The sequence below is a fragment of the Cynocephalus volans genome, chromosome X, assembly GCF_027409185.1.
Source record: "Cynocephalus volans isolate mCynVol1 chromosome X, mCynVol1.pri, whole genome shotgun sequence".
NCBI classification, from domain to species: Eukaryota; Metazoa; Chordata; class Mammalia; order Dermoptera; family Cynocephalidae; genus Cynocephalus; species Cynocephalus volans.
Genome location: NC_084478.1, coordinates 32,223,373 through 32,295,461, shown reverse-complemented (window position 1 = coordinate 32,295,461; position 72,089 = coordinate 32,223,373).

Below are 72,089 nucleotides of genomic sequence, written 5' to 3'. Positions count from 1 at the left end.
TTTTTTGTTATTATTTCCTTGAATAAGTTTTCAATACTTTTTCCTTTCTCCTCCCCTTCTGGAGTCCCCACAATTCGGATGTTAGAGCACTTGAGGTTGTGTACTATCTCTCTTAGATTTTCTTCATATTTTAAATTCTTTTTTTCCTTTTTTTTTTTCTCTTTTTTTGTCTGCCAGGGTTATTTCAAAAAGACTATCTGAAATTCTTTCTTCTGCTTGCTTTAGCCTGCTGCTCAAGGTCTCTGTTCCTTTCTTTTATTTCAGTGAATAAATCTTTCATTTCTAGGAGTTCTGCTACACTCCCTTTTAAGGTATTAATCTCTTTGTAAATTTCCCCCTTCCTATTCTGGATATTTTTTTCTTGTTTCATTGCATTCTCTAATTGAGTCTTCTTTCACCTCTTAGAGTTTTCTTAAGATCATTGCTCAGAATTCCTTTTCAGACATTTCAAGGATTCCCTGTTCTATGGGGTCTGAAATTTGACCATTGTCGTATTCCTTCGCTGGTGTTATTTCTTCTTATTTGTTTGTAGTTCTAGTATTTTTTCATTAATGTTTGGTCATCTGGTAGAGAACTTGTTTCTTTTATTGCTCTGGGGTTAGCTATGAGAATATAGATTTCTTCCTCTATTTGCAGGCTCTACTCATGACTCTTCTTATATCAGTGTAGTTGAGTGAGCAGCAGGTTGCCTGTAGAGTAGCCCTGACTGCTACTGTGGTGGTGAAATATTCTTGTGGTGACAATAGGTGTGGCAGTAACTATATTACATCATCTTGGCTCCTGTTACGGAATCCGTGGCCATAGACAGAGCCTCCAGTACCACGTGAGTCTCAGCTCACGTCCGCAACTGCTGGGCCTATGGGTGCTTCCCTCCAGGGCCTAAGACTGAACCTTGGTGCCATGCAGGTCTTGGCTCAGCTCAGAGGCTGCTGTGGCTGTGGGTGCTTCCCTTTCAGGCCTAAGATTGAGCCCCAATACCACACAGATGTCAGCTCACCTTGGTGGCTGCTGCAGCTGTGGGTGCTTCCCTCTGTGGCCTGAGACTGAGCCCTGGTGCCATGCTGGTCTCTGCTCACCTCAGTGGCTGCTGCTGCAGCTGTGGGCACTTCCCACCTGGGCTGAAGATAGTGCCCCTGTGCCACGCAGGTCACTGTTCTTTAAACATTCTTTAAGAACGGTATTTTTGTTCTTCCAAATCAGGAATTGATATGCTGCAATTTATTTAACTAGTGCCCTATTGTTGGACCTTGGTTTTTTTTTTTTTTTTTTTTTAAAAAAACCCCAATTATTTAAATGAACACTTTACACCTTGTATATAAATATTGGTATATATGTGATTATCTTATTAGGGTAAATGTCTAGAAGTAATATTACTGGGTCAAAGTCTATTAAAGATATACAGATTTTATACATAATCTCAATCTCTCCAAAGAATATAATTATATCAGATTGTAATTTATCAGTGTTTATTTCCTTGCATCTTTAATAGCATTAGATATTTTCAGGTTTTTTTTTTCTAATCTTAGCCTAATTTTCTAGAGAAAAAGTTATGTCATTGGTTTCATTTTTATTCCTTTGACTATAAATAATTAAAGCACTTTTAAAAAATTTTAACTTTTCAATATACATTGTAGCTGATTTTCATATCCCTTTACCCATTCCTCTTTCCCCCTCTCTCTTTCTCCTCTCCCCCAACTACATCATATCTGTTCCCTTGTCTTAACAAGTTCAAGGAATTGTTGTGATTGTTGTGTCTTCTCCCCCCAACACCCTTTATTTTTTGTATGTTTTTTTTCTTTATTTTTATCTCCCACAAATAAGTGAGAACATGTGGCATTTCTATTTCTGTGCTTTACTTGTTTCACTTAATATAATTTTCTCTAAGTCCATCCATGTTGATGCGAATGGTAGTATTTCATTCGTTTTTATAGCTGAGTAGTATTCCATTGTGTAGATATACCGCATTTTCCGTATCCACTCATCTGATGATGGACATTTGGGCTGGTTCCAACTCTTGGCTATTGAAAAGAGTGCTGCGATGAACATTGGAGTACAGGTATCCCTTCGGCATGATGATTTCCATTCCTCTGTGTATATTCCCAACAGTGGAATAGATGGGTCATATGGTAGGTCTTTGTGTAATTGTTTGAGGAACCTCCATACCATTTTCCATAGAGGCTCCACCATTTTGCAGTCCCACTAACAGTGTATAAGAGTTCCTTTTCCTCTGCATCTTTCCCAGCATTTATCATTCACAGTCTTTTAGATATTAGTCATCCTAACTGGAGTGAGATGGTATCTCAGTGTGATTTTGATTTGCAAATGATGCTGAGTGATGTTGAGCATTTTTTCATGTGTCTGTTGGCCATTCTTTATCTTCTTTTGAGAAATGCCTATTCAGCTTCTTTGCCCATTTTTTAATTGTGCTATTTGTTTTTTTGCTGTAAAGTTGAGTTCCTTGTATATTCTGGATATTAATCCTTTGTCAGGTGTATATTTTGCAAATATTTTCTCCCACTCTGTTGGTTGCCTTTTTGCTCTGTTAATTGTTTCTTTTGCTGTGCAGAAGCTTTTCAGTTTGATATAATCCTATTTGTTTATTTTTCCTTTGGTTGCCTGTGCTTTTGGGGTCATATTCATGAAGTCTGTGCCCACTCCTACTTCCTGGAGTGTTTCCCCTATGTTTTCTTTAAGGAGTTTTCTTGTTTTAGGATAGATATTTAATTCTTTAATCCATTTTGAGTTGCTTTTGGTATATAGTGAGAAGAACAGGTCTAGTTTCATTCTCCTACATAAGAATATGCAGTTTTCTCAGCACCGTTTGCTGAAGAGGCTGTCTTTTCCCCAGTGTGTAGACTTGTTGCCTTTGTCAAAGATGGGTACAGATGGCTGTAGGTGTACTGGTTGATTTCTGCATTCTCTATTCTATTCCATTGATCCGTGTATCTGTTTTTATGCAAGTACCATGCTGTTTGGGTTATTATTGCTTTGTAATATAGTGTAAAATCAGGTAGTGTTCTGCCTCCAGCTTTATTTTCTTTGCTCAGGATTGCTTAGGCTATGTGTGGTCTTTTGTTATTCCATATAAATGTCTGGATATTTTTTCCATTTCCAAGAAAAGTGTCACTGGAATTTAGATGGGGATTGCATTGAATCTGTAGATCACTTTGGGTAATATGGACATTTTCACTATGTTAATTCTTCAGATCCAAGAGCAAGGGGTATCTTTCCATCTTCTTGTGTGTCCTTCAGTTTCTCTTAACAGTGTTTTGTAGTTCTTTTCATAGAGATTTTTCATGTCCTTGGTTAACTTTCTTCCTAAGTATTTCATTTTTTTTGGTGGCTATTGTAAATGGGCTGGCTTTCTTGATTTCTTTTTATGCCTGTTCACTGTTGGAGTATAGAAATGCTACTGATTTTTGTTTGTTGATTTTATATCCTATAACTTTGCAGAAATCATTTATCAAGTGTAAGAGTTTTTTTTTTTTTTTTTTTTTTTTTAGAGGCTTTAGGCTGTTCAATATATAGGATCTTATCATCTGCAAAGAGGGAAAGTTCGACCTCATCTTTTCCAGTCTAGATGCCCTTTATTTCCTTCTATTCTCTGATTGCTCTGGCCAACACTATATTGAATAGGAGTGGTGAGAGTGGGCTTTTCCCTGTTCAGGATGATATCGGCAGTGGGCTTATCATATATGGCCTTACTTATGTTGAGATACTTTCCATCTATACCTAACTTGTAGAGAGTCTTTATCATGGACATATGTTGAATTTTGTCAAATGCTTTTTCAGCACCTGTAGAGATGATCATATGGTTTTTGTCTTTGCTTTTATTGATGTGGTGCATCACATTTATTGATTTGCATATGTTGAACCAACCTTTCATCCCTGGGATGAATCCTGGGATTAATTATTCACTCATGGTGGATAATTTTGTGTATGTGTTGCTGTACTCTGTTGGCTAGTATTTTATCAAAGAGTTTTGCATCTATCTTCATCAAGGATATTGGCCTGTAGTTTTGTATTTTTGATGTATCTTTGACTGGTTTTGGTATCAAGGTGATGTTTGCTCCATAGAATGAATTGGGAGAATGAACTTTGTTTTAATCTTTTGGAATAGTTTGTAGAGAATTGGTGTCAATTCCTCTTTGAAGGTTTGGTAGAACTCTGCAGTGAATCTGTCCAGTCCTAGGCTTTTCTTTGTTGGGAGCCTTCTGATAACAGCTTCAATCACTTTTATTGTTATTGGTCTATTCAGATTTTCTATATCTTCTTTGCTCAGTTTTGGTAGTTTGTGTCCAGAAATTTATCCATTTCCTTCAGATTTTCAAAATTGTTGTCATATGTTTGTTTATAGTAGCCCCTAATGATTCCTTGTATTTCTGAGGTATCAGTTGTAATATCACCTTTTTCATTTCTAATTTTTGTTATTTGGGTCTCTTCTTTTTTTAGTTAGCCTTGCTAAAGGTTTGTCAATTCTATTTATCGTTTCGAAAAACCAACATTTTGTTTCATTGATCTTTTGTATTGTTTTTTGGGTTTCTATTTCATTTACTTCTGCTCTGATCTAAATTATTTATTTCCATCTACTAAATTTGGGTTTGAATATTTCTTGTTTTTCTAGTTCTTTAAGGTGAAATGTTATGTTGTTTACTTGCCATCTTTCCATTCTTCTGTATTAAGCATTTAATGCGATAAATTTCCCCCTTTGTACTGCTTTTGTAGTATCCCACAGGTTTTGGTATGATGTGTCATTATGTTCATTAGCTTAAAGAATTTTTTTGTTTTTCCATTTAATTTCTTCTTGGACCCATATGTCATTAAGTAGAATGTTGTTTAATTTCCATGTGTTTGTATAGTTTCCATAGTTTTGTTTGTTATTGAATTCTAATTTTAATCCATTGTCATCTGAAAAGATACATGGAATAATTCCAATTTTTTTGAATTTGTTGAGACTTGATTTCTGACCTAACATTGGTCTATCCTGGAGAATGTTCCATGAGCTGATGAGAAGAATGAATATCCTGAGTTTGTGAGATGGAATGTTCTGTAGATATCTGCCAAGTCAAATTGGTCTAAAGTGTTGTTTACATCTTGTGTTTCTCTGTTGATTCTTTTCCTAGATAATATGTCCAGTGTTGATAGTGGGGTGTTCAGGTCCCCTGCTATTATGGTATTAGTGTCTATCTCTTTCTTCAGGTCTAATACTGTTTGCTTCATAAATCTGGCTGCTCTGATGTTGGATGCATATATATTTATGATTGTTATTTCTTCTTGATGGATTGATCCTTTTATCATTATATAGTGGCCTTCTTTATCTCTTTTTATGGTTTTTGCTTTAATGTCTATTTTATCTGATATAAGGATAGCTACTCCAGCTCGTTTTTCATTTCTATTTGCATGATATAACTTTTTCCATTCTTTCACTTTCAGTCTATGTATGTCTCTATAGGTGAGGTAAGTCTCTTGAAGGCAACATATTTTGGGGTCCATCTTTTTAATCTAGTCAGTCAGTCTGTGTCTTTTGGGTGGGGAATTTAATCCTTTTACATTAAGAGTGTTGATTTACTGCTAGCATTTTACTGTTTTTGGTTTGGATGTCTTAAGTATCCTTTTTTCCTTTCTTTCTGATTCACTGTCTTCTGTGTTTGTTGGTTTCTTGAGATAGTAGATAACCTTTTTTTTTTTCTCTTTATTGTTAGCATTTTTATTTTCCTGGTGCAATTTGTTCTTTATTGAGTATTCATGGCAGTGATGGTTGATTTTCAGGTACCAAACTCAGTACTCCCTTGAGAATTTTTTGTAAGGCTGGTCATGTGGTAGTGAACTCCTGCAGATTTTGTTTGTCTGAGAAATATACTATTTGTCCTTCATTTAAGAAAGGTAGCCTTGCTGGGTAAAGTATTCTTGGCTGGCAATTTTTGTCTTTTAGTATTTTGAGTATATCATCCCATTCTCTTCTGGCTTTTATGGTTTCTGAAGAAAGGTCTGTTATTAGTCTGATTGGGAATCCCTTATAGGTGACTTGCCACTTCTCTCTTGCAGCTGTTAAGACTCTCTCTTTATCTTTGAGTTTTGCCAGTTTGACTATAACATGTCTTGGAGAGGGCCTTTTGGGGTTGAATATGTCTGGGGATCTTTGAGCCTCCTGAATCTGAAGATCTGTGTCTTTCCTTATACCTAGGAAGTTTTCTGCTATTATTTCATTGAATATGTTTTCAATGCCATTTCCTTGTTCTTCCTCATCTGTAATACCAGTGATTCTGATATTTGAGTACTTAAGGTTGTCTGTTATCACTCTTAGATTTTCTTCAATATTTAATTTTTTTTCTTTATTTTTGTCTGTCTGTTTTATTTTGAACATCCTGTCTTCAAGGCCTGAAATTCTCTCTTCTGCTTGTTCTAGCCTGCTGGTTAAACTCTGCTGTGCTTTTTATTTCATTGAAGGAATCTTTCAGCTCCACAAACTCTGCTACATTTTTTTCAGGGCATTGATTTCTTTGTACATTTCTTCTTTTAGGTCCTGTATACTTTTTCTCATTTCATTGTGTTGTCTGAGTTTTTTTGTATCTCATTTAGTTTCTTTAGAATTGTTGCTTGAAATCCATTGTCGGTCATTTCAAGGTCTTCCTGTTCTATAGGTGGTGATGTACTTTCTTGATTTTTCATATTTCTGCTATCTTTTCTTTGGTGTTTAGTCATTGTGGCAGGGTGTATCACAGTCCACTCATTCAACACTGATTTCTGGCATGGATCCTGAGGGGACTGCCAATTCTGGGCAGTGGGGACTAGCCTGGACTGGGGGTCCCATGGCACCTGTCTGTTCTGGCATGGCTGGTTCAGAGTATTTGTGCCTGGCAGCTCTCAGGCACGTTTGGGCATTGTGGACTGGTCTGGGCTGGGGTCCCATGGTGCCTGCCTGTTCTGGTGTGAGTGACTCAGTGTGTGTGGGACCAGCAGCTCTCAGGCCTCTCTGGGTGGTGGGCACTGGCCTGGAGTTGGGTCCTACAGCATGCAGCTCTTGCCTGTTCTGGAATGACTCTCGGGCCTCCTGTTTTTGCTTTTTAGTAGTTGCAAACTGTTTGATTTGTGGGAGAGACGCTAGGAACCATCTACTCCACCGTCTGACTGGAAGCTCCCATCAAGCACATTTTAACATGATTAATGTTCACTTGTCTGGTGAATTGCCTGTTATATTTCTGTACATATTTCTATTTAGGGATTCATCTTTTATTTTTTCTTTGTAAAAAGCTCTGCATGTTAAATATAAATAACTATGATTGTGTTATATATTTAAAATTATTTTTCTGGTGTTTCCTGTGTCTTTGATGGTAATTTTGACATTGAGAAGATTTTCATTTTTATGTTGTCAAACCTATTAATATTTACCTTTAATTTTCTGTGGTTCTTTTTATGTTTAAAAATTATTTTCCCCTTTGATACCAGAAATTATTTTCCTACATAAGCATGAAGTTCTTTTCTCTTTTATAAAGAGCTAGAATCTAGTGTGGATTATTTTTTAATAGTAGGAGATTTTTATTAATCAGTTGTTCTTGTATGTATCATGTAATTTTCACTTATTTATTTTATTTATTTGGTTTAGAATAGACTTTCCTTTCTCTAATGATTTAAAGTTTCACCTTTATTACATACCTTATTCTTATGCAAATGTATCTGTGTAGAGTTCTCTCTCACAGTTTGTCAATCACATGGGATAAAAATGTTTTAAGTATTGTACTTTTTATAATGTTTTTAAATACCTGATAGTGAAACTTCTCTTAATTCATTTGAAGTTTTCAAAGTTGTCTCTCGGAATGCAAACTAGTATAGTATAAATGTCAACATTATTGTTAGATAAGGAGAACTACAGAAATTTTGAAATGAAGGAGAGCAGACAGGAACTTAGGGAAAATGGGGGCACTTTGGCTGTACCTACAATGATGAATAGGATTTGGCTTGGCAGAAACGAAAGAAAAGGGACATTCCAGACTGGGGCAAATAGCCTGAGCAGCGCCCAGAATACTGAACAAGCAGTGTATAATGGCGATGGGAGAGGGAGGGTGAAAGGGATCTAACATTTGCTGAATACCTACTGAATGTGAGTCACTATGCTAAGGATCTTATAGGAAGAACTCTGAGGGCAACTGAATCCTCATACTTTCACTCCTCTGCCAGTGCATGTTCAGTGCCTTGTTTTCAATCCCTTCCAATTTGGATGCAGTACTCAGTATTTCTTTGAGTTTCTGAAAAACGATTTGTTCACACAAGAGCTATTGGTCAAAGTAAACCAGTTTCATTCTCCTGCATATGGATATCCAGTTTTCCCAGCACCATTCCTCTCACCATATACCAAAATCAACTCAAAATGGATTAAAGAATTAAATATACACCCTGAAAAAATAAAATTCCTTAAAGAAAACATAGGAGAAACACTCCAGGAAGTAGGATTGGGTGTAGAGTTCATGAATACCACCCCAAAAGCACAGGCAACCAAAGGAAAAATAAACAAATGGGATTATATCAAACTGGAAAGCTTCTGCACAGCAAAAGAAACAATCAACAGAGTGAAAAGGCAACCAACAGAGTGGGAGAAAATATTTGCAAAATATACACCTGACAAAGGATTAATATCCAGAATATAAAAGGAACTCAAACAACTTTACAGCAAAAAAAACAAATAACACAATTAAAAAATGGGCAAAGGAACTGAGTAGGCATTTCTCAAAGGAAGATATACAAATGGCCAACAGACACATGACAAAATGCTCAACATCACTCAGCATTTGGGAAATGCAAATCATAACCACACTGAGATACCATCTCACTCCAGTTGGGATGGCTAATATCCAAAAGACTGAGAATGATAAATGCTGGTGTAGTTGCGGAGAAAAAGGAACCCCCCTACACTGTTGGTGGGACTGCAAAATGGTTTGGAGGTTCCTCACCAATTACACATAGATCTACCATATGATCCAGCTATTCCACTGCTGGGAATATACACAGAGGAGTGGAAATCATCATGCTGAAGGGATACCTGTACTCCAATGTTTATTGCAGCACTATTTACAATAGCCAAGAACTGGAACCATCCCAAATATCTATCATCAGATGAGTGGATACAGAAAATGTGGTATATGCACACAATGGAATACTACTCTGGTATAAAAAAGAATGAAATACTACCATTCGCAACAACATGGATGGACTTAGAAAAAATTATATTAAGTGAAATAAGTCAGGCATAAAAAGAGAAATATTACATGTTCTCACTTATTTGTGGGAGCTAAAAATAAATTAATAAAAACACAAAAAAAATGGTGGGGCAGGGAAGAAGACACAGCAATCATAATTCCTTGAACTTGTTAAGACAAGTGAAGAGATATGATGTTGATATTTGGGAGATGGGAGGGGGGGGAGGGAGAAATCGGTACAGGGACACGAAAATCATCTACACTGTATATTGATAAAATAAAAACCCCAAAACCCAGATAAAAAACAAAGTGAACCAGTTTCTTGACCTCAACATCATACAATTCAGGCTGAAAAATCAGTTGTCATAGGATGCTGTCCTGTGCATTATAGGGTGTTTATCACTGACTTCTACCCACTAGATGATAGTAGAAATCCTGCTCTCTCATAGGGACAACTAAAATGGTCTCCAGACATTGCCAATGTCATACGGGCAAAAAAATCAACTCCAGTTGAGAAATATAGAGTACAAGAAAGATAGGAAGGTTGACTGGGTGGTTTATATTGCACAGTGCACAACAAATATATAATGTTTTTCTTTTCCTCTCTGAAGTGCCTTGGATCGAGTGTCCCCCCAAACCTTGAAACCTCTCACCCCTGTGACAGTGTTAAGATGGTGAGAAATCTTATTATGGTAATCGAAAGGTTGGGCAATGAAGAGGTGATTAGAATGCAGGACCATGCTGTAGTGAATGGATTAAAAATGGTGGTCAGTGGCATGCTTTGGAGGGCTTTCAAAAAAGAGTGAATGAGGAAGTTAGTCTCTCTGCTCTCTCTGCTTCCACCATCTTGCAATATCAGGGGTCACTGTCACCGCCACTAGACATGTTCCTTGGACTTTGGACTTCCCAGCATCAGAAACTGTCAGCAATAATTTTCGTTTTCTTTATAAAATTCCCAGTTCCATATATTTTGCTATAAGCAACAGAAACAGACTAATACAGTTTCCCTGCAACAAGGTTTGGTTTGCTGTCATTTCTTTCTTTCTTTTTGCTTAATTTATTGCAGGGTTTCTCAACCATGGCACTACTGACATTTGGGCCAGATAATTCTTTGGTGTTGGGGGGGCTCTCCTACACACTGTGGGATGTTTAGTGGTACCCAGAAGATGCCAATGCCACCACCACCACCCCCAGTTGTGATAACCAAATCTGTATCTAGACATTGACAAAATTGTCTCTGGTGAAGGACCGCTGACACAACTATATATCAAAGATAGGAAATTTGTAGGGTTTTATTCTGTACAGTCCATAAGATATAGCTTAGAAAACCTCTTTTTTTTCCCCCTCTGGAGTCCCTCCTTGATTACTATGCAACTGGTTGTTTTGTTTTGCTTATGGTCTCTCAGGGATTCTCCATCCCAGCACTATTATTTTGGGCCAGATGATTCTTTGTTCTGTGGGGCTGTCTGTAGATTGTAGGGTGTTTCTCAACCTCTACCCACTAGATGCCAGTAGTTCCTCACCCCCCACCCAAAGTTGTAACAACCATTGCTGTCTTCAGATATTGTCAAAGGGCTTTTGGGTAGCAAAGTACCTCTGGTTAAGAATCATTGTTTTATCTCTACTTACCTTTCTCCATATACTGGCTCTTCTTTTCAGCCTTTTCTTGTAGAAGAAACACAAACTTTTTTTTTTACTCATAGAGTGAAGTAGCTGGCTAAGAGGTTCTTGTTGGGCAGAGGGAGGCAAAGAAGGAAGGGATTGAATTTCTGGTAAAGGTTAGGTAAAGTTTGTCTCAAGGTAAGAAGAAAGGTGATGTAAGGAATGACAAGAATTTGTTTAAGACAACCCAACACTTTGCTTAGGGTGGTCCCTATGACCTTATAGGCAACAGCAAGGGAGTAAAATACTGCAGGCACTGTATTGGGCTAATTTTCAATAACTCTGATTTCCACAAAACCTCCTATAAATTAGTTAATGCTGCTGGCCTAAAATATTGTTTTAGATGGGATTCCCTTAGAAATAGTGTTTTATTTAATAAGCTTTCTTTAATGATCTAAGGCAAACTTGACTTTTGGAATTCCAGTTGGTGTTGCTAATTATAATAATTATAGTTGATTTTGTGTCCATACAGCACTTTACAATTTATGAATACCCTTTATAGTCTTCTTGGGATGATATATGAATGTACTTCAAGAAGTTCATGGGAAAATAGAATTAAAATATAAAGGATAATACGAATCTTTTTGTGAACCTTTTGAAGACTCCTCAGATATCTGGCCATTATTCTGTTCAGAAGATGTGATATATTATGGCAAAAGCTGCCATAATAATTGCACACATTGGTGTGTTTATTTTGTGGATAGAACCATACTCGTACCATTGAGTTGAAAGAAGTGGCAGCAGTGTGCGGTATAGTCAAGAACACTGGAGCCTAAATAATTGGGTTCAAGCCTCACTTCCACCAGTTATTCTCTGTGAGTCCTTGAGCAAGTTCCAAACTTCTTATGCCTTAGTTTTGCTATCTGTAGAATAGCACGCTTATACCTATCCCATACGCACACAGTCACATATAAAGGTACACTAGTTGGTTCATAGTAGGAACTATCCCAGTGTCCATTATCCATGTTAAAGGAATCAAAGGTGTTGAGAAACTATTATGGAGGCTACCAAATGCCTGTTCAAGGATTTTCCCGGTAAAGTTTCCTTTGGTCTACATCAAAATGAAAAAATAAGGATAATAATTTTTTTTTCACAAATCTAAATTCATTCAATTTAAAATTTTTATTTTAACATTATGCCCTTCTAATTTTTGTAAAATATCCGTTTAAAAATGAATTGAAGATAACAAACGATTTTAAAAGATTTTTCCTAGGGCAAGAAAGAATGTAAAACTAGCACCCGTAGCAAGTTTAGGCTTTGAAATGTTACTGGTATGTGAAACCTAAGTACTTATAAGCATTGATCTAGAACATTGGTATGGTCTGAATGTTTGTGTCCCCCCATATTTCATATGTTGAAACCCTAACCTCCAAGATGATGGTATGAGGAGGTGGGGCCTTTGGGAGGTGATTAGGTCATGAGGGAAGAGCCCTCATGAATGGGATTAGTGCCCTTATAAAAGAGGCTCAGGAGAGACGCCTTGCCCTTTCTGCCATGTGAGGTTACAGTGAAAAGATTGCTCTGAACCAAGAAGCAGGCCCTCACCAAACACCGAGTCTGCTGGTGATTTGATCTTGGACTTCACAGCCTCCAGAGCTGTGAGAAATAAATTTCTATTGTTTATAAGCAACCTATTCTGTGGTGTTTTCTTATAGCAGCTTGAACAGACTAAGACAATTAGCAAACACAAGTCAGGGTGCTATGAGGTGTTACTCATGGTTACAGGCTGGAGGGAGGTCTGGGTGGCTGGAAATTTGAGGTAAAGGACTATAAGGGAGGTAGGTCTGATCTGTCACTAGAGGAGGTATGAGATGAGAGAAAGAAGGATGTTAAACTTTCCGTGGAAAATAACCAATGTGGCCTTGGGGAATAGATCAGGGAATCCTGGAGGTCTAGGAGGGAAGATTCAGGTTAAGGAGAAAGGGGAAATGGAGAAGGATGATTTGGGTCAGGGAAAGAGGAAGAGGAAGGGACCTTTCAGGAACCTTAAAGACAAAGGAAGTGTCAAATTAGTATGATGAAAAAAGTAACAAATTTGGATAAAGGAGTCATATGACATTAATTAGGGAAGCAGGTCCATAAGGAGAAAGTAGAATGCAGGGAAGTGGGGCAATGAATGGTGTTTAAAATATTTTGTGTACATTGGACTGAGGGACTTGAACAGAGTGTGGCAGTGGGAATTCATAGAAAGAAACAGTTGGAAAGGGAAGGGGTCTGAGAAACATCTAAAATTTTTTAGTCCTACTATATTCCAAACGTTTTTAATGTATTATCTAATTTTATCATCACGACAAGACCATAGTAGGTAATTTCCTCCCTTTTCATGTGAAAACACTGAAGCTCAGAAGTGTTACATAAATCGAAGTTCATGAAAAGTTATAGTAAATAACTTAGCTAAATTTAAACATAGGTGTAATTAGCTTGAAGACTTTTTCTCCTCCACCATAGTCTAGTTTGTAGGAAAAAAACAAGGTTGATTTGGTGCCTTATTCTAGAGATGAGAGGAAAAAATGTTTAATTAAAGATGACTCAGTCTTCCATGTTGGAGACTTGCTGAAGCAGAGAATCGTGGAGCCGTTTGACAGGGAAGTTGGAGGGGAAGCCAATTATAGCTTAAGAAGAGGAGTTTGGTTTCAGTCATGTCCAGTTTGTGGTATTGTGGGGACATACAAGTGGAAATGCTAAATAAGCCTAGAGATTTGGGTCTGTGGTTCAGATGAGAAGACAGGAAGAGAGATTTGAGGATAATCAGCATAGAAGTTCTAGTTGAAACTGGGAGAATTAATATTTCCAAGAAATAGACATAAAAGACGGGTTTAAGAATGTCTTAAAGAACCAGAGAATTCATATGACTAGATAATGAGAAGAGGGCAACAGGAAGGCAGGTCAAGGAACAAGAAAGATTAAACAGAGTCAGAAGAGAGCATCAATATAATAGGAAATAAGGCAAAAGAACTTGTTGAGGAGGCTTAGTAAACAATGTAAAATACTTCAAAAGGACATGAGGTAAACAGACTACCGAATCTGGGAAAAGGAAATCATCAATGACTTTCAAGAAGGCCCTTTTTGTGGAGTGCTGGAGAAGTGCATATTATAAGGGAAGCAACTGGGATGAGAGACAGCTGGACCACTGGGGAACTTTGCAGTGATGGGGCAATAACTTTACATCTTGTACCTAAAGCTCAAAGTCACTGTCTTCATTTTTAAACAAGGCTTCTAGGAAACCAAGATTTCATGGGCAGATTATTGGAATTGTTCAATTAAGGATACAATGGATTTCAGAAAAATTCCTTATGAATATTGGAAGAAAATGAACTTTAATAGTCTTTAAAAATATGTGGAAGGATGTAGGATGAGGGAGCGAATCACAAGGATACAAGAACCATTCATTAGCAGTTTCAGAAAAGGAAAGTCTGTGTAAAAGGAGGGAGGGGAGAGCTGAGAGTTCTTTCAAGGAGATTACAGTGCTATTTTTAGCTGTGCATTAAACCTTTTTCTATCAAATTTAGTTTATTCCCATAGAGTGGGGATATGCATTATTTAGGGGTATGAGGAAGTGAGGCTACTGAGGTAATTAATTCTCCTTTCAGCACAAACAGTAAAAAATAGTGTAAGCTGATTAGCACTTGCAATTCACTCCTTTGGAGGATTTCTTATTTACCAACTACTTTCTATGGAAATTTTAACATATTGGCATTCATTTTTAAAATAATAGTAACCTTCAATTATCTCTTGCCTCTATTTTTAGGCATTTGAAGGACTTTCCAAGATTACCCCATTTCTGGTAGCTATGATGTAGGTAAGTAGAAAGAGCAACAGTATTATCTACATCATTTGCATTATATAAGTAATCCAAACAACAATCCTTAGAATCATGGGATTTTAGAGGTGTACAGGATTGACCTTGGAGAGCATCTCTTCTAATCCTCTTATTTGCAAGTGACAAAGCTAAGATCTACACATGGCTCAGTCCAATAGAAATATTATGTGAGTAACAGATGTGTTTTTAAATTTTTTAGTAGCCACATTTTTAAAAAAGTAATAAGGGGAGACTTCTGATTCTGGACAATATGACATAAACACATTTCTCCTTATTCTGCTTGCTAAATATAGATAAAATCCCTGGAGATGTGTGTGTGTGTGTGTGTGTGTGTGTGTGTGTGTGTACATATGAAGACTCTGAAATCTGGAAAGAAGGTTATAAACTAGCTGAGGACTTCGGGACGTGAGGAATGACACAATGGTGAGTTACCTGGGTTCTCTTTTTGCCTCCCATATATCCTGGACTGGGTGCTGGAGAAGCCTGGAACCCAGAAACACCCACATGCACAGCCAGAAAAAAATTAAAAGTTTCCAAGAAAACCTTGTTTTAATCCAAAGGACCAAGAAAGGATCAGCCTCGCCAGAAAAAAATTTTTTAAAAAACCTTTTTTACAATAGCTACCCTCACACATCACAGGAAAAAATAAATAAATAAAACCACAGCGTACCCACTTGTCCCCATCAGCAAAGGCCAAGTGGAAAGCCTAGATTTCCACCCTCATCCACTGGTAATGAGATGCCCCTCCCCCTTCCCACTGTGTGGTATTCAAGAATACCAAGTGGAGAAACTAGGTTTTCAGCACTACCAGAGGTAATGAGGTACCCCTCTCCATACTAATCCCCATCATGTCAGTAGAAACCACGTGGGGTGCCTGGATGTCCACACTCGCCCAGCAGTAATGAGGCATGCCTCACTTTCTCCACAGTGCAGTTGAAGGCTGAATGGGTATCCTGGACTTCTACACCCACCTGGCAGTAATGAGTCAGCCCCACTTCCCTTACCTATATGGTGTCAGTGGAGACCTGCCGAAACAGGAGATTTAAAGAAGATTCAAAGTCCCATAATACGATATACCGAACATCTAAAAGTCATTCAGCATACCAAGAACCAGGAAAATCTCAACTTGAATGAGAAAACACCATTAATGTATGCCAACACTAAGAAGAAACAGAGATTGCAATTATCTGAAAAGGGATTAAAAATAGCCATCATAAAAAGTTCGTCAATGAGCAATTATGACCATGCTTGAAACAAATGAGAAAAAAGAAAGTCCTAGCAAGAAATATAAGATATAAAGAAGAACTAAATAGAAATTGTAGAATTGAAAAATACAATAATTGAAATGAACTTACTACATGGGCTCAATAAAAAAATGGAGATGAAAGAGGAATGAAGCAATGAACTTGAAGTTAGCATTAAAATTACTCAATCTTAACAAGAGAGAGAAAATAAACTGAAAAGAAATTAACAGAGCTTCAGGGACCTATGGACAATAATGAAAGGTTTAATATTCAGGTCAATAAACTTCCAGAAGAGGAGGAAGAATATGCATATGAACAAATATTCAAAGGAATAATGACTAAAAATTTCCCAATATTATGAAAGGTATATAAACCTACAGATTCAAGAAAATGATCAAATCCCAAACACAATAAGCTCAAAGAAACCCATGCCAAGACACATCATAATCAAACTTCTACAATCTAAAGACAAAGGCAATTGGTAAAGGATCACAAAGAATGATTAAGATTTGTAATGATGAATATACTAATTGTCCTGATTTGATCATCACATAATGTACATAGGTATTGATACTCAACCAGTACCCCACAATTATGTGTGAGCAATTATGTGTCAAGGAAAAAATAAAGACAATGAAAAATTATTGAAATTAGCTAGAGAGAAATGACACATTACCTACAGGGGAAAAACAGTTCAAATGATAGCAGATTTCTCATCAGAAACCATGGGGGTCTGTAGCTTCCAGTTAAGATGTCAGAATAGACAGTCCCCAGCATCACTCTCTCCCATAAATCAATCTACAACTATTAAAAAACAATGACAGCCAAGCCGAGGCTGTTAGAGGTCAAAGGAAGAGGAGGAGAGACCTATGGAGTGCATGAAGGTGGGAAAAGCTGCAATGAGAGAAAGAAAGGACCGCTCCAATCATTTCGAACCCTGGCTGCTTCAAATCTGGCACTGGTGAGCACATGGTGCAGGAGCTGGCCAAAGCCACAGCTACACCCTTTGGATGAAGTTGCTTGGAGGCAGCAGGGGAGGAGGGCCTTGGTGGATCCTGGGCCATCAAGACTACTAATAGGGTTCCAATGGACCCACATAGAAGTGAGGAGCCACAACAACTGAAAAAAAGGAGCTGCTCAGAGGCTGGTGAGTCATCGCAAGGGACCAGTGCACAGCCCATCCCATGGGAAGTGTTTGGAACATGGGCAGTAGGGGAGACAGGCCCACTGGGAGAACACTAGGGCACAGCAAGGACAGCTGATCTGCCCCCCAATCAGCACAGGACCACTCAGTGGAGACTGGTCAGGATTACAGAACTGCAGGGGGTGCAGTTTGCTGAAAAGACAGGCCCAGACCAGAGTTTCTATACAACCCAGGTGCACCAGGTTGCATGAGAGCCAGAAGTACCTATAAAGTCAACCATTAAAACCTGAGCTGCACAAAAAGCCTTCCCCAGGGAATCAGCAGCAAAGCAACAATTTAGCTCAATCACAGAGCTCAAGTACTGGTCCCCACAGGAAGTCCCTTCATTTTAGAAGTAAGCAAAGGACAACAAATTAATTCCAGTGCAGAGTTAAAGTGGTAGGAACAGTAAATAATGCAACACAGAACTGAAAGAAAAAACAAAGTACCCACAACCAGAGACAAAGTTTGATATTAACTAGCAAAGGTCTCACATCACCAAAAAACATCTACAAAACCTAGAAGGACCAGAAGTTCCCAGCTCTACCAAGCCAGGGAGAGGGGAGGGCTGGGGGCCTCAGCCATGCCTCCTGGCACCAACAACCAGTCCGAAGGGTGAGGGTCCTCAGGCCTTGGCCACAGCCCCCGACAGCTGCAACAAGCCCAGCAACTACCACTAAGCTGCCACAGTAAGCACCCCAGGCTGCCGAACTGGAGCAGTGGGGGGCGCTGAGGACCTCAGCTGTGCCCCCCCGACATCCACAGCCAGCCCAGCATTGACCACCGATCCACCACAGGAAGTGTCCTGTGCTCTCCCAAACCAGGAGAGGTCTTCAGCCACACCACCTCCCCAACATCTGCACGCAGCTGAGCAATGACCAAGCCACCACTGGAAGCCCCCTGGTTGCCCCTGCAGGAATGAGGGGGGGTGCCACTGACCTCAACCCCACCCTTCTTCCTTCCTTCTTCTCCCACACTATTTCTTTCTCCCTTCCCTTCTCCCCCTCCCACCCAACTGCTCCACAAAAACATCATAGTAAAATATATATATTAATAAATAAGCTTAAAAAGAAAGAAAGAAAGAAACCATGGGGGTCAGAGGAAGTGACACAGAGGCACAAAAAACTATCAACCCAGAATTCCATATCCAGAGAAAATACCTTCAGAAATAAAAATGAGATTTAGATATTCTCAGATGAGGGGAAACTAGGAGAAGTTGTCACCAGCCTACCTACCCTAAAATAATGGTTAAAAGACATTCTCTAAATGAAAAGGGAATGATAAAAGAAGGAACATTGGGATATAGGAAGGAAGAAAGAAAACAACAAGCAAAAATATGAGTAAATACGAGTACAATAGAGTATCCTGTTTTTGAGTTTTCTAAATTATGTTTGACAACTGATACAAAAATTATAACATTGTCTGATATGGTTTTAAATGTATGTAAAGAAAATATTTAAGACAATTATAAAGAGGGCAGAATAAGTGACATAAAAGGAGATGAGATTTCTGTACAAACTGTAAAACGATGACACCAGTGGACTGAGTTATATGTACACAAAGCAATACCTGGAGCAACCACTAAAATGTCATACAAGTACACACACTTGAAAGCACTGCAGATCAATCAAAATGGAATTGTAAAAGGAAGTACAACTAATCCACAGGAAGTCAAGAAAAAAAGCAAATACACACACACACACACACAAAAAAAAAAAAACAGAAGAGAAAAGAGAAAATGAAATGGCAGGCTTAAGCTATAATATATTAATAATTACCTTAAAATTAAATGTAATTTAAATTGACACCATTTAAATTTGCTAAATGCACCAGTTAAAAGAGAGATTGGCAGAGCAGATAAAAACAAGACCCAACCAAATGCTGTCTAGAAGAAACTTTCTTCCAATAAAATGGTGTGTAGGCTGAAAGTAAAAGGAAGGAAAAAGATATACCATGAAAACTTTAATGAAAAAAAAAAGCAGAGGTAACTATGTTAATATTTGTTAAAGTAGATTTCAGAGCTAAAAAATTTAGCAGAAGCAAAGATATATATTATACAATGACAAAAGGGTCAATATATGAAGAAGACATAGAAATCCTTAATGAATATACATCCAGTAACAGAGCTCCAAAACATATGATACAAAAATTGATAGAATTGAAAGGAGAAATTGATAAATCCATCACTGTAGCTGGAAACATCAACATCTTTCTTTCAACAATTGATAGAAGGACTAGACAGAAAATAAGCAAGGATATAGAGGAACTTAAAAACACCATCAGCAAACAGAATCTAACTGACATTTATAGAAAACTCTACCTGATAATAGCAAAATACACATTCTTTTCAAGGCCCATAAAGCTTTCGCCATGGTAGACCATATCCTGGGTCATAAAACAAACAAAAACATTTAATAGAATTAAAATCATGTAGATTGTGTTATCTGATAACAATGGTGTCAAACTAGAAAGCAATAACAGAAACTTAACAGGAAAATACCCAAGCATTTGGAAATTAACTAAATAATCTATGGTTTAAAAAGGAACTTCCAAAGGAAATGAAGTGAAGATGGTAATACAACATATCAAAATCGGTGGGGTATAGTTAATGCAGTTCTAAGAGGCAATTTTATAGCACTAAATGGTTACATTAAAATGAGGACAGGTCTCAAATCAACAATCTGATTTCCTATCTCAAGGACCTATAAAAAGAATAGCAAAATAAACTTAAAACAGGCAAAAGGAAAACAATAACAGAGATAAGAGCTAATATCAATGAATTTTAAAATAGGAAAACAATAGAATAAATCGATAAAACAAAACTCTGGTTCTTTGAAAAAGATTAACAAAATTGACAAACATCCAGTGAGACTAACAAAGAAATAAAGAGAGAAGGCATGCATTATCAACATCAGAAATGAAACGATGGATATTGTAAAAGGCCTCACATACAAAGCAAGAATAATAATGGAATAGTAAGAACAATACTCCACACATAAAATTAACAAGTTAAATGAAATGGGCCAATTTCCCAAAGAGCCCAAACTGCAAAAACTCACCCATTTTCATAATAATAATTCAAATAATAGATCATCTGAATAGCCCTATAATTAACAAAATTGAATTTATATTTTAAAAACTCTCCCAGGAGAAATCCCCTCCCCCAGGTGCTTTTACTGGAGAATTCTACCAAAACTTTAAAGAGGAATTAACACATATTCTCCAACTTTTCTTCCAAAAAAAAATAGAAAAGGAAGAGAAAACACTTCCTAACTGATTTTATTAGGCCAATATTAACCTGGTACTGAAAAAAGACAAAGACAATCCAAAAAAAAAAAAAAAAAAAAAAAAAGAAAAGAAAAAACACTACAGGCCAATATGCTTTATAAACACAGATTTTAAGAAACCTCAAAAACTATTAGCAAATATAACCCAGCACTTACTCATTCTTTCTCTCCTCACACACGCAAGGGTATTTCAAAAAGTTTATGGAAAAATTTTTACTGTCTTTTAGTTATATTTTTTGGTGAACTTTTGGAAGTAACCTTGTATATCATATATGCACTCACACATATATATACACATTTACACATATATACCAAGTGGAGTTTATTCCAGGATACAAGGCTGGTTGAATATTCAAAAACCAATCACTTTAATACACCATATTAAGAGGCTAAAGTAAAAAAAACCTAATAATAAAAAAAAAAGGCTGCAGTAGAAAAATTACTTGATCATATCAATTTATTCAGAAAAAGCACTTGAAAAAATTCAAATCCCACTCATGATAAAAATTCTAACCAACTAAGAATACAGGGGAACATCCTCAATGTGATAAAGAGCATCTACAAAATAACAGCCACTAACCTCATGATTAATAATAGAAGTCTGAATGCTTTCCACCTAAGTTTGTACACAAATGCAAGTATAGGCACTTTCACCACTTTTAGTCAACATAGTACTGAAGGTCCTCTCCAGAGCAAAAAAGGCAAGGGAAGGAAATAAAGGCATATAGATTAGAAAGGAAGAAATAAAACTTTTCCAATTTGCAGATAATCTACATATAAAGTACCAAGGAATCTACAAAAAAAAACCGGTCCTAGCATTAATAAGTAGCTTCAGCAAGTTTGCAGATACAAGATCAACACACAAAAATCTATTGTATTTCTATAACCTAGCAATGAACATGTTGGAATCGTAATTAAAATCACAATACCACTTACAAATAGCTCAACGATAATGACATCCTTAGGTATAAATCTAACAAAACATGTACAGGACTTGTATACTTAAAATTTTTAAATGCTGATGGAAGAAATCAAAGATCTAAATAAATAGGCATACCATATTCAAGGAGTGGAAGACTCAATACAGTAAATACATCATTTGTCCCCCAATTAAATGCAACTCCCATCAAAATCACAGCAAAATTACTTATGGAGATAAGCAAGCTTATTCTAAAATTTATATGAAAAAGGCAAAGGAACTAGAATAATTAAAACAAATTGAAAGAGAAGAATGAACTAGGAGAAAACAGTCTACCTTATTTCAAGATTTATTATATATCTCCAGTAATCAAGACTGTTTGGTATTGGTGAAGGGCTAAATATTATAGATCAATGCAGCAGAATATGGAACCCAGAAATAGACCTACAAAACTATGCCCCTTTTGACAAAGATGCAAAAGAAATTCAACAAATGTTGCTGGAGCAATTGAACACTCAGACAAAAAGTGAAAGTTAACCTGAACCTCTCAACTTAAAAAAATTTAACTTCTCATGGATCACAGACTTGAATGTAAAATGTAAACCTCTAAAAATTTTGGAAGAAAAACTAATCTTTGAGACCTAGGTACTCAAAAATAAAAATTTTGATACATTGGACTTCATTGAAATTAAAAACTTGCTTTGCAAATGATTCTGCTAAGAAAATGGAAAGACAAGCTACAACCTGGGAGAAAATATTTGTAAACCACATATCTGACAAAGGATTTGTATATAGAATATACACAGAAATCTCAAAATTCAACAATGAAACAAACAACAACAACAAAATAAACAAAAAGCCCAATCCAATTAGAAAATTGGCAAGAGACATGAACATTTTACGGAGGATGTATGAATGATGAATAAGCACATGACAAGATATTGATCATCATTAGTTGTCAGAGAAATACAAATTAAAACCGCAAATGAGATATCACTATACACCTATTTTCTTAAACAACTAGTTTCCTAAAAATACTGAATTTACATTGAACATATGACCAAGTAATCCTAATTACTGGTATTTATCTCATATAAATGAAATCTTATATTCACACAAATCCTATAGATGAATGTTCATAGCAGCTTTATTCTTAATAGCCAAAAACTGGAAAAAACCCAAATCTTCCTCAGTGGGTGGTGAAACAAACAGCAGTAATCCATTCCGTGAATACTACTAAGCAATAAAAAGGAACAAGCTATTGATACATGCAACAACTAGGATGAATCGCAAGGACATTATGCTGAGTGGAAAAAAAATCTATCTCAAAAGGATACATAATATATGATTCCTTTTACATTTATATAACCTTCCTTAAATGACAAAATCATAGCAATGGAGAACATATTACTGGTTCACATTCTATTAGCCAAAATGGTCACACAGCTATGCCTAACTTCAAAAGGGGTAGGCAAATACTAGTCAGCCATCTGACTGGAAGGAAAAGGGAACTGGAATATTTTTGAAGAGCACTAATAGTTTCTGAAAGCCCCTACTATGTGCTAGGAGTGAGTATCACAGCATTCTAGTTTAGGAGAATTTCATGTCTGGTGTGAAAATGCCCATGTGGTGGAACACACATCATAACCTACCCTATCCTGACTAGTGCTGGACAAATACATTTTTTGTTGAATGACAAAGTAAAAATAACTCAAATGTGTTATATCCATAGAATAGAATAATATTTAGCAAGAAAAAGGAATGAGGTATTGGTAAATGCTATAACATAGATAACCCTTGAAAACATTATGTTAAGTGAAAGAAGCTGGTCCCCAAAATAACATATTTCATGATTCTGTTTATATGAAATGTTCACAATAGGCAAATATGTATAGAAAGTAGATTAGTGGTTTCCTAGGGCTGGGGGTGGGGGCAGGAGGTGAGGTGGGCTTGGAAGTGAGGTGGGAGGGTATAGTGGATTGAATTATGTCCCCTCAAAACTCATTGAAGCTTGAATTGTGTCCCCCAAATTTTATATATTAGAAACTTGGTTCCCACTGTGACTGTTAAGAAGGCGGGGAATCCTATTATGGTAAATAAAAGGTGGGGCCTTGAAGAGGTGATTAGATTATAGGACCATGCCATAGTGAATAGATTAATAATGCTTGTCAGGGGTGTGGTTCTGGGGGCTTTAAAAGAAGAGAGAGGAGAATCTGTCTCTCTTTGCTCTCTCTGCTTCCACCATCTTGCAAGGTGAGACCCCTGGGTCACTGTCACCACCACCAGATAGAACTTGGACTTCTCAGCCTCAGAAACTGTAAGCAATAAATTTTGTTTCCTTTATAAATTACCCAGTTCCAGTTATTTTGTTATAAGCAACAGAAATGGACTAAAACAGAGGGGTAATGAGTAGTGACTAAAATAGGTTTTCTTGTTGGGTGATTTAATGTTCTAAAATTAGATTTCAGCAATCCTTGCAAAACTCTGCAAATGTACTAAAAACCATTGAATCGGACATTTTAAGTAGGTGAATTGCATGGTATGTGACTTATAGCTCAGTAAATTGCTAAGATAAATAATATACCAAACTGTTTGAATGTTAGTTTTTCAAGCACTTTGATCCTTTTCTTTCATGTTATTTAACCTCATCATCTAACTTTTCCCTCTAAAAGCAGTAGTGTTTATAAATGAGAAAACTCAGGAACAAAGAATTTGTTATTTTTCCTAGGTCACACAGCTAACTCCTGAGCTCCAGGAATCAAACTCAAACAGATTTCCGGACTATACACGAGGGCAGTTAACAATAGGCTGGGGAAACATGGGGAAAGCAAGAAAAGGAAACCATTTCCAATAAACATATTCAGTTCTGATAATCTGGGATAAAAAAGGCAAGCCGGTGTGACAGAAGTTTTTATTGCATTCCCCAGGGGTTTTGGACCTGCTTGTAGTTGATAAAAGCATTCAAATTGAGGATTTGGGGCAAGGGCTTATGCTCAATTCTTTGCAGTGTGCATTACTACAGAGAGAGATAGCAGGTGACTTAAGTCTTCAGTGAGAATCATTGTAGGGGGAAAGAAACACAAAATGACAATGTTAACAACTGCCAAAGCTCCTCCTTGGGAGTTTATTGATATTCCTAAATGACAGGAGCAGAAAATTGATGTAAGAAAAGGCAATAGCTTTTAAGGGAGGTTTAATTTGGCATCTTGTTTTTCTGCCAGTCTCATTATAGCACTTGACAGGAAAATAGATTCATTTGATGGCATTTACTCTTTTCAACATAGCCATTACTTGAGAAATTTTATCACTTTTGATTTTTCCATTTTTGCTGAAATGGTCTTTGATATAGTTTTGTTCTCATTATAGAGTCTCTCTCAATTTGCTGAAAAAGATTGCAACCCAAGTGAAGTATGGCAGAAAATTAATTAATGTGTGTGGCTATTTAAAGATCATTCAGAGAGAACATCAAGTGGTATTTTTTAGACTGTCTGACTTTGAACATTCTCTTCATAGAATGAAACAGATTTCATGGATAGCAGATGTGAGTTAAAACATGGACTTATGTTTAAGTCTTTAATCCATTTTGAGTTGATTTTTGTATGTTGTGTAAGATAAGGGTCCAATCTCATTCTTTTGCACGTGGATATGCGTTTTCCCAACACCATTTGTTGAAGAGACTATCCTTTTTCCATCATGTACTCTTGGCACCTTTGTGGAAGATCAGTTGGCCCTATATGTGCAAATTTATTTAGCAGGATACAAAATCAGCAATACAAAAATCAGTTGCTTTTCTATGCACTAACTATGATTTATCTGAAAAGTAAATCAGGAAAACAATCCCATTTACAATAGCACCAAAAAGAATAAAATGCATGGGAATAAACTTAACTAAGGAGATGGAAGACGTGTATACTGAAAATGACAAAACATTTATGAAAGAAATTAAACAAGACACAAAGGGAGAGACATTCTGTGTTCATGGATTGGAGGATTTAATACATTTGTTAACATTTCCATACTTCCTAAAGGGATTTACAGATTCAATCCAATTCTTATTAAAATCCCAAAGGCATTTTTTATGGAAATATTAAAAACGATTTTAAAACTTGTTTGGAATCACAAAAGACTACAAATAGCCAAATTGATCTTGAGAAAGAATAATAAAGCTGGAGACATCACAGTTCTTCATTTCAAAATATTATTACAAAGCTACAGTAATCATAATAGTATGGTGCTGGCATAAAGACAGACATACAGACCAACAGAACACAGGCAACTTACCAATCATAGAGCTCTCAGGAACAAGTACTTGGCAAGGTGTTAGGGTCCAATCCAGGTAGGCTATGGTTCAGGATAGTATTTTATTGCCAATGGGACATTGGAATGTTGGGTAGAAGGAAACAGGATGGAAGCTTGTTTTGTAGACTGTTTTAACATAGGGTTGGGCTTATGTGAGACAGAACCCATGTGGTACACTTGATACTATGTCTATGAGAGAAAGGTTGATTACAGTCCCATTGGAAGATGGGCCAAAGTTGCTGACAAAATTCATTCCAAGATCAGGCCTGGTGGAGGAGTCGGGTTTTTGTGAGTCTAGGTAAGGGTGGCTGGGAAAGACAAGCTGACCCCACTCACACATGGGGCCAGCACTTGTTTTTGTTATGTAACCAGACACACGAAATAAGATGCAGTAGAGTCTAGTGATCATGAGCAGAGACCAAATCAGGTAGACTAAAGTTTGACTTTCACCTCTACTTAATGTTTGTGTGGCATTGGGTAAGATACTTAACTGTTCTGTGCTTAAGTTTCCTCTTTTGTAAAATGGGTTTAAAATGATATTTACCTTCTAGGGTGATTGTAAATAGAAACGAGGTGATTCACATCAGGTGCACATAATGACATGTCAATGTTAGCTATTCTTAATGCTGCTATTATTAAATTAGTCCTCACAATGTGGGTCACTGATTTTGTCACTCAGGCTTTGATGTTGCTAGAAAGATGAAACATTTCCCAATTAAATTAGTTCAACAAGGCACAGTGTGATATAATGTCTTACTAGTCAGTGTAGTCTGCTAACCAACCCCATCACCTGGAAACTTGTTAAAAATGAAGAATCTCAGGCTTCATCTCAGATCTCCTGAATCGGAATCAGTCCATAGATAATATATATGCACATTAAGGTATTTTTTTTAGAAGACCTGTAGAATGGATTACCTTAAGATTTGTCTCCTGCTTTCACCAGTTATTACTTGTATCACCTTGCTAAAGTTAAATAACTTCTCTGAGTATATTTTCCCATCTATAAAATAGAATAAGTAATATGTGATATGATTTTTGTTTTTAAGAGTATATGAAATAACACGTTAGAGTGCTTAACATAGGGAAAGAAACTCTCAAATTCTGAGTGCTAGGAAATGGTAATGGCAAGTAATTATCAAGGCTTCACATGCGGTCAGCTATTGCTAGGCCACTGGCTTCATGCATCCCTGACTGTGCTCCTAAAACACATAGCAATTGAGCTTTAGTAAACTAAACTAAACTAAGTTATTCCTATTTTATTTTTAAATGGAGTATATATCAAAAAGTAATTATAAATAGGAGTTGGGAAACTTTTTCTGTAAAGGGCCAGATAGTGATTATTTTTTGGCTGTGTGGGCCATACAGTCTCTGTCATGACTACTTAACTCTGCCCTTTAAGCAGGAATGCAGCCGTAGCCATAGAAAATATGTAAAATTATGGCTTTGGCTGTGTTCCAAAAAAGAAAGAAAAGCACAAAACAGGTGGTGCAGTGGATAAGATTATAAGGAAACCAAAAAGAAATTTGAGGCAGATCTTGGGGTTCATTCCTTTTCTCCAGATCTTTGGGGACATGGGAGGGAAACAGAGATGACTGTCTCTTGGAGCTGACAAGTGTGGGAAGAGGAGGAGGTCACATCTTTTGATTGAGATGGATATTGCTTCTTGGTTACCACCAAAGTTGTGCTTGGGAATGAGTCTACTCCTGGAGCAATCTCTCATCATTTAATATTCACTCGTGCCTAGAGCCTCACTGGCCCCAGTCCACTCTGTTAAAAACTTACTACAGAGTGACACCATATTCCCAAGAAACAATCTTTAAACAACATGTATCATACATGGATGCTTTTTCCATGGTCACACACCGCAGATCTCCTTTGCTGCAGATATGAGTCTTGTGTTCAAAGGAGAGCTGAGAAAGGGAGGGTATTGTCATAAAGTGTGTGGTCATAGTTGGCAGATTTGCTGGGCCTGTATCTTTGACCAGAGAAAGACAGGAGCATAAGCAGAGACCTGGGGGTCCTAGAAGAATTGATTGAGCTGAGAGTCAGTGTTTAGGCTTTAGTAAATTTATGCTAAGAGTTGGGCTGCCATTGTCATCTAGAAGATTCAGGCAGTGGGTGGGATCTTGGCAGCAGGAACCTTTAGGTCGCAATTCTTTTCCAGGGGAGTTGATATGGGTTGAGGAAGAATCTGACCAGGTAGAAGCACCAGGCTCCAGCTCTCCAGGAAAGGAAGCTGGCCAGGAATTTGGGGGTCCCAAATCAGCAGGTGGAGTAAACTCAGTAATGGAACTGAAACACAGGAATAGGGAATGGGTATGCCAGTGGGGGCCAGTGATAGCTGCAGCTCCAGGAGGCTCCTAGTACAACCATCAGGCATGTGCTTAATAAAGACAGTTATAAGGCTTCCGTGTCTAATGTGGGGCACAGGAGTGTCAAGTAGGGACTAGCTGGCATGAAATCCCAGATTCATATACATAGTTTTGAGTTTTCGTACATCACTGGATGCTATAGGTTACTATACATAGTTTAGGTCTCATGACTTTGTCTACTTATTCAAAGCTTGCTGAGGATGTTGCATTTGGGCAGAAAAGGGGAAATTAATCTGTATGAGTACTCAGTGGGCTTTTGTACCAATCTGACTGTTCAGAGGGTTTCCAAAACTTGTTACATTGTAATATCTGAGTACACTTGGGATTTTCTATCAGTCAGGGTCCAATGAGGAGGCAGAAATCTCTTCGGTTATTTAAACAGGAAAAATCTGTTTGTAGGCATAAAGAATCAGGGAAGGAGAAACAACAGAAAGAAGTGTCCACCCCTGGGCCCAGGAGAACAAAAACAAGAGGTTTGGGATTCTTAATACTTCTTCTTAAAACTTAGATGCTGAGAGGAGGGTCTCCATGGAGTTGAAGCCCAGACCTCTGAGGATGGCTGCTGGTTCTGGTGTTTATGAATGGAGAGTAATGAAGCTGATTCTATAAAGACTGAGAAAACTGCCAAATGCATTCAGCTGCTGTCATGAGATGGCACTGCCACTGAAATCCTCACAGGAAGCACACAGGAAGAAGCAAGTCCCTCCTTCCTCCAGCCCTGCAATCACTTCTAAATCCTAATGGGGTCCAGCCAGCAAAACAAAAATGTGGATTGCAGAGTCCCAGCCCCCATCACAAACTGGAAGGGTGGGTTAGGACCTATGGGAGGATGAGTTAATAAGGGACCCACAGTGTTTGTGTCTTTTCCTGGGACAAGCTTTCTGGGTTTGTTGGGCCTGTCAGTCCATTAAGATGAGAAATTGCTCAGGAGAACCTTCCCAATTTCTCTATCATCACCACTTTCCAACACCTACTACAGTGATCCACAGAGAATACCATGATACATGTTCAATAAGCACTATGGATTGTATGACTGACAAAATGAACTGTGAACTATAGAGCTTTCTGATCCTGGAGATGGGCAAGGACAGAATTTTCTGCCTTTATCTTTCTTCCAGAAAAATAAAATTCTGGCTAGGCTGGTCCACATATGATCAGGTATGAAATGACTACATGGAAAACTTCAGTGTAGCCATAGAAAACGTTTGATTGTGTGACAAGGCAAGAAAACACATGCAATGACTTCTGCTGGGGAGCTCTTTTAAATAACACACATCCTAAAACATGTTCTACCTCTCTCAGAAATGCAGGGCAGGGGCTGGCCGGTTAGCTCCATTGGTGAGAATGCGTTGTTAATAACACCAAAGTCAAGGGTTCAGATCCCTGTACCCTGTACTGGCAAGCCACCAAAAACAAAAACTCAGGGCAGTCAGGGTGAGAAATTTGTCTCCTACGTGGCTGCTCAAAGAGAGAAACCATTCTAAGATAACTGAGGTTATTTGCAGCCCATATTTATAAGGAATGCATTGGAAGAGAGAAAACCTGCATATGTTCAACGTAGCACAGAACTGTCTTGGAGCTAACTGGGAATGGCAAGAGCTAGAGAATGTTAGACCACTGATGACAAGCTGAGAGTGTTGTAGAGTTGGTTAATTATCCCTGTTATAAAGATGAGACCACTCCAAACTGTCATGTAAATAAGCAAAGGGCATAGAAGAGGAGCAGTGCATCACGGACCCAGGCACTGAGAGAAGAGGACTAAGATAGCACTGGCTAAGGTTTTCACCTTTCCTTTCTGAGGAACAATTAGGGTTGATGCCAGGTTTGCCATGTGTATTATTTATTAGTAGTGTGTATGTGTTTGGTTACATCATTTTTTTTTTTTTTATAAATCAGACATTGTTAATTTCATAGTCCGTTATTTTTGACCCCATTCCTTTGCCTGTCAATACATCTTGTTTATCCACTGAAAAGTAAACCTACAGGTTCATAAAGATTACTGTAAAGGACAGGCTTTCTGTGGAATAAATCTAGATGTACTTTTTTCTCCTACTTCCTTGTAATTATGGCTCTTCTTGATATGCACCAACTTCTCCCGTTCTAGTTGGCTTCACATCCCATTTTTCTGACCACTCATTATTAGTTATCATGTCTGGCTTTATTACGTGACTGATCCTTTTCAGACAGCAGGCCTCTGATTGTGCTCTGTGACGTGTGATGAGAAGTAAGGAGTACACGTCCATTCCAGTGGATCCTTGACCCAACTGAGGTCAGAGGGGAGGGCCTCAGACATTTTTTAAATCTTCCCTTTGTGATAACAATATAAGCTCAAGGAAGAGTAGCTCCATGCCTTGTTCTGGCACCAATGATAATTGCAGGTAAGATTCTAATATCCTGAATCATTAAACCAAGTAATAGTTACCCCCTACAGAACAGTATTTGAATAATGTATATTCAGTTTTGATACACCACATATCACACCACATTGTGATATCTATGGTTGCAGGCAAGTTTGGGGGAGGAACAAAAACCTCTAATTCCTTAGGTGTTAGGGAATTTATATTCACCCTGTATTCCTGTGCTCCACTAAAGCTTGGGGCCATTTTTTCAAAACCACATAAGAAGACTCTCACTTGAATTGTTAAGAGCACAAACAATGTCAGAAGTGGAAAATGCAATTTCCAAGGGAAGCAGCAACACAGAGGCGGGTATAATAATTGCAAGTTTGGTCTGCAATGGGAAGTGTTATTCCTGAAATGAAAAACAAAAGGTTACACACCATCAATTGGTTGGCTGGACTGTTAGGATTGTCTAAAAAGGTTGGGAATTACTGGTTTAGATCATGTCCATGGGAGAAAAATGGCAACTATAGAAGGGTATACATGTTAGAGACAATAAACATTTTTGATTTGATGACATGGTGTTGCAAAGACAATCTTTTGTACAGAAATAGGGTGAATAAGGTCTAGAAGAGTATAATTTTCTCTGCACATTTGCCTACCTCTTGACAATATTAGCTGATAGGTAGCAGTGGGAATTAAGGCAGAGTGGATCTCTGAAGTATGCTGGATGAGCAGAGAGCTCCTTTGTAAAACATCATGACAGGCTGCTTGAAGCCTAGGTCAAGACTGCTAAGTATTATGAGACGATGTGAATCCATGTTGGAAATACAAGTGCATATTATTCAAGGAGCAGTGGACCAAATTAGCTTTTCTTTCCTTTATGGAGGGACGCATGAAAATTAAAAAAGCTTTGTCATTTCTAGCCACACTGTAGGACAAGTTAAATTCATTTATTTGTTTTATGGAGGGGCAATATGCTTAGCCTTGCAAATTTCAAGGTGAATTTTTCATATCAATGATTCATTCACTAAAAATCATTATTTATGTTGACTGTGTGTTTAGGCTTGTGCTAAAGGAAAGTCATGCTCCTTGTCCAAGAGCAACTTTTCCCTGTAAACTGTGGGGCCATAAGCTATTTTCTACATTTTGTAGTTGAGACATCCATGAAGCTGAGTACGTTGCCCAAGACCTTTGCAACTCTTGGTTCACATTTTTTTTGTAACTGGATGAAACAGTTGAGGGCAATACGTACCTGTTACTTTAACTTTATGGACTGAGCACGTTTGGCTTAGAAATGAGTATAAGTTGCCTGAAGGGAAACATATCTAGATATTACATCATGCTATCCAAACAGTCAGGGATCTGCTGATTTTATCTCAGTCCCCACTTTAGTCAATTGGTTGTGACCGCCTGCAGGGTCAAATTGAGAAGGATTAATTATGAGGGCTCTGATTGATTTGTGGTGTCTGCCATATGTTGGTGAAGGGAGGCAGCATGATGGTGCTGTGTATTTGCCATCGCTGTCCTAAAGGAAAGCATCTAACTGAACAGTTTCATAAAAGCCAAGCTGCTGAAAGGTTACATTAGATTAACTTGATAAACCTCCTTCCTAATAAACCTCCTATTGTGTTGTTCTCTGGATATTATGGGGCATGAAGGAACCATCAATATTTTGAACATGATATTTATATACTATTCATTGACCAATCCTTCTTAGTGCTGTAATAGCTCAATAATTTTTAACCTTGTTACAAAGGAGACAATAAAAAGTTAATGACTAAAATATTTTAAAGGACCCAAGAAATGTGTTGCTCTAGGAATAAATTTGTATGTGACAGTTAGAATTCAAACCGCAAGATACCTCATGGGGATTTGATATTTTCCATTGAGACCCACAATTCATTGAAAAAAGAACTAAAAGTGTGTTATATGATGAAACCTGTCTATTATTATGGTCTATGTAAAGTAGTCAAATGCATTAATGAAAACGAGAAGAAGAATGTAGCAAAAGGGAAAGCAGAGCTTTTTCTGCCTATGCTTATCTCAGCAATGATCTCTCTTGGTGGAGTTTCATTAATTGGAATACATATCCTGATGAAATTAGATCCCTATGCAGCCATGTCCTTCCTTAAGAAGAGAGAATTCTTTTCTTGTTGAAGGAAAGACATTGATCCTGTTTATGTTTTCATTTCCAACGTGCCTGCTGTGTGTCAGAAAATCATCCAGCATAGGAAACAGGAAGACGTTAGAACTGTTTGCTGAAAAACCCCAGTGGAAACAAAGTTTGGCACAATAAATCCTATAGTTCCTCTCTGCATTTATTTACCGAGAAGTAACTCTGATCTTAGTGTGTTTGGCAAGTACTTACAAAACCAAAGTCCACTGCAAATGTGATAGTAAACATTTCCAGCTGATATCTTCCTGCAAAAAAGAAGCAGGCCCCAAAGGGAGTGTTTTCTTGAACTTGGGGACATTTTCCTGGCAGAGGGGATTAGATGGTAAATTATGGCAAACAAGTACTAATTCTGACTTATTGGAAAGAAGCATAGTAATAGTTTGCAGAATTCTGAACTATAAATTACTTGAAGAAGAATGTATTTTAAAAAACAAGCAATTTTTTTTGTTTGTTTTTCAGGTATTATAGCTATCTGTAAGGTAGGGTGTTTGGATCCTGCTTAATGAATACCTAACTTGTATTTACCTAAAACATTTCAACACATGCAAGTAACATGACCTGGATGAAATAATTCAGTGCTTTTTGCTTGTCCTGTGGACATTTTTGTCAGGGGCAGGGGTGAAAATATAAAGATATGTTTATCACATTATGAGTTGTTGGTGGGCAAATAATCCAGTTCCTTACTGCTCAGCTGACATAAGTTTGAGGTGTGTTGTGCACAGTCTCTCACAGTTCTCTAGAAGGATTTTGCTGCAGTTGCCCACAGTGGACACCTGATTGATAATGCTTTGTTAGATACTTTCCCCTCCCTGCCTCATTTTCTTATCCACTATCGAGGTTTCCTGGGATCACCCCCTATAGGAACTACTCATACTTGCATGTTTGTTGCAGTCTGCTTCTAGGAAAACCCAAACCAAGACACATTTAGATTTTAAAAAATGCATGAGACTGAGTGGGAGAGCAAGGAATACAATTTAGGGTGAAAGACCTGGATGTTTTATTTTACTATGAACTTAATATGAATCAATTACTGTGATGTGGAAGAGGAAATTATTCACATCTCAGATTTCAAAAATGGAAAACTAGTGTCCAGATCAAGTGAGGTTTTACAATCATTATCGTCAGGCTGTGTGTGTAAGACCAGGCCCCTCACTGGAAGAAAAGCATCACTGAGTGAGACAAAAAGATATAGGCCATGTCACCTGAGGAAGTATTAAAGGAACTGGGCACATTCATCCTGTAAAAGACCTGTCCTCATATTGTAAAAGAAGTTAAAGTGGACTTATTTTGAATGGTTCAGCCAAAGAAGTACTAATTGTACTTAGGGGGTAAAGAGAAAGGAATTTAGTACTCATAGTACAATTGGAATCAGACAAACTTGACTTGGAATCTCACGTAGATAATTTACTTTGTGAACTTTTTGAGCCTGGATTTTCTCACCAGGAAAAATAAAACTATCTCCTGAAGCTGGACATATAGAATAGAGAACCTTATCCCCCCTGCCAAATTCTGTAAAAACTGATGGTTGTAAACAATGGCATTGGGAGCCTTGCAAAAGAAAAACCATGACAATCAAGCATTAAATAGAGACTGAATCTGTAGTATATATTGCATATCAGATTCCTTTGATCAAGAGGATGCATGCCTAGCTCAAGATGCTTTTCTTCTAAGAATCTGGGTGCACTGAAAGCGTCCATATACTCACATTAGAAAATGTCATTTTGTGGCATCTTTATTCCCTGTCTGACCAGGTGGATGCTGCTCTATCTTTCCTTCAGAGTTAAGCCTGTCAGTGGGATCACCCCCACTCCCACCCTCTTGCCAGATCATTTTAGCTTAGACTCTAGAGAAGAGAACAATAAAAATTTTTAGTATCTCTCCTCCCCCAGTTTCTCCCATCTCAAGTAACAGAAACCCACTCACTGTTCCTTCCTCTCAGAGACTCTTCTTGTAGATACCCCAGGAGTGAAGTGCAGGCAACAGTGAGTGCAAAGGCCCTGGGGTTACAAGAGAAGGGAGTGCAACTCAAGTGAAGTGAGCTACAGGGAGAGAGGTGGGAGACGGAGTGGAGAGGTAACTGGAGGCCAGAACAAATGTCAGGGCCACAGAGAGCCCTTCCTAACTCTTACCTGAAACAGTGCCCTGATCTCTGTCACTTGCTAACCACCTTACCCCATTTTATGTTCCTTCTCAATGCTAACAACATCTGGCATATTCTGTTTTTTATTAATTGCCTAGATGTTTCTTCACATCAGAGTGCAAATTCCATGATAGTAGATACTTTGACTAACTTTTTATTTATATAATCTCTACATCTACAACAGTGGCAGGCCAGGGTAAGCAATCAATAAATATTTGTAAAGCATGAAATGCATGTTGACCCTGAAGGCCTATCAGGGTCTTGAGACAGTAAGTATGTGCTGCATGACAAGCCTATTAGTGACTTATAACCAGCACCATCTGCCAGGCAGTTCATCTGGTCTGAGTCAGGCTCAGCACATTTCTTGGGCCTTGGTCATACTCATATGTCTCTCATCTGACACTCTCCCAGCAATTGGGGAAGGGGCACAAAGAGGATGGAAACTGGGTTCTGTGCTGCTCTTCATCCTGCAGGCTTCTGCTTGTGTTAAGTAAGCTCCTATCCCATTGGCCAAGTTACGAGAACCAGCCCAGATTCTAATGGTGGAGAACTAGATTCTGCCCCTTGATGGCCAGAGTTAAATAGTACGCTGTGGTGATGCGGAGAGGGAGATTTGTGGCCATTTTTGCAATCTACTGCAAGCTCTTTTTTCTGTCTCGTCTAATGGCGGATGTTTCTTTTATTGAGCCACATCCCTATTTTTGGAGCAGCCACTGAACTGTCTTCTCCACCTAAATATTACCTAGTGCAGACTTTTTAAATATATTTTATATAGTCTCTGGAAGTTTATGTCTCTTCATAAAATTGTTGGGCATCCTCAATTGCTCTGATATTGCTTTATCCTGCTGGGTGTTTTTGTGGGTTAATTTTGAAACATGTAAGATATTCAAAAATCCAGAGAACTGTCACTTCTAGGTGACTCTGGCATATGTTTTTCTTCATAATTTTCATGGTTGGAATGAACTAATACCATTTCTGTCTATTGCAGAAGCATTTTATCATTGTGGCATTTTTAAGTCAACATCTGGTGTGCATGTACAATTTAGTTACTCTGTTTTTCTTTTCAGTAGGTTTTTCTCTTGCCATTTGGAGAGTCTTTTTCATTTCACTGTTGGCCTACTCTTTTGTCTATGGTACAGAGTGCCTTGTGCCGCATTTACAGAAGCATTTTTACTCACAGAGCTATACTAAAACACACGTGCTAGGACATACTGAAATACGCACAGAGGCAAACGTTTGCTGTAGCAGATGCTGTTTGTGTTCCTCACCATTTCATGCAACTTGCCAGCACCCACACTTATTGGTCTGAGAGTTCCCTCTGGCCTCCAGGGTCTCATTCGCCCACTCGCAGCAGGTTATAAAAAGTGTCTTGAATGTGTGAATATATACGTGTATATTTACATGTGTCATGTATCCATAATATGATGAAGAAAAAATGATGCGGAAGTCATATTTTTTAAAAAAAGATTTGAAAAATTAAAAATTAAATATATTCACTTTCGCTGTTAATTTCAGGAGTGGAAGGGTGATCTGAGTACTGCATTTAATGCTTTTAATTTGCTTGGTGTTAAGGATGATTAGTAGGGATAGGAAAGCACAATAGCAACAGATCTAGTTCATATTACTAAATTATAAGTTGAAGCATCTGTAGGAATACTTTGCCCCACAATATCTCTAAATGTCATCAGTGCAGCTAAGTAAGCACAGAGAAAATAGCTTTTTTCTTGATGCACTCCTGTAGGAAGGTAGGATTATATCCTAATGTCTGCTCAGACAGCTTTTTGTAGAGTGTGTGTGCATGCATGTGTGCATGTGTGCGTGTGTGTGTGCGTGTGTGTAGCAAGGAGGTGGAGGGTATGTATCTACCACAAAACCAAGTCATCTTGCTCTCATTTTCAAATGCTTATTTCATTCGTCATCTAATGATGGTTTATTTTGTGTATTCCTGTTTTCTCCATGTGTTCTGGGAAGGATGAGTTGCTCTCATCTTCTTAGATGCTCCTACAAAGGACTGGAAGACACCCGGAACAGGGAAGTATTAGCAGAATATTATCATACAGACAATTGCATACATTAGGCTAACATCACCCTCAGTGGTAACTATATAATTTCTCTTTTCAAGAATTGGTTGTATTTAGAGTTTTATATATCAATATCAGGATTTCAATAAACATATGATACCTATTTATTTAATAGAAAAAAAATGGTTACGATTTAATAGTAAAACAAAATAATCAATGGAAGAGAAGCCTCAAATCAACTTGTCTGATGATTCCATTCATGGCCCTGGGAAGTACCCAAGCTCTTCACTCAGCTTTTAGATGGAGTCTCTGTTTGTATGTCATTCTTTAATGGATGGTGCCAAATCCGATTTGCTGGTGAAACCCAGAGGTAACAAACTAAGATGGAGCAGTTGAGATGGAGGAGCTTGTACAACAGTGCTGGGAAATCCTGGGAGCAGTAAATCCCATGAAAGCCTTATCACCAGTCCTCCAAGCCATGTAGCCAGTGGTCCAGAGAGACCTGCCTTGGGTGTATAATGCTGTGGATCAGCAGCTAAAATTCCAAAATAATAACATGGTATTATTGTCAAAATCTTAACATGCTCGCAGCTGCCACAACTTCATAGATGCCACCTAATATGAGTCACTTCAACTAGAAGATGACTAGGGAGGAAGTGGCAGAAATGATTCTAGAATGAATTGCGAGCTTTGCACTTGTTCTTGCCAATGTGTTATGCTCCTTGTACATATATTGTGGCCTAAATTTAAAACATTTCCAGGAGCAATATTGAATGTTTGGTTAAAATTGCTAATATAAGAAGAGCTATCAGAAAATACAAAACTCAGCACTTCTGGTTATTATCATTTCAAGTATGTGGGTGACAGCCCTGAAGTCAAATTCACGAGAAAATGTTTTTACTTTCTTCTGGAGATCATTCTCCTTACTGAGGTACAGCTGTAGCAGCTACCTGCCTTACCTTTCCCGTACTCAACTGCGTTAATTTCTCATGTATTAATAGGCTCTCATATTTTAATACCCCGAGAGCACTTCCTATCTAGTTGGGAAGAAATATTCAGGAAATGAATCCCAATATCACACACCAGTGGAGCTCTTTGTGAGACTTATTGGGGCTTCACTAGTACATGGACTTCTGGAATGAAGTAGAAAGCAGGGGCCCTGTGGGCCTGGAGCTGGGAACTGATAGTTCCTAAAGGGCATATCCCCAAGGGGGTTAACAGAACCCCTACCCCTACCTACGGTGCCTAAAAAGGGTTCAGCGTAGTAGGGGTTAGCAGTTAAGAGCATGACCGAAGTCGCTTCAGCATAACCAGACTTGGTTACTCCCCATACAAACTACATCACCTTAACTTCTTTAAGCATTACTTCCTCCTCTGTAAAATGGGGATAATAAGAGTACTTTTCTCATAGGGCGAGGATTAAATGAGATAGAGTATAATCCAGTACCTGGCACTAGTTGTAAATAAATGTCAGCTGCTGTCATTCTTATTCCTGCCAATACTGATATCCCAATATGTCCTGTCTGTTAGACGGAGGCACAGGAGAAGGGTCATGGGCAATGCTTGGTATTGAGTTATGCATGTGTGGGACAAGACGATTAACAGGATAGGATCCAGGAACCCTGCAAGAGGTTGTGGGGGTGGAGAGGGAGACACGTGACAAGATGATCTATTTGTCTTGGGAAGAAGGATGCACTTAGATGTCTGGAAGGAATTAGGGTTGTGGTCCAGTGGGCTGAGGTTTAGGGGAGGGCTCAATGTCAATATGGTACTAAGGCAAAAATTCAGTCCTAATAAATGAATAAACATAGCAAGCATGAGGGCAAGATATTGGGTATACAGGGCTCACCTCATGCATACAAGCTTCGGAGACTATAACAGGAGTAACTTCAGATCCAAATGGTGGTACTGGTGTCCTTGCCACAGTTGGGGTCTGTTGAGTAGAGAAAGTGGCTTCCAGGAGAAAAACGTTAATGAAGACTGGTGAAAGCAGGGACTTAATTTCTGGTCAAGTTTTAGGCTCAGTCCTGTGCTCTCATTGATGTCGTTGTTATCTGACTTTCTCCACGCTCTTTCTTTGGATGCTGAGACTTGTCTTTTCCTATGTCTGAGGTGGATTTCCGGTTCTCATACTTTGGCTTGAATTTGGCAACAGATGGTACTCCAATTCCTCATTTTCCATGCTGTATCCAGATTACACTGTGACCTCCTTGAAGACAGGGAAACATCTTCCTGATCTTTGAATCTTGAGCCTATATTCAGAGCCATATATTACAGAAGTTCAGCAAATATCTTTGGGATAAATGAATAACTAAATCTTCTTGCAGGATCCAGCCCAACAAATCTTGACCCTGTTGTTTCTTATGTCTTTACATGGTTAATCTGTATGGATATAGATATGAGGAGACATCATGGTTAAATCTATGTTATAACCAAATATGAATCCAAAATTAAAATAAAACACTAACAGCAAAGCCTTATGCACCATAACTTGGCAAGCTTCTGAGAAGAGGTTCCAGTAGCCTTTGTGATTTATTCAGTGGTGACTAATTTTAGCTTATTAGGAAGGTGAAATAAATTCAACTTTTGTTTTTGACAAAATCTTTCTGACAGTCCCTAAATCCCTCATGTCCTAAATATTTCTTTTCCCATTATCTAACTGTTTGAGGAGGCAAAAGCTGATAGACCTCTGTTCCATCAACTTCTGTGCTCTAGAGGCCTCCTTAGTTCTTACTTGTGTTTTCTCCTGGATGTGTCAAGTCCTTACTAAAAAAGAGATCACAAAGTGTCCGGAATGCCTTTTGGAAACTCCAGGAAATCCAGGAAATGCTCTTATTTGGAAACCTATAAATTCTCCACCTAATTCTACCATTAGATAAAGTAAATGGGCTCAATATTAATGTGAAGTTAGTTGATCAGTATGCTTTAGAATGCTTAATAAGCTGGCGTGGCAAATGCTGCTGGTACCTTGTCATATCACCCCAGCACTATCTGTGCCAGGGTGCTCTCACATACAGTTGCATCTCTCTGCTTGAGGATTTTCCCTGGTTACAGGAGCAGACACCACCAGTGATAAGAGCAAGCCAATAGTGCTAGGGAGTTAATGCTCCTGGGAGCAGTCCTCCACCGATGATGGATAGGGAATCGATCAATAAGTATCTGACGTGATAGAGAGTTAATAAGTATCTGACGTGCCGCCTGGAAGTCCCCAGCAGGAATTCCCCTGTTGAGCCCAGTTGCCCACAGTGCATGCTATAGTTGCTTCTTTCCCTTCCCTGCCTTACCTCGCCACTCACCTTCCAGTGCTTCCTGGGATCACCTCCTGAATAAACTACTTATATTCAAATCTTTGGCTTGGGGTTTGCTTCTGAGAACCCAAACTAAGAAATATCTGGGCAGAAACAGACATAGGCCGTCAATATAATTTCTTACTGGGTATTGAGATGAGCCCATAGAAGTAGAACCACTGTTTCCAGGTCTTAGTATTCAGGTGAACCCATATGCATAGCAACTGGATGGTGAACTGAGGTGGGATACAGAAGTCCAGGGGGACTCAACGCCAGTCTACGTTTCTGCAATTTAAATGAATGTCTTTTTCTCTGGGATTATCGTTAATGAAATGATGGTCACAGTAGATGGATTTTTTCCCCATTTCTTTTCTTTTTTAAAATAAAATTACTCAGCAGAATGAAAAGTTAGCAACTATGTAATATACCCAGCAACAAGCAATTTTTCTGCTTAGTATTGTACCTGTCTGCAAAAATCCTAAAGTCCTAGGAACACAGTTGTCATGGAAGATCCAAGGACATAGAAAGCATATAGATATTTCATGATTGCTGTCTACATATCTGTGAGGGGATCTACTAAACCCTGTGGTCCTCCATACCCTTTTGAGTGAAGCAAGGGTGTTGATGATCTCAGAGGCTTCTTTTAAGGTTTAACAATCTTTAACTGCTCTGGGCTGTAGGGACTCTCAGACTATAAAACTGCAAATGTGTTGTCTGGTGGCCTCACATCTCTCTTTTTCACATCTTTCTGCTTCTTCAAGGCCTACCCTAAATCCCATTAGGCTGTTTTTCCTAAAAATTTATCCATTCTGAGGGCATGAAGCATCTTCTAATCATCCTTTAATCTGTGATATGGGGGGGGGGGTATTTATTTAATATATTTACTGTGGAATAATTATGACTTTTCAATTTATGCATCTGAGTTATTTGTTAGAGACTGGCTGAGTTGGTTAAGAGCTGGGTAGGGCCAGAGGAGAGCTGGTGCTCAGAAATTGCTTCCAGAAGAGAAGAAAACTTGAGGCAGAGAAAATCTGAGCAGAAGCTTGTTGCTCTGGGAGATAAGAAGGAGGCAGACTATGTGGGTCCAGGAGAGGCAGCGAACTAGGGATATCCTTTCCCCACATCTTACATTGAGCTTCAGAAATCTAAAGTGAAGAATCAAAGCAAACATATCTGTAGACTTGTAGGTGAGCAGGTGACAACACCTGGGGTATTAGTCCATTTCTGTTGCTTATAACAAAATATTTGGAACTGGGTACTTTGTAAGAAAACAAAATTTACTGCTAACAGTTTCAGAGTCTGGAAGTCCAAAGTCCGGGGAACACGTCTGGTGATGGTCTTCTTTGGTGGTGGCTTTACAGCAACTCAGGGGTCTCACATGGCAGAATATGGTAGAGCACAGAGAGAGAGAGACATAGAGAGAGAGACTCATGTGCTCTTCTTTTAAAGCCCTCAGAACCACGCCACTGACCACCATTATTAATCCATTCACTACAGCATGGTCCTACAATCTAATCACCCCTTCAAGGCCCCACCTTTCAATTATCATCATAGGATTTCCCACCCTCAATAGTTACAGCAAGGGATTAAGCTTCAATGAGTTTGTGGGGGACATTCAATCCACCACACCCTGGGAGCCTACCAGAGTGGTGAACCATTGGTGTGATTTACTTGCTCTTTAGAATGGAAGAAAAAGGACTGTTCAGATGGAGATCTGGCCTCAGGCCCTAAAGAGGAGAGATAAGGAAGGGAGAGCATGTGTCACTGTTAACAGGAAGGAGGGACAGGATAGTGGCTCAGAGGTCAGCTTCAGGCCAGTGCACATGTCAAATCCTTGATGTTTCACCTTCTTATTCTTTTGTGTTGTTGGTATGGTGTTTCTATGAGTCCTTCAAACTTTTGAGCTTCCTTTAGGTTTTTTTTTTTTTTTTTACCATTTTTAAAAGTAATAAGTATTAATTATTAAAAATTTGGAAAATACAGAAAATCAAGAACAATTAAACAAATTACCAAGAGTTTTCATGCATTTTGAATTAATTATTTCTGTTTTTTTCCCCATTTGATATTTGTATATCAGATTACAAAAAGCTTTCTGCGAATTTTATAGCAGTGGTGTCATAGAATATATGTGTCTGTGTATACATACATACGTTACATACATATATACACACATTTATACATGTACATACATACACAGATATAGATAGATATAATTTTGTACCCTGATTTGCTTCACTTAATTTTATGTTGTGAGCATTTATTTTTTAAATTGTTAGTTTTCAAAACATACTTTTTCTTGTGACAAAATATTATTTCACTCAGCGAATTCTTGTTATGTGTTTTCCACTTTGCTAGATACTTAGGTTATAAAGGTAAACAGATCAGAGCCAATATCAACTTCCTTGAAGATTACATTAGGACACAATCTCATAAATATTACTGGCATTAGTGATTGTTCCCAATAATGTCTCATTGGGCATAGCTACACTTGAGGTCAGCATTGTTTGTGATCTAATTTATTTCTTTATATAAGCATTAGTGGTACAGAAAAGTACATTAGAGATGTTCTCAGTTTTGTCCTGGCCCATCCTTCTTAAACTCCTGTGTAAACTGGAATAACACAAAGAGAGGCTATATTAACTTCCTGATGACAACAACTAGTTAGAGAAGTCCCAGCATAGAAGAATAACTGAGTTCCCTCTAAACTAATCTTAAAACTGTGATGGAAATAGAGCACCTCCTTTTAGGATTATTGTTAGCATAAAAGAACAGCCCCTTTGACCCAAGACTTCCTCAATGTATAAAGTGGCATATGAGTTTGGGATGGGAAATCCTTACACGTGCCCTTCACATCACCGTATCAGGTGTCTACCTGCGGGCTCTGTGGTTTTGCAGATAAATAATGGTTAATGGAATGACTTGCTATTTCAGGCATGTCTGTTTTCACCACATCAGGAGTGACAATATCCAGTAACTCTATGTAATCAGGGATTTTAAAATTTATTGGATTGGTTACATTTTTTTCTAAAGTAACAAAGGTCTTCTAAGACAAGTCCCAAGTGCCCAAATCATAGGTATACAGGTGACTTCATAAATTAAATGTACCATGTCTTGAGCATCTAGATCAAAAAACAGCATTATCAGCACCCCAGAATCCCCCGTATAGATAACTATTTTTAGCAGCATGGATAGGTTTTATCTTTTTTAACTTTATAAAGTTCATTCTCTTTGTATCTGGATTTTCCTCAATATTGTGTTTGTGAGAATCAACCACATTGTTGAGTGCAGATTTACTGCGTGTTTTTTTTTTTTTCATTCTTACTACTGTGCATATTTCTTCGTAATGAATATACCACAATTTATTTTTAATTCTACTGTTGATGAACTTTTAGGTTTTTGGTAGTTTTGAGTTTTTAAAAATTGTTCTGCCATAAAAATGCTTGTAGAAATCTTTTGATATGTAATATGCATGCATTTCTGTTGAGTATATACTAGGAGCAAAATTACTGAGTGATAGGGAATGCCTATCGTAAGCTTTGAAAGATATTGACCAACTGTTTTTTAAAGTGGTTTTACCAACTTATGCTCCCACCAGCAGTACATGAGAGTTCTAGTTGCTCGTGCCCTTGCCAACACTTGACACTGAGCGTATAGTTTTCGTTTTAATTTTTTAATCACAGTGTTTATGGGAAATAATCAAGATTCAAAATTTGGGGCAGTATGTTCAGAGAGACTTTAATCATCTTTTTATCAATAATGTTTAATAAGCAGATATAAATCCAGATAATGTGTTACTATTCCATTTTTACTAAAGGCGCAAAGAAGTTAGTTCAAAAGATAATAGTGTTTATTTGAGTTTGTCTTTTTTTCTGTCCTCTGAAAAAAAATTTAGACACAAATATTAGTTTTCCCCTAACACTTACTTCACAAATAGCTAATAGTAATAAATAAACAGCTGCAATCCCTTTTTCCTCTTTGGAAAAATGGCTTAACTGAGCCCTGCTAAGCAAGCTCAATGACCAGACAATTGAGAAATGAACTTTAACAAATAAATAAAGTTTTATTAGAACACAGCCTCACCTGTTTGTTTACGTATTGCCCATGGCTGCTTTCAGTCTACCAAAACAGAAGTGAGTACTTGCAGCAGAGAACACGTGACCCACGAAGCCTCAAAGATTTACCATCTGGCCCCTTACAGAAAACGTTTGATGACCCCTACCCTAGAGATATGTATTCTACTTGCTAGCAAAGTCTGCAAACCATTTAGTGAAAAAACCAAAGTCTCAATCCTCATATGTCTTCAATTAAAATTGATACCTCCAGGACAGGGGTCATCAAACATTTTCTGTAAATACCTGTTTTGAGGGGATAAAACTTCATTTATGAAAACTGAATTTGAATTTCATTTATTTTTCATGTTTCATGAAATATTTTTCTTTTGATTTTTTCCCAGCCATTTAACAATGTAAAAACCATTTTCAGGTGTGCTGGATTTGGCCTGCATGTTGTGACTTCCTGATCCCTGCTCTAGGGTTTTAATTGCTGATAAGCCCTGAGAAGGCAGAGACCTTGTCTGCTTTGTTTCACTGTTCTCTAACCCCGGCATCACATCTTACTCAGAGCCAATGCTCCGAAATATTTGTGGAACAAAATACTATTGCCATTTTTAAATTATGCAGTATGGCACAAATCCCAGGTTGAAATTTGGAGAGCTTTATTTCCTTTATTTGACATATGCCTACTATGTGTCCTCTATTGTGCACACAAAAAAAGATATTGTTTACTGGACCTGATGCCAGCTATTCAGAAGAAAAACTCATTAAATTGTCTTTCATCATATACCACAAATGTCCTATATTCAGGACACTGGATATTAGTATAGTAAATTCATGTGTCTATGAATAGCCACAGTTATTATCTGTCAGGCATTCTGATGAGAAAATCAGGAGAATAATTTAACAATGAAGTGAGAGATACTTTTTCCCTTTTCCATGGGTAAACAAGAGTACAGCTAACGTTTCTGTAGATAATTGACAATAAATTATGCATAAGTGCAGATTTATAAACAAGTCAAATCTCAGTATGCAACATGAATTGATAAAGTACATGCTGGTAACACCTGAGTTTTCTTTTACCTCCTCATTTTTAAAGTGAATAGTCATCAAATAACAATTTTAGGCATTCACAATAGAATAAAGAAGGAAGTAAATCATCAGTAAAATTATCGCCACGGTTACCAGTCTTGACATTTTCGTTGCATCTTCCCTCTCTTCATTATCTTTCTCTTTAGTCAGGATACAACAAAACTGCAAACTTTGGAATTAAATCTGCTGGTATTATATTCTCTTTTTGTTATTTAATAGCTGTAGGACTTTAATTACTTAATATCTCCATCCCACAGATTTCTTATCTGCAAAAGTAGGATAATAATAGTATGTACTAAGAGTATTATTGTAAAGATTAAATGATATAATACTGCAATTACTTACCATAACAGTTTAATAAAGGTTAGTTGTTGTTGTTATTGAAATTTACGAAACAGGCATCACACTAATTTGACATTTTTTGTCTCCTCCCCTCCCTTTTCCTCCCCCTCCTCCTGCCTCTTCTGCTTCTCATCTTCAGTGGCTTCACAATGTCCCATTTTATGGCTGTACTCTAAATTATTGTTGAACATTTAGGGTTATTTTCCATTTTTCACTACTCTGATATTATAGTAAATACCCTTGTATATCCATGTAGGTTTATTTCTCATTGCATCTCTGATTATTTCAACTTTATGTTTTCCTAAAATGTAATTACTAGGTTAAAATGTAAGCATATTTTTAAACATTTTTTGTGTGTGTGTGTGTGTGTGTTAAATGTGTTTTGTGCTATTCTTTTTTTAATGTAATTTTATTAGTATTGTTTTTTACATTCTAGGATGCTGTCATAGATCAGTTGGGAGGGAGGGAGAGGGGGAAAGGGGAAGGAAATGGGATGGAAGGAGGAGGAAGGAGGAGGGGCAGGATTGAGGCCTGTGACACGCCCCTCATTCCCACAGGGGAGACCAGGGGGCTTCCAGTGGTGGCGTGGTCACTGCCAGGCTGGGTACAGATATCAGGGGGTGTGGAAAAGCCCCGCCCCACCACCATCCCAGCTCAGGAACCTGGGGCCCTTCTTGCTGCAGCTTGGTGGTCATTGCTGGGCTGGCTGCATGTGTTGAGGGAGTATGGCCGAGGCCTTTGGCCCCCCGCCGCCATGGGTCAGAAGAGCCCAGGGCACTTCCTATGGTGGCTCGGTGGTCACTGCTTGGGCTGGCTGTGGGTGTCAGGGGGGCATGGCCGAGGCCCAAGACCTCCCCTACCACCCTGGCTCATGAGAGCCTGGGGCACTCCCTGTGGCAGCTTGGTGGTCACCAATGGGCTATAAACTTTTTTAAAAACTGTATTAAAATTGGCCTTTTAAAAAGCTTGTACCATGTGATAGTCATAAAAGTAGTCTATGAGACTGGCTGTCTTACTACATGTATATTTTACCACTGGCTATTAACTGACTCAGGCCAGATAATACTGAGTTTGTTCCAGAGACCACTATTTCTGCCCCAATGGCTGTTCTACATTCTTCCTTAGTGTTAGAATCTCCAATTTTTACCTAAGGATGTGGGCACAGGAAATAAAGACTACATTTGCCAGCTTCCCATGCAGTTTTATATGGTCATTATGCAAGAAAATATGGTGTGTGTGCAAATTCTAGGGAGTGACCTTTAAAGGAAGAGGGTGTGAGATCCATTTCCCTTTCCTCGTTCCTGCTCACCAGAATGAAAACATAATGTCTGCAGCTGTATCTGTTGTGCACCATGAGGTGACCTTAGGAAAGGTCACCAGTGGAGCAGAAAAATAGAAGCAGCCTGCATTCCTGACACTGTAAAGCCTCCAAAGCAGCTTGGAGCTCCTATCTTCTTAAGCTACCTTTTTCTGGAGTTTGTAGCCAGCTTTAAGTCTTCCTGTTTCTGATAAAGGCTTTTCTTAATGACTTTCAAAAGCTCTTTATAAATTAAGACTATTAATCCATTTCTGACATTTTAAAAGTATTTCTGAAACTGATTTTTAATTTTTCTCATGGTCTTTGTTGCATATAGATGTTTATTATTTTTGTATATATTTAGAATAATGTTGACAGTACTTGCTCTGTGTTAAGCATTTTTTCTAAACATGTTCAAATATTAACTCACTTAATCTTCATGACAAATTTTTGAAGTGGAAACTCATTAAATCCCAATTTACAGATAAGGAAATTTGGGCATAGAGAAATAACTTGTTTAAGGTCGCACATCTAGTGAGTGACTCAGCTGGGATGTTGGAAGCTGGGACCCAGAACCCATGTTCTTAACCATTGTGCTGTGCTACCTCTCATTAGTATGTCCTCCTAATTAATCTTTGCATTTGTGACTACTGTGATGGTTTGGGTCTTAACAGCCTTCCAGATTTTAGAAGAAGTAAATTTTTTTTCTTACTATTTTTGTTTACATTTTCATATTTAACACTTTATTACATCTAAAATTTATTTTGATCCATGGTATAAGATGAAGCTCTAATTTGATGTTATAAAAATATAAAAATCATTCACTAACTTTTGAACATGTATTTCTTTTTCTCTGCTAGTTAAAGTTTCCTTTAAAAAACTATGTTTTCATGTATTTTAGCATCCATTTCAAGACTCATTCTTCCTTTAAATTGATCTGTATATTGATTCATGCCCTATTTATTAAATATTTACAAAAGGCCTATTATGAGCTGAACACACTGTTTTAGTTGTTGCAGTTTTATAATATGTTTAATAAAGGGCAGTTCTCTCCATTTGAAACCATTAATATTTTATTAAAATATAGTTAACAGGATATCCTTCCATTTGAGATTCATTTTATTAATAATAAAATCTATTTTGTGATTACTTAAATTTATGAATTAATTTGAAGCAATTGACTTATTTTCATGATTCACTCTTTACAGTATGTGTCTCAGTTGATGCAAATAATCTTTCCTGGCTTTCCGAAGTACATATACCCAAGATTATCTGAGATATTTATATGTATTTTGTTGCTATTGATTATCATTTAGCTATTACTTTTTGATAAATAGAGCACTTTATATTTTCTATATCTACTTTTCATTTGTGAATTGACTAAATCTCATTAATTTCTTTAAAATAGTGGATTATCTTGAGTTTATAAGGAAATCTTTGTCTCCTTTTTTCTAAATGGTATTATTATTAAGGTTTCTTGGCTTATGGTATTGTCCAGCACTTCCATACCACTGACAAAAAAAGAACACAGTTAAAAGAAACAGTTTTGTTTTATTTAGAAATTAATGGGACAGTTTTTGTGTTCATTGATAACAACTTTAATGTTTTTTATTTTAACCAAAATGAAGTCACCTTCTTCTCATTTTATTTAACAAGAAATATCATAGCAATAGATACTGAATTTTATTAAATGCCTTTGATGTATATAGTTTATTCTCTCTTGATTTTTTGATGTGATATATATTTAATATTTGTCTTAAGCCATATATGCATTCTAGTGAAAACTTTACTTGTCATATTGTATAAGGTTAAAAATTGTTATTGAAATACCTAATATAGAATTTTTTTGATAATCTTCATAAGTAGGATTGGGTTCTAATTTTCGTTTTTGTGCTGCCTTTGTCAGGTTTAAATATGAGAGTTATTTAGCTTCACAATGTGAATTGGGTAGTTTTCTATTTTTTTTTTTTCCTGTTATTTGGAGCTGTTCATATATCCAGGGGGATTATCTATTTTATTTTTTGAAATGTTTTAAAGTGTTCACTAGTTAATTTGGACTGGCCTCTCATTTAAAACAATTAAAAACTGACAAATAAAATTTTATGAAAATTCTTAAAGGCATCAAAGTCCGACAAATTGTAAGAAATTGTCATGCAATAATTTAGTGAAGAACGCAGATGTAGGTAAAACAGTGAAACCAATTTTTTATATTTTTTTAAATAGAGCTTTATTTTACAACTAAAATTGTTTATGTTTAAGGTGTACAACTTGGTGATACATGTACATCGTGAAATAATCCCCACAAGCACACTAATTAACATATCCATCATATCACCTCAGCTCTGCGTCTGACTAGGGATCAGAAGCCATCTTAGCAACAAGAGAATTGGCTAATTCTGGCACACTAGATTTTGCGTTTTTAAAGCTTCATGTTTGTGGAGGGGGACAGAGGATAAAGACAGGCGGTATAAGAGGAGAAACCCCTAAATTCACACACCAAAGTATTCAAATAAAATATATCCCACCACCTTACACCCGTGGAACTGCAAGAAACATTTACTTCATGACAGGGGCTGTTCTAACTGCTTTACGTACATTAGCTTATATAATTTTCCTAACTGCCCTATGTGGTAGATATTCCTATCCTCCTATGCTTCATCAATTCTAAGATACTTCTTTTTTCCTGATTTTAACATCTCAAAGGGATGTATCTTACAATCAATAGCATCTTACTATTTTAATTGTTAATAGTTTATTTTTTCCTTTCTTTGAAGCACATACAATAATGTGGGTCTTACAATCAATGCGTTTTAGAATTGAGGAAATAGCTTATTGTTTTGTTCTCATTTACAGGTGAGAAAAAACCTGAGGCAATGACATACTCATGTTAAATAACTCATATCTTGTAGTTGACAGAATAAGAATATTGTAGTCCATAGAATAAGAATTTGAACCCAGGAGGTCTAGCTCCAGAGTTTTTGCTCAGGCCCGGTGCCCCGTTACTGCTGTAAGCTTTCTACAAGCTTCTATACTGCATCCCTCACTCGGCTTCTCATGCCAACTACATCGTCACACATTTGGCTGCTCTAAACTTTATTATGTGCTTAGGTTAGCATGCCTTCTTGGACTTTCTGAACCTCCTATTATTGATACCTGTATGTTATGCTGGTCTGCTTTGCTCCTCCAGGCTCTTGAGGTCCAAGGTCAAGTCTCAGGCCTGCCGTACTCCCACATCAACTGTTCCCCCTCCCCCATCAGTTTATCACTCAGCCTCATGTTGGTCTTCTGTGCCTGACTTCTGCTTCCCCTGTATAATTCACTGGTTTTCTGAGTGTCCTTAATGCTGGTAGTGATACCAGGAAGGAGATATAAGCATAGGGGTTCCTAGAAAAGTGTCTCCAAAGGGTTCTGGCTAGCATACCCATAAGTTATGATATAGAAGTGTAGAATCTAGAGATAGATTCAAGTGTTCACACATTTGTTCACTTGCAAGGGTACTTCCAAAAGTTCATAGAAAAATAGAATCAAAAGATAATGCAAAATTTTCCATAAACTTTTTGAAGACACCTCGTATATGCAAGCATGATAGTGCTATGTCTTCATAACTAGTCATTTGATGCAGACTCTCTCCACAAATACTTAAATATGTTTAAAATGTTAAACTAATAATTTCCCTGGAGTGGGGGCTGGTTGCAGGGACCTTGTCTTGTATTTTCTATCTTCCGTAGCACTTACCACAGATTCTTACATGCAGTGAGTTACTTGGTGTATTTTAAACTGGATTTATTGCCTTGCAATGCATTTGGGTCCAAGAAATTACCTTATATCCTCCTTGCATTTATTGTTCAGCATTTCTGAAGTGTAATTTCCTGCCCAGGTAGGAAACCTTTCTGAAAACAGAACACTTGCTTTCTAATCGGGACCTGTTCTTGCAGTAAGAGGGAGAACAGTTTCTCAGTGTGGCCTCAAGGGTGACTCTCTGGATAAGGACGATGACTCATTCTCCCAGGGTCTTCCTGCTGAAATTCAGCAAATATAATATATTCTGCAGAGGACACAAAGTACTGTGGTGCAGATAAAAAAAAGCCCATCTCTTCTTGACAAGGATGATCTGTAGTCACAAAGCTGTCAGCCACAGCTGAGAAACCCCTTCGAAAGAGAGAATAAGAGGATTAAGTAGTGCCCCTGGGTGTTTTGCCACTTTAAAATGGTACAAGCTTATTTGCTTAAAATTCTAAAAATTTGCTTAATTGCAGAGCCTGGAAGGTAATATTGAAATGCAGAGATAATAAGAAAATGCCAGAGCAAAGGATCTTGGTGAAACATATCTATGCTGAACCAAAATATGTCTTTGGCTGTATTTATGCAAATAGCTTGTTTTCTGATAATGCTTGTAATTATAAAATTATTGGAAAATATGCTAAAACAGTTTTGCTTCTCAATCTAGATGGTAAACTCCTTGTTGAACATTTTCTGCAAGGATGAGAATGTAAGGGCTCTTGGTCATGATAAATAGATCCCTTTAGCAAACCATTCTTGACTTGCTAGAATTTGTCATGCTAGGGGTGGGATGGAAATTAGATATATGGCTGGACAAGAACCTGAAGAAACCCACAATACATTAGGAAGCAGTTTTGAAAGCACAGGGTGATATGAGAACACATGAGAGCCCCATACCTGGGGAAGGGAACAGCAATGGCTAGGGAAAAGGTGCATACTGAGCTGTGTTTGGAAGAACAGGCTAGAGTTTTTTGGGTGAAGAAAGGTAGAATTAAAATCGATTATTCCAAATAAAGTGAGCAGCATCTGTAAAAGAATAAAGTGTCAGACACAATGTTAGCTTTGGAGGAACAAAGTGTGAGATACCATGTTACCTTCAGAGAACTATACGCAATGTTCTGTATTTTTGGAGTTTAAATGGGGGAGGGAGGAATGGCAAGGCTGGACAGAAAAGCAAGCAGACAGTGGACGGCCATGTTTTAGGTTGCTTTCCTCCAGAAGCAGATGCTGAGATAAGGACTATAAGGCCAATGGTTCACTTGGGCGGTGATCCCAGGAAACACTGGTAGAGGAAGTGGAAGTGAGAACAGGCTTCAGCTGTGGGCAACTGGGTCTCCATCTGCTGGGGATCTCTGGGGAGACTGTGCATCTCTGAGTTGTCCCACTTGATGGATGGGAGCTGGGATGTATATCCAGCCAACCCCCATCTTTCATTGGTTGAGGGCTGCTCCCAGGAGAGTTAACTCCCTGGCACTTCGGGCTTTCCCCTGAAGCTGGAAAAGTCCTCAGGCAGAGACTTGCAAGTGCTTGTGGTAACAAGCTGTTGGCATGTACAAGAAAGATGAGTGCCAAGGGAATAAGGATGGGACAATGACAGTATACAGTATAGGCCATGTGTGCCACGCTAAGGATTTAGGCTTTTAACTCAAGGGAAATGGAGAGCCACTGACTTATTTTAATTTAGGGAGTGGTGACATGATGAGATTTACATTTTAGAAACTTTTTTTTCCTGGTACCAATAAGAACAATGGGTTGGAGTGGCCCAAGAACGGTGGTAGAAATAGACAATTAGGATGCTTTGCAGTAATTTAGAGGAGAAATTATGAGGGCCTGAAGCAGTTGTGTGCTGGTAAATGTGTAACAATTGACTCTCAAAAAATCAAGAGTCCTGGTTTGTAGGGTTTGCTGATTCACATGCTTTAAATACTCCTAGTGTGGCCAATTTCAAGCTATCAAGATGATGTCACTAAATGTTTAGATGGGAGGTGATAAATGTGCACAATTGGCTCTCAATCCAGCACACCACTGGCCTGACCATGGTGGTATGAAGAATAAGGAAAATATTTGAAAGGAAATTGAGTGCGTAGAATAACTGATGGGGGGTGGTGGTGGTTAAGATGTAATGAAATAAAAAGGACGACAATCAGATTTTCAGCTTTGTTAACTAATTATGTAATGTTGCTCTTCACTGAGGTAGGGAATTTAGAATAATGATAATACTGATGATACAAGTAGCAGTAGTAGTAGCAAATGGAATGCTTACTATGTGCCAGACACTAAGCCCTTTACACACATTAACTTATTTAATCTTTGACGCAATCTTATGAGGAAGTTGTCAAACCCAAGCAGTCTGGCTCTGAATCCATGCTCATACTGGCACACTAAGATTGAGTAGAGCATTAGTTTAATTTTTAAGGTGGAGTGTCTACAGGAGATGGAGCTGGAGAGGTTTATGGGGAGTTGGCAACACAGGTCTGAAGCATGGAGATAGATTTGTGATAAGGATCATGGATCTTTAATGTACAGGTAGTTGAAGCCAGGGAAGAGAATGAGATAACCCAAAGTAAGTGCATAAAATGCGACAAGAAGGGCACTCTAGGGCAGGGCTTATAGAAAAACACACTTAGGGATGTAGTATCAAGGCAGAGGAGGATCATAACAAATGCAGGAAACAGCGTTTAGGAAGAAGAGAGAAGACAACTAGGTGCTTCAGAACATTGAAGGAAGAGAACTTTTAAAAGGTATCTGTTGGATCCAGCAGCTAAGAGGTCATTTCCAAAGCAGTGGTAGTGGGAAAGATGAGAGGCAGTGGCTGAGGATGAACTGGGAAATACGGACGTGAGCGTGGTTAGTATGGACTACTCTAGGTAGAAGTTTGATTGTGACGGAAAGAGAAGGATCATCAGTCAGCAGCTTTCAACACTGCCTGCACATTGGAATCACCTGGGGAGTTTTAAAAAATACTGATGTCTAAATCCTTTCCACCCCATAAAGTCTGACTACTATGTCTAGGTACGTCCTAGGCATCAGGAATTTTAAAAGTTCCCCAAGGTACCTCTAGTATACAAGACCACTGGGCTAGAGGAAGACAAGATAGATTAGTCTGAGAAACATGATGATCGATGGGGGAGGTCCCTGAGGAAACACCACAAAGGAGTTTTCCAATAGGAATGAGGAAGTTAAATGAATTTTTGTCTGATGCTGGGGTGCCAAATGCAGGCTGTTTGGTTGAACATTGATTAACTCCCTGACTTATCAAAGACCTTGAGAGGGCTCCCCTTACGTGAGTGGCTAACTGGACATAATTGTGCAGATGGAAAGCCATGGAAGGTTGAAGGGGAGTGCAGGGGGTGGGCGGAAAATAGGTCACTTCATTCACCATACATTTTGGGCCCTTGCTCCTGTTGTAGTCCTCTTGAGGGGCCTGTTCACTGGTGTTTGTTTTCCTGAATGTTTGGCCTATGGCCTTCCTTGACATTTACAATCTTCCCCATTGTCCAGCCTTGTCTGGCTGCTTGAAATCAAGTCCACATGACTATTCTGACCGTCACTATTTCTGTTTGCCCAAACTCCAAGCTACTTAGATGGTTTTGATCCTTGGACATGCAAAGGGACTTCTATCTAGGAATATTTCTTTTATTTCTTTATCCACATTTTATTTTAGAGTAGTTTTAGATATACAGGAAAAAAAATGTGATGAGAGTACAGAGAGTTCCCATATACCTCAAACCTGATTTTTTCTATTATTAACATCTTACACTTATATGGTACATTTGTCACAATGAATGAACGAATATTGGTACATTGTTGTTAACTAAAGTCCATATTTTTTCAGATTTCCCCACTTATTTTCCTTTTCTGTTCCAGGATGCCTTCCAGGATACTATATTACATTAGTCATCACATCTCCTTAGGTCCCTCTCGGTTGTGACAGTTTTTCAGACCTTCCAGGTTTTTGATGACTTTGACATTTCTGAAGAGTGCTGGTCAGGAATTTTGTAGAATGCCCCTCAATTGGGGTTTGTCTGATGTTTTTTTCTCATGGTCAGTGGGTTTTGGGGAGGAAGACCACAGTGGTAAAGTGCCATTCTCATCACATCACATCAAGGGTGCATGTTGTTTTAGTTCATTTGTGCTTCCATTTAAAAAAAAAAAATAGAACTGACTGGGGAATTTATAAAGAACAGAAATTTATTTCTCAATAGTTCTGGAGGCTGAGAAGTCCAAGATTAAGGCACCGGTGGGTTCAGTTGCCTGATGAGGGCTGCATCCTCTGGAGGGGCAGAATGCTGTGCCTTGACATGGTGGAAGGTGGAAGGGCAAGAGAGCTGACGCCTGTGTGAAGCCGCTTTTCTAAGGGCCTTAATCCCATTCATGAGGGAGCAGCCCTCATGGCCTAATCAACTCTTAAAGGCCCCACTTCTGAATACCATCATATTGGCAGCACCTGAATTTTGGAGGGCACACACTCAAACCATGGCACATGCTATCAACATGACTACCTACCGATGATGTTAACCTTAATTAACTGGCTGAGGTAGTGCTTGCCAGGTTTTTCCACCATAAAGTTACACTTACATCTTTTTCTCCTTCCCATTCTGTACTCTTTAGAAGGAAGTTAGTGTGGACAATTTCTTTCCTTTTCTTTTATTTCTTCATAATTTTCTTCTTATACTTATTTTAATTTGGAAATTTTCAAATACATAAAAACATACAGAATAATATAGTAAATCTCCACATACTCAGTTCCAAATTTTAACATTTATCACATCATGGTCACTCTTGTTTTATCTGTATGGGTGGTCTCAAAATTTAGCATGCATCAGAATCACCTGTAGGCCTTGTTAAAACACAGATTTCTGAGCCCCACCGTTAACATTTTTTTTCTGAATTTTTAAATTAAAGATAGTTGATTATATATATTTGTGAGGTACAGAATTGAATATCAATACATGTGTGCAATATGTGGTGGTCAAATCAGGATGATTGGTATACTCATGTTTACAAAACGTAATCAATCTTTGTGACCCTTAACTAATTTCTCGCTAACCCTCCTCTACCTACCCCTTTCCTACCTCTAATAACCAAAGTTCTGTTCTCTTTTTTTGAAAGTTCAATGTCTAAATACAAAATCTTTAAAAAATCTTAAAAAAATTTTTTTTATTTTAACTTCTCAATATACACTGTAGTTTTTTGTGAAACTTTACCCGTTCCTCTTTCCCCCCTCCCTTTCTCCCCTACCCTCCCCCCATATCATATCTGTTCACTTAAATAGAAGAACTTTTAAAAACATAATTTCAACATCTTTTTCTCATCCAAAAATATTAATAATTTTAACATCATCAGATATCCAGTTAGTGCTCAAATTTGCCTGATTGTTTTATAAATATGATGGGTCTTCAAAAAGTTCATGAAAAGATGGAATTAAAAGATAATACAAATCTTTCCATGAACTTTTTGAAGACCCATAATACTTTTATACTTAAGTCATTCAAATCCATCATTTTTTTCATTTATTAGCTGGAATTCTTTTATAAATAAAAACTTTTCTCATAAATTATTTGGTAATTTTAATGTACAGTTTTGTGAAAGAAAGTCAGGGTGAATGCTTGATTCTTTCCCTTCAGCTGCCAGTTTCAGAATAATGAATATGTTTATTAATACCTCCAAAGAAGACCATTTTTTTAAGTACCATATGAATGCCTACATTATTTTTAATAGCTTTATTAAAATTTAACTTGCATATTATAAAATTAACCACTTTTAATCATACAATCAGTCGTTTTTAGTTTATTTACAGAGTTGTGCCACCATCCCCACAATGTAATCTTAGAACATTTATATCCTTCAAAAAGAAAACTCATGAATACATGGATTTTAGAATATATTTGTTGTGTTTCAATTCATTTTAGTATTATTCCTCTGAGGCTCAAATGGTCCTACTTTTGGCCAGTGGGAGTGGATAGGTTCCTATGCCAGATCATACTGAAAATAAAATGAAAGAATTATTTTCAAGATGTCTAATACTTAAAGAACATTACATAGCTATGATGGCGGTTATCAAACTTGGGTGCACTTTACAATCACCTGAAGACTTTAAGACATCTTGATGCGCAGTCCATTCCCCATACCAATTATAGCAGAAACTCTGCAGGTGATACCCAAGCATCAGTACTTTTTAAAGCCCTCTAGGTGGATTCCAACATGCAGCCATGGTTGGAACCTCTGAACTTTGAGGATATGAATTAACTCCATTCCTCCCTCCCTCCCTCTTTCCCTACACCCTAGATAGTCTTCTCTCTCTGAATTCCCTCCTCTAATCTCAGTCAACCATATAACTTTTTGGTCCAGTCACTCAAGCAAGCTACATTAGTCATTTTACTCCCCCTTTTCAGTACTCTTTAAATCCAAATGATTTTGTGAAGGTGAATGGCCAGCTCAGCTCTGTATATAAAAAAATACTTCTGTCAACAATATGAAGAACATATTGATGAATCAAGTGAAACTACTCAGTGTTCAGTTGCTTCCACAGGACCTACTGTAACAACCTTTACATTCCTCAGTAGGTCTAGGCTACCTATGACCCAATCTCAACCTCTGGTACCAACCTCATTATATACTTTAAATCCCTATATGCTTCAGTATGGCCACATTAGTAAACATTCTCTAAGACCTTGCCACAGAAAGGGTGGCCTGCCATGGACCTGTAGCATTGGCATCCCCTGTGCATTAGTCTATCTATGTTGCTTATAACAAAATACACAGAACTGGATATTTTATAAACAAAACAAAATTTATTGCTTACAGTTTCTAAGGCTGGGAAGTCCAAAGCCCAAGGAACACAGCTGGTGAAGTTCTTGGTGGTGGCAACAATGATGGCAGGGTATCACATTGCAAAATGGTGGAGCAGAGAGAGAGCACGGATTCTCCTTTCCTTTTAAAGGTTCAGAACCACAATCTTGACCACCAGTTTTAATCCATTTACTATGGCATAGTCCTACAATCCAATTACTTCTTGAAGGCTCCACCTTTCAATTACCATAATAAGATTTCCCACTCTCTTAAAAGCCGCAGTGGGGACCAAGTTTGTAATACATAAAACTTGGGGGACACAATTCAAGCTTCAGTGAGTTTTGGGGTGACATAGTTCAATCCACTACATTCTGCCTATAGCCCCCCAAAACTCATGTCCATTTCACATGCAAATACATTCATTTCATCCCCAAAGTCTTGACATATTTCAACTCAAAAGTCCAAAGTTCAAAGTTCCATCTGTGAATTAGAAACAAGTTATCTACTTCAAAGATACAATGGTGGGACAAGCATAGGGTACATATCCCCATTCAAAAAGGGAGAAATAGACCAAAAGAAAAGGGTAACAGGTCCCAAACAAGTCCGAAACCCAGCAGGGTAGGCATTGAATCTCAAAGCTGGCAAATAAGGTACCTTGACTCCACGTTTGACCTCCTCTGCACGCTGGTGTGGGGGTTGAGTCCCCAAGTTCTTGGGGAGCTCCACTTCTGTGACTTTTCTGTTTGCAGACCATACTTCAGCTCTTGCAGGCTGGTGTTCCACTCTGGTAGATCTACAAGTGTAGGGTCTCCATGGAGGTCCTGCTCTTATGGCTCCACTAGGCTTCATGCTGAAGGGGTTTCTCTGCTGCAACTCTGACCCCACAATTCCCCTTGGCATTATTCTAGTGAAGGCTGTCTGTGGTGACTCTGCCCATGCAACAGATCTCTTCCTGGGTTCCCAGGCTTTTCCATACATCCATTGAAATCAGGGTGGAGACTCCCAAGCCTTCAGAGCTCTGGCATTCTGCGAGCCAGCAAACCTAACACCATGTGGATGCCAGGCTTTCAGCTTTTATCCTCTAAATCTGCACTTCCAGCCACACCTAGAGCCAATTTAGCCACAGCTGGAGCAGCCAAAGCATCTGGGGTGTTGGTACTGGAAGCAGCTTCCTTAGTTGGCCCTGGGCAGTGAGCCAGTGGAAGGTGCCTTGGGCCTGTTCCATAATACCATTCTGTCTCCCTAGGCCTTTGGGCCTGAAATTGGAGGATTGGCCCTAGAGGATTCTACAATGCCTTTGTGGCCTTTTCCTCCTTCTCTTGATAATGCCAATCTTTTGTACTAATCTTCTTAGTATCATTGAATTTTTCTCCTGAAAATGCCCTCTGCTCCTCTACCACATGGCCAGTCTGCAAAATTTCCAAATCTTTACGCTCTGCTTTCCTTTTAAATTGTGGATTTACATCATGCCTTTTCTGCCATAACTCAGCATAGGGTGTTGCAAATAGCCATGCAGCTTCCTTAATGCTTTGCTTCTTAGAAATTTGTTCTGCCAGATACTCTGGTTCACAACTCTTAAGTTCCAGCTTCCACAAAGTCCTAGGGCATGGACACAATGCAGCCATGTTCCTTGCCAGTTCATAGCAAGGATGATCTTTGTTTCAGTTTCCAATAAGTCCCTTGTCATTTACATCTGAGACCTCCTTAGAATGGTGTTTATAGTCCATACTTTCAAAAACCTTCTGGCTACCACCATTTAACCAGTCTCTAATACGTTCCAAACTTTCTCTGGTTTTCTTGTCTTCTAAATTTTCACTAGCATCTAGGCTTTTTCTAGTCTGTTCCTCCAAATTCCTCCAGCTTCTCCTCAACACCCAGTTCCAAAGCTGCTTCCACATTTTCAAGTATTTGTTATAAGCAGCACCCCACTTCTCTGGTACCAATTTTCTGTATTAGTCCATTTCTGTTGCTTATAACAAAATACTTGGAACTAGGTAGTTTAGAAGGAAAACAGAATTTATTGCTTACATTTTTTGAGGCTGGGAAGTCCAAAGTCCAGGGAACATAGCTGGTGAAAGCCTTGGTGGTGGTGATACTGTTGGCATGGTATCACATTGCAAAATGGCAGAGCAGAGAGAGAGAGCAGAGAGAGCACGGACTTCTCCCCTCTCTTCTTTTTCTTTCTTTTTTTAAAGATAATTTATTATACATACATGTGGGGTACAATGTTAATTTTCAATAATTGTGTACAATGTGTGATGGTTAGATCAGGATAATTAGCTTATTTCTCATTACAATACACAATCATTCTTTGTGTCCATTGACCAATTCTTCATTAGTCCCCCTCCGTCCCCCTCCTCCCCCTTTCCACCTCTAGTTTTAGAAAAGTTAAAACTATTATTGTGATTGTTTTTTCTTTCTTTCTCTCTGTCTCTCTTTATTCTTCATTTGTTTATTTATGGATTCAGCTCCCAGTTATGAGTGAGAACATGCAGTATTTCTCTTTCTGTACCTGGGTTGTTTCACTTAGAATAATTTTCTCCAGGCTCATCTACGTTGCTGCAAATGGTAGAATTTCATTTTTTTTTTATGGCTGAGTAGTATTCCATTGTGTATATATACCACATTTTCCTTATCCAGTCATTCACTGATGGATATTTAGGTTGGTTCCATTCCCTAGCTATTTTAAATAGAGCTGAAATAAACATGAGAGTGCAGGTATCCCTTCGACCTGATGTTTTCTAGTCCTTTGGATATATCCTCAGTAGTGGGATTACTGGATCATATGGAAGTTCTACCTGTAGTTGTTTAAGGACCCTCCACACTATTCTCCATAATAGCTGTGCTAATTTACAGTCCCACTAACAGTGCAGAAGGATTCCTCTTTCTCCATATCCTTGCCAGCATTTGTTATCCTCTGTCTTTTTATAATAGCCAGTCTGATTTGGGTGATATAAATCTCAAAGTGGTTTTGATTTACATTTCCCTGAGAACCATGCCCCTGACCACCATTATTAATTGATTCACTACTGCATGCTTCTACAATCCAATCACCTCTTCAAGGCTCCACCTTTCAATTACCAGAATAGGATTTCCCATCATCTTAAGAGTCATACTAGTGGCCAAGTTTCTAATACATAAAACTTGGGGGACACACTTCAAGCTTAAGTGAGTTTTGGGGGGACATAATTCAATCTACTTGCTAGAAATGTAGGATTTCAGGCCTCACACATAGGCCCAACTTAATCCCAGTCTGCATTTTAACAATATTTCCCAGGTGATTGAATAGGCATATTAAAGTGTGAGAACATTTCTCTAGCATACTATGCACTTTCCAGCCTTTTCTGTTCGTTCTTATGCCCTGATTGTTTTCTATATATATCAGCCCTTCCTCCATTTTTTGTTTTTTTGATTTATCCTCCAAGCCTTGTTTCACATTTTGTTGCCCTAAATTCCTCACTGATTTCCAACCTTCCTGCCTCTGTGTATAAGGGCTCTTTTTTTCTTCACAGCTTTGATGCTATGTTTGTTGTATCGTTCTCATAAAACACTAATTTCATTTTCCCTTTAGTGACTCAGATACATGAGAAATGACTACACTCAAAGTTCTTGAGTGCAATAACCATTCCTTATTCATTTCTGTATCCACCCAGCACTATACTTTGCAGATATTAGAATTCCTATTTAAAAAACAAAAGGTAAAATACATGAATGAATAAGTCTGGTTAGAAAATGTCAGCATCTGCCTTCCCTTCCCCCTTTCTGTAGAAGTCACACATGTCTTCATTGGGCACATTCTGCCACTTCATTTTCATTTCCAATTTTGACCAAGGCAATCAGCTTATATTAACATCATACCCACTAGATATTGATGTCTGCAATTACTGTTGACATGTGTGCCTGGTGTGAGCTCTCGTCACTGCATGCCCACACATCTGCTTCCTTTTCCTTGTTCCCACCCCCTTTCTAATTCCACTGTTTGTGCTAGCATGGAAAACTAAATTCATCTCTGTGCTTGGTTTGAAATTCCATTTTTCTTTCTTTTGTCTTCTACGAGACTCAGTTCATCCTACTTCCTGGTTATCGATGTTACTCGAGATCACCAACACAACTTTTTTGAACACTGCAATTTAGACTGCTGGTCAGTACTGTCCACCAAAACACACATAGACACACAAATGCACATACAATGTGGCCAGATTGCTTCTTCTAAACCTAGTCCTACAATTAATTATCCTGCTTTTTTCCCATGGCTTGAGCTTGAGCTTGTTATAGAGAAATGCAATCCTTGGGAATCTAACTTGGACTTGGGGACATGGGGACTGCAGGTTGACCACAGGTTGACCAATTGTGGCTTGACCAGGTACTAGAAGGGCTGGTCTATTTTGGCAGGAAGGAGAGAGTAGTTTTTTTTTTTTTAATTTTTTTTTTTATCAAGAGCCTTAAAACTATGCTGAGGTTGTTGTACTGTGTCACGTAGTGCTGTTATTTGTTCCTATGCTTGCTGTAATGTTATGGCTTCTCTTAACTATTATCTTAGTCTTATTTGGTCTGCTATAACAAAATATCATAGACTGGGTGGCTTATAAACAAAATAAATTTATCTCATAGTTATGGAGCTTGGGAATTTCAAGATCAAGGCACAGGTAGATCCTGTATCTGGTTGGGGCCCACTTCCTAATAGATGTCTTCTCACTATAACCTCGCATGGCAGAAGGGGAGCAGGATCCCTCTGAAGCCTCTTTTATAAGGGTACTAATACCATTCTTGAGGGCTCTCTTATTATGACTTAATCACCTTCCAAATACCCACCTCCTAATACCATGACTTTCAGAGTTAGGATTTCAACATACTAACTTTGGGGGGATATAGACATTCAGTCTATTGCAACTTTGTAGGATATAATAAATTGATTCACATCTAATTGATTTTTCCAACTTAGTTCTGTAGGCCCACAATATTATTACTATCAGTATATCTTCTACTTGTGTGTTCTCCCTTATTTCTGAATTGTTCAAAACCTAAGGGCTTACCTAGCTTATTGGGGCAAGAACTCAGCCTCACATCAGCCTTACATACTAGATGGAGGGAAAAATGGTCACTGCACTACTACTCCTTTTTGTTGCCATATGGTATTGTATGAAGCATTGTACTGTGATATCCTGTGAGCATTTGTTCCCTCTGGTGTAATATGTCTGCTGGTCCAGGTTTCTACATAGGTTGCAGTGGTGTGCCAGACTTTGACTTCAAAGTCAAAGCTCTCTTGGTTCATACTCACATACTTATATCTTATCTACAAGTATCACCAATTCTAGGTATCTGGATCTGAAGGAGCTTCCAGTATAAACCATATGCTCATGTGGTTTTTGTTAATTACCCATTTTATGGGTGTAGCCATGTCGGTGTTCTTAAACTAGATTTACTGTTTTCATCTTTATGGAGATAATAAATTTTAATTCCTCAATTTGACCTATGACTTTCATCCTCCAACACCAGTTGCTTTTCTTGACTCACCAGTTTTGATCCCTATTCTTTTGTAATCTTCAATATTGGGAGATCATTACATTTTCATATTTATGGATACATGTGAAAATTGTTTTAGGAATGGGTTGTGTGTTTGCATGCTTATCACGTAATTGGAAGTAACTAACATACTGATAAACTAAATATAAGCTGCCCATGCATAGGCTAGTCATGTGAGTGTGTTATGAAGGAAAGGTTACAATGAATCCAATTCTATGTACCTGGATTCTAAATAAATTAAAATGCTTTTCAATTTGGTCATAAAACTATGTTTTCCCTTCATAATCCAGGTGACACCCAATAGAAAAGTAGTTCACAATTTTATCTCAAAAATTTTCATATTCATCTTAAAATACATTAGCCTCATTAGTAACAAATCTGAACTTCAGCAATCTATCTCCTTTCTGGGGAATGAGAATCAAACCACAGGCCATCTGAAGTGTGGAGAGGAGAGAATTTTCCTTGAAACCTCTGCTTGCAAAACAAAGAGAGTCAAATGCCTCCTTCCATATGCAACTTTGAATCTGAATTATTGGAAATTCCATTGGATAATTAGTCTGTTCAATATTTAGCTAAGGGTTTCTAATATTTAGAAATATTATGGATGACCCTCAAGGTAAGCATCTTTTGAAAGCTGGTCCTAGGATATTACTTTGAATATGTGTAGTAAAAGGATGTCACCTCTCTATTGAGATGTGCATGCAGCACACATACTGTATGCATGACTCTGAGTGAGGTTCCAGATGAGTTCCTTGTTTTCACATTTTTAAAATTTGATTATTGTCTTTAGACTGTGAAACTCTTCCATGTGGAGGAGTTGCTGCTACATCTCATCTAAACCTTGGCTAATTTGAGCTCTTCTATTTGTTGAACTCCTGAACCCCACACCAATGACCCAATTCTCTGGGAGAACAGCATACTCTGCTCAATGTTTCCCTCATTATAGGTGACTGGCTATGGAAAAGAGTAAGAATTGGCTATTACATGGTCATTCTCTATGTGGTTTCTTCATGGCAGAAAGAATGCCAAGAAGACGCCTGATGTTGGGACATTTGTATATCCAAGGAACATAGCCATGTTTGCCCTCATTTAATTATTTTTTCCAAAAAGCACAATAATACATAATCACTATAAACATTCAGAAAGCAGAAAAGCTTAAAGAAGCAGGAAGAAGACTCCCACCTAACACCCAGAGAAAAGACTTATTATTTTCGACTTATCTTCTTTGGATCTTTTTGTATGTTTTGCTCTATGTAGATATGTAACAGAGGTTGTAGTTTGAGCCTAAGCTACACCCATTGTTTGGAGTCAGGCAGGTGTGATAAGCTTGTGAGTGACTCACCAGAAATCGATTTGCATATTAGACAGAACCTCCATTAAGATTAACCTTACAGAATCTGGCAAATAAGCAAATGTAAAGATGCTTAAAATCATTAATTATTAGGGAAATGCAAATTAAAAATTATGTGATATCATGACACACCCATTAAAATGTCCAAAATTAAAAAGTCTATCATTGGCAAAGATGTAGAGCAACTGGAACTCTTATACACTGCTGGTGGAAATGTAGAATGATGCAACCGCTTTCGAAAACACTGGTGGTATCTTAAAAAGTTAAACATGTACCTACAATATGACCCAGCCATTTTGCTCCTAGGTATTTACCTGGTGAAATAAAAATGTATAACTAAAAAGACTTCTACATGAATTTTCATAATAGCATTAAATATAATAGCCCCAATTCAAAACAACCCAAATGTTTATTGACAGGTGAATGGATAAACAAATTTTAGTACATTCATACAATGGAATACATACAACTTGTATAATCTCACAATACTTAAGCTGAGTGAAAGAAACCAGAGGAAAATAAAAGAGTACATAGTGTACAATTTTACTTATATAAAATTCTAGAAAATGAAAACTAATCTCTAGTGAAAAAAAAACACAGATCAGTGGTGCTTGGGGATTGGGGATGCAGAGGGGCAAAAATGGAAGGATTACAAAAGGAAACAAAGAAACTTATGGGGGTGATGGACATGTTCAATGTCCTTCTTTGTAGTGATAATTTTACAATCGTGTACATATACCAAAATCTGTCAAATATTCATTTTAAATATTTGCAGCTTATTGTATGCCAATTATACCTTCCAAAAGTTATAAAAACATATTCTTCATTAGGTAAGACTGAATATATCAGTCAGGGCTCACTGGTTGTAAATCACAGAAAGTGACTTGGTCTAACTTAAATTAAAAGAAATTAGTTGTAAGGGTAAGGGGAACTTACAGAACTGTTAGGATGGCTGAACAGCTAGTCCTGAAATGGAATGAAAACAAAAAACAAAAAACCCCAAGGCCAAAGAGGCAGGAAGGAGAGGAATACCTTATATCTGGTGCCATCTGGTTAGGGCACGTCTGTTGCTAGATGAATAGATTCCACCAATTTTTGGGTGGGGTTATGGCATAATGGACTTTCACCATTATCATTCTGTTCGAGACTAAAATTCCAGGGAGGGAGTATTCCCCTTGGCTGGAGGAAAGGGGCTGTGGCTAATTCTTAAAAAATAAAAAAAACCCACAGTGCTATTAGGGGGAGGAGTTTCTGGGTATCACAGAAAAACAAATGCCTATCACTCCTGAGGATGTTCACATTCTGTTCCAGTTACCATCAGTCCATAACAACTCCTAAACTTGATAGCTTAACATAAAACAAATCATTTTGTTATATCTCATGTGGGTCAGGAATTTAGGGAGGGCTTGGTTGGGTGGTTCTGGCTCCAGATATCTCTGTATTTGCAGGCAGATGGAGCTGGGACATGTTGTGGACTTCCCAGGTATCTCATTCTTCATGTAGTCTCAGTTTTTTCTATGTAGCAGCCTCAAGGTGGTTGAAGCCTTTAAAAGAAAATACTCCAGGTGATGTCATAAAGATGGCAGAATAGATAGTCCCCAGCATTAGTCACCCCTACAATCGACCAATTTACAACTATTTAAAAGCAAAGACTGCCAACTGGGACTGCTGGGAAGAGGATGAGAGACCCACGGAGTTCGTGAAGATGGGAAAAGCCACAGTGAGAGGAAGAAGAAACTGCTCTGTTTTAAGCCTTGGCTGAATCAGGGCTGGCCTGGTGAGAGGCAGGAAGCTGCAGCATGCACGGAGCAGGAGCCAGCAAAAGCCACAGCTGGGATGTTTATGTAAAATTGCCTGCAGTCTGCAGAGGAGAAGAGGGCCTCGGAGTGTTCCATACCAGCCTCCAGGGCAACAAAACTACTGACAGGGTTCCTGTGGACCTACATTGAAGTGAGGGCTGTAGCCAACTGAAGGAACCATCCAGATGCCAGTGAGTCATCTCAAGGGACCCACACAGGGCCCACCCCATAGGAAGCTTTTGGAGTGCAGGAGGGAGGCTTGCCCACCAGGAGAACATTTGGGTGAAGAGTGGGCAGCTGATCTGCCTTTTGATCAGCACAGGCCCACTCACTGGAGACTAATCAGGACAGTAAAACTATAGGGGATGCAGTTTGCAGGGAAGACAGTCCGAGGCCAGAATTTCCACATAACCCAGGTGTATCTGATCTTACAAGACCCAGAAGTGATTAAAAGACCAACAATTAAAATCCAGTTTGCACAAAAAGCCTTCCCCAGACAATCAGCAGCAAAGGAGCAATTTAGTGCAACTACAGAGCTGAAGTGCTGGTCCCCAAAGGAATTAACCAAAACCACAGACCAGAGATAAAGCTCTGGTATTAACCAGAAAGGTCTAACACAACTAAAGAACATCTACAAAACCTAGAAGAGGTAGCAGTCTCCTCAAATGCCTAGGCATCAATGTAAGGACACAATGATCAAGAAAAAACACAGAAATATGACACCATCAAAGGAAACAAACCAAGCACTAACAATAGACCCAGAGGAACAGCAGATTTATGAAATGTCTGACAGAGAATACAGAATAACCTTCTCAAGGACATTCAGGGAGTCAAAAGAAAATACAGATAGAAAATTAAATGATATCTGGAAGAAAATACAGGAGCAGAGTGAGAAACTTGACAAATTAATTGAATCAATTAAAAAAAACAAATTGAAATACTAGAAATAAAGAATACACTATCTGATCTGAAAAACTAAATAGAAAGCTCCAACAACAGACTTAATCAAAGAATTAGTGAGCTTGAAGATAGAAAATATAAAAATGTCAAATCATAGGAGCAAAAAGAAAAGAAGAATAAGAAAAATGAAACAGAAATACAGCAAATATGGGAGTCTATCAAATGGAATAACCTCTGCATAATTGGCATACTTGAAGGAGAGGTAAAAGAAAGAGATGTAGAAAGCATATTCAAAAAAATAATGGCTCAGAATTTCCCAAGTATTGAGAAAGATGACAGCATCTAGGTACAGAAATCTCAGAGGCTGTCAATCAAATTCAATCCAAGGAGGAACACCCCAAGGCATATCATAATCAAATTATCAAAAACCAAACACAAAGAAAGAATACTGAAAGTAGTAAGCAAAAAGGAACACAGCATTGAACAGATCCCCAATACATCTCTCAGTGGATTTCTCAGTAGAAACCCTACAGGCCAGAAGAGAATGGGGTGACATACTCAGGGTGTTGAAGGAAAAAGATTTGTCAGCCAAAAAATTCTCTATCCAGCAAATCTAACCTTCAAATATGAATGAGAAATAAAGTCTTTACCAGACAAACAAAAGCTAAGTAACTTGCATTATGAGAAATGCTAAAGGCAGTTCTTCAAACTGAAAGAAGACAACACTAAAGGAGTAGCAAGAAAACATTTGTATAATTAATTAGTTAAGTAAGTTCACAAAAAATCTGAGGATACTGTAATGTTGTAAGGGTGGGGAATAAACCACTTATGTCTTTAGTATGAAGACTAAAGGACAAACCTAACAAGACATTAACATTTATCACAACCGTATATGAAATAGGCAATATTAAAGGATGTAACTCAAAACAAATTTTCAAAACGTTGAGGGGAATGATGCCAAAGCATATAATTGGATTTGTTTTCTTTTTTCTTTTTTCTCAGATATCAAAGTTAAATTGTTTCTACTCTAAAATAATCTGTTATAACTATATCATGATTTTTGTAAGCCTCATGGTAGCCTAACACAAAAACATATAATAGACATACTAAAAATAAACAGCAGGAAATCAAAATATACTGCCAGAGAAAAACACTCAATCACAAAGGAAGACATGTTGGAAAAAAGGAAAAAAGTTTCAAACAAACAACCAGGAAAAAAAAAAAAATGGCAGTAACAACAAATCCCTATATATCAATAATCACTCTAAGTATAAATGGATTAAATGCCCCAATTAAAAGACACAGAGTGGCTCAATGGATTATAAAACAAGAACCAACAATATGCTGCCTACAAAAACACTCATTTCATGTATAAAGATGCACAGTGGCTGAAACTGAAGGGATAGAAAAAGGTATTTCATGCAAATGGAAACCAAAGAAGAGCCAGAGTAGCTATGCTTGTATCACAACCATATATGAGATAGGCAATATAAAATAAAATTAGATATTAGATAAAACAGACTTCAAGCCAAGGAAAGGAAATAAAAAATATAAGGAAGGTCCATGACAAGGGATCAATTCACCAAGAGGATAAAGCAATTCTAAATATGTACGCTCCTAACTACAGAGCACCCGGTTATATAAAGCAATTACTGTTAAACCTAACAGGAGAGATAGACTCCAACACAGTAACAGTTAGGGACTTTAATACCCCACATTCAGCACAGGACAGATCATCCAGACAGAAAATTAACCAGGAAGCATCAGAATTAATCTTTACTCTAGGCCAATTGGATCTAATGGACATATTTAGTACATCTTATCCAACAGCTGCAGAATACACATTGTTCTGAGCAACACATGGAACATTCTCTAGAATAGACAATATATCAGGTCACAAAATAAGACTCAACAAAATTTAAAAATTTGAAGGCATCTCAACTACCTTCTCCAACCACAATGGAATAAAACTAGAAATCAACAACAAAAGGGTTACTAGAAACTGTACAAATACATGGAAATTAAACAACATGCTCCTAAACAATTAATGGGTCAAAGAAGAAATTAAAAAATTCCTGGAGACAAATGGAAATGAAAATACAATATACCAGAACCTATGTGATACAGCAAAAGCAGAACTAATAGGGAAGTATATAGCAATAAATGCCTACATCAAAAAAAAAAAAAAAAAAGACTTCAAAGAAACAACTTAACATTACACCTCTAGGAGCTGGAAAAACAAGAACAAACCAAACTCCAAATCAGTAGAAGGAGAAAAATAACAAAGATCAGAGCAGAAGTAAACGAATCAGAGATTAGAAAAACAATACAAAAGACTAATGAAGCAAAGAGCTGGTTTTTCAAAAAGATCAACAAAACAGATAAACCTTTAGCTAGACTAACGAAGAAAAAAGAGAGAAGACTCAAATAAATTAAGTCAGAAATGAAAAAGGAGACTTGATAACTGATACCACAGAAATGCAAAGGATAATAAAAGACCACTACAAACAACTATGTGTGAACAAACTAGAAAACCTAGAATAAATGGGTAAATTCCTGGACACACACTACTTACCTAAGTTAGATCATGAAGAAACAGAAAACCTAAACAGACCAATAATGAGTAATGAGATTGAAGCAGTAAAAAAAAGTCTTCAAACAAAGAAAATCCCAGGACCAGATGGCTTCATTGCCAAATTCTACCAAACATTTAAAGAAGAATTAATACCAATTCTTCTCAAAATCTTCCAAAAAATTGAAGAGGAGAGAACACTTCCAAAATCATTCTATGAAGCCAGCATTACCCTTATACCAAAACTGGAAAAGGACACATCAAAAAAAGAATCAGCTACAATGTATATCGACAAAATAAAATTAAAAAAAAAAAAAAAAAAAGAAAGAAAACTACGGACCAATATCCCTAATGAACACAGATGTGAAGATCCTCAACAAAATACTAGCAAACAGAATTCAACAATACAGTAAAAACATCATTCACCATGATCAAGTGGGCTTCATCCCAGGGATGCAAGGATGGTTAAACATACATAAATCAATATATGTGATATATCATATCAACAGAATGAAGGAAAAATACCCATATGTTTTTTTTTTAAATAGATACAGAAAAAGCATTTGATAAAGTCCAAGACTTCTTTATGATAAAAAACACTACAAAATAGGTATGGAAGGAATGTACCTCAACACAATAAAGGCCATATATGACAAATGCACTGCTAATATAATGAATGGACAAAACTTGGAGACTTTTCCTTTAATATCTGGAACAAGACAATGATGCCCACTTTCTCCACTCTTATTCAACATAGTACTGGAAGTTCTCGCCCGCGCAATAAGGCAAGAGAAAGCAATAAAGGGCACCCAAATTGGAAAGGAAGAATTCATATTATCTCTATTTACAGGTGACATGATCTTATATATAGAAAACCCTAAAGGCTGGACCAAAAAATTACTAAAAGTCATAAATGAATTCAGTAAAGTAGCAGGTTAACAAAATCAACACACAATACTTCATACCAATAATGAAATAGGTGAAGAAGAAATCAAGAACATGATCGCATTCACAATAGCTACCATGAAAATGAAATACCTAGGAATAAATTTAACTGAGGAAGTGAAAGACCTCTACAATGAACACTATAAGATATTGGTGAGAAACATTGAAGAGGACAAAAATAAATGGCAAGATATCCTATGTTCTTGGGTTAGAAAAATTAACATCATCAAAATACTCATATTACCCAAAGCAATCCACATAGTCAACATAATCCCTGTCAAAATAGCAATGACATCCAATGACATTTTTCACAGAAATAGAAAAAACAATCTTAAAATTTGTATGTAATAACAAAAGACTCTGTATAGCCAAAGAAATCTTAAACGAAAAGATCAAAGTTGGAGGCTTCACACTTCCTGTCTTCAAAATATGCTGTAAAGTTATAGTAACCAAAACAGCAATGGTATCGGCATAAAAATAGGCAAATAGAACAGTGGTGCAGAATAGAGAGTCCAGAAATAAACCCATGTGCTTATAGCCAAGTGATCTTCAACAAAGGTGCCAAGAATATACAGTGGGGAAAGGACACCCTCTTTGATAAATGGTGCTGGGGAAACTGAATATCCTTATGCAGAAGATTGAAACTAGACCCTTATCTCTCACCATATGCAAACGTCAACTCAAAATGGATTAAAGACCTAAATTTAAGACCCTAAACTCTGAAGCTATTAGAGGAAAGCATAGGGGAAATGCTACATGAAATGGGTGTCAGCAGAGCTTTTTTGAAAGAGACTACAAAGGCACAGATAATTAAAGCAAAAATACACAAATGGACTACATCAAACTGAAAAGCTTGTGCATAGCAGGAGACACTATCAACAAAGTGGAGAGACAACCTACAGAATGGGAGAAAGTGCTTGCAAACTACACATCAGAAAAGGGGCTAATATCCAGAGTATGTACAGAATTCAAACAACTCAACAGCTGAAAAACAAATAACCCAATTAAAAAAATTGGCAAAGGACCTGAACAGAAATTTCTCAAAAGAAGTTGTACAAATGGCCAACGAGCATGTGAAAAAATGCTCAAAATCACTAATCATCAGGGAAATGCAAATTAAAACCATAATGAGATATAATTTCACCCCATTTAGAATTGCTATTATAAAAAAAAACAGAAAATAACAAATGTTGGTGAGGATGCGGAGAAAATGGAAACTTTCTACACTGTTGGTGGGAATGTAAATTGGTACAGGCATTGTGGAAAACAGTATGGAGGTTCCTCAGAGAACTAAAAATAGATGTACCTTATGATCCAGCTATTCTACTTGGTATATATCCAAAGGAAATGAAAACAGTATATCAAATAGACTGCACATCCATGTTCATCTCAATGCTATTCGCAATAGCCAAGATATGGAATCAACATACATGGCCATGAACAGATGAATGGATTTAAAAAACTGTAGTATATATGCACAATGGAATACTATTTGGCTGTAAAAAGAAATGATAGCCTATCATTTGCAGCAACATGGATGGAACTGGAAACCATCATGTTAAGTGAAGTTTTTCAGGCACAGAAAGACAAATAATACTGCATGGTCTCACTCATATGTGGATCCCCACCCCCCACCCTCCCCCCCAAAATGGTTCTCATAGAAGCTGAGAGTAGAATAATGGTTACCAGAGGCCAGGAGTG